The 72,089-nt window shown below is 48.4% G+C and overlaps 1 protein-coding gene across 1 annotated transcript; it reads left to right on the top strand.

The window, feature by feature from the left end:
- Nucleotides 1-19,272: 19,272 nt before the first annotated feature.
- LOC146198298 (growth arrest-specific protein 1-like) lies at nt 19,273-42,934 on the top strand. Its single transcript, XM_084593719.1, has 2 exons — nt 19,273-20,345; nt 41,437-42,934. The coding sequence occupies exons 1-2, from the start codon at nt 19,618-19,620 to the stop codon at nt 41,468-41,470; spliced, it is 762 nt and encodes a 253-aa protein (XP_084449845.1). The 5' UTR covers nt 19,273-19,617; the 3' UTR covers nt 41,471-42,934.
- The last annotated feature ends 29,155 nt before the right edge of the window (nt 42,935-72,089 follow it).

The raw sequence follows: 72,089 nt of genomic DNA, 5'->3' as shown, positions 1-72,089 counted from the left end.
ATGGTATGGTTGCGTTGAAAGAAGCTGCTAACTAGGCCATATAATTTCATATGAAAGGGTGGGTGAGGTGGGAATGTAACACGCCGGGACCCCTGCACCATCCCCCGTTTGAAGCCTCACAGCCTCGAAACATTCTGAGCGTGTCTATGGTAAGTTTTTGTTTTGGTTTTACGGAGTTTAACATTCCAAAGCGACTCAGGCTATGAGAGACGTCGTAGTGGAGGGTTCTAGAAATTTCGGCCACCTGCGGTCCTTTAACGTGCACTGACATCGCACAGCACACGGGGGCCTTGCTTTTCGCCTCCATCGAAAAGCGGCCGCCGCGGCGGGATTCGATCCCGCATGCTTGGGCACAGTAGTCGAGCGCCCTGGTATGTTAGCAGGTGGCATGACTTATAACTGACTGGTCTTAGGTCTCCTAAAATAAATTGCCACAGTGCAATCAATTATTCCGAAACTGTCGTTCTTTTACGTAAACGATTACACCATGTTGCGCAAAAATCCTTCTGGCCTCGTTGTTGTTAAAGCTGTCGTCGTAAACGCTCGACGTCAGCCATAAAGAAGCTATAAAGACGGCGGCAAGTGAGACGACCGAAAAATAGGAGTAAATAAATTAAATAAATTCCCCTCTGCCCGAGCCACACAGGCCACCAAGAGCAGCTGGTTGAAGCGTGTTAGGGGGCACCTAGAGAACGCTCTGTCGTGCGTATGACTTACTAACGTGTGTTTGGCATGCGTACTTACGTTGCAATAATAATCGCCGAATGCACCCGGGGAGCGCGATTGCTGCTCCTACGCAGTGAATATTGATGACTGATCTCGATGCACTGCGTGAAATTAACGCAGATGAAACCTCGAATGCACTTTGAGCACGTCTTGCTACTGCAGGCTTTGCAACCTTGAAAGGCTATCGTCGCTTTGCAGCGACCAGGTTCGGATATCGCCGGCCTAGTGTGCGAGAAACATGAAAAGTGATTATAAGAAAGGCATTTATTGAATTTAGAAACATTAGCCGCGAAACTGTGGCCACATAAAGATTGATGCTTTCGCAATCTCCCATGTAAGCAGTCTTAGGCGTCTCTACGGGGTTTTTTTTTTTTTTTCCTTCTTAGTCGCTTGTTTACCCCATCCGGGCAGGGACTGCAGATCTATATATTTGCGTGCTACTGTTTGCTTTTCATACCTCCACTTTCCCTTCGCTCTAGTCTATAGGAAATCCAGACGGAGCGCTATTTACAGCTAACCACCCTGCATTTAAATTTTTCACTCTAACACGCACGCACGCACACACACACACACACACACACGCACGCACGCACGCACGCACGCACGCACGCACGCATGGACACATGCACGAACCGGGAGGGCATTGTCCCTTGGCACAATCGACCACGAAGTTGCCGTCCTTAACGGAAGTTATCGATTTCATGCCACAAGCTTATTAGTGGATACGTTGTCTCCGGCGCGTCCTCCTCTCCTGCCCCCCAAGCCAACTCTCTCTAGTCCCATCCCCTGTGCTCCTATCAGTGAGGCATGAAGATAAACGCGATGCCCTCGTATAGCACCAACATACTCAGTCATCTTCATTGCGTGGCTCGCGTTAAAGCGAGGGCTAGCTGAACCGCGCTTGCAGCGCGCCGCCGTATCACCGGCACCGTAAAGCAGCGACGACGAGAAAAAGAAGCAAAAGAACAAAAGAAAACAGCAATAAATGCGTCGAGAAAAGCACGAGTTCTCTTCCGTGGAGCGGACTCATATTTATTCGTCCCTCGGGTCTTCCATGCCTGCTGTAACGCTGGTGTACAGCCGGTGTACGTACGTTATACAGAAAGCTCGCAAATGCGCTATTTATTCGCGAAAAGCAACCGTGCACACGCGACGGCCACAGACAAATCGTATGCACGTGAAAATGCGCGCGCACACACACAACAATAACACCACGGTGCGCATGCCTCTAGCCAACGGCTGCGGCCGCCGGCACATCACTCTCAATCAAGCGTGGAGAGAGCCGAGTGGTTACCCCGACCGCGCTCCCTCAGCCTTCTCCTTTGCCGTCCGGCCTTTCATGGCGATCCCTATATGACGCTTATTTTGGGCCCCTAAAACGGGACGCAGCCAACCAAGGGCGCACATAAATCTGGAGCCGCCGCCATAGTATATGGCAGGCACAATCAAGGAGAACTGTGGCGCGCAGTGCAGGAGCAATATAAAGGGCCGAAGCGGGCGCCGGTGGCTGGACCACCGCGGCTGGACATATCGGATTGCGGCGCCACCGAACGCGCGCACGGGGATGCGAGGACCACCTCCTCGCAAAAGGCACTCGGTAAAGCCTGCGAAATTCCAGGACTCCTTCCTTGAAGAAGAAATATGGGCTCCGTTTATTGAACGTGCATTTCTTGAGACCCGATCGCGTGAGAGGTCAGGTTGCAAACCCCGAATGGACGTTTGCTCGCTTCGATATGTGTATCCTGAAGGCTTCTTCGTAAACTGTTCGGTAACTCGATTCAAAGTTCCAGCGGGAGCGCCTATACTATAGAAAAGTGTGGTATTGCAGCATGTTTGATACGGTGTCATGTTTTGGTTCCTCCCTTTCTTCTCTGGCGTTCTTTTTTGAAACGTCTAACGCGAAAAATATACCGCTATCAAACTTTTGGTTTTCGTGTTGTGACTCGAGTACATAGACGCAGTAGTGAAATGCGCACTGCGTTCTACTCGCTGTATATACAATGCTTCTATAAGCAAATGGCGCAACGAATCACTGCCATATGGCCGCAGCCGGGCAGAATAAATGGTGCAGTTCTCGCTGAACAAGTCCAAAAGCAAGACCCGCGCTTCAAAGAAAGTTAAGGCTGTATATTTCTTTCCTCGAGAGAGCGGTTTTGAGAGTGTCAAGAACCGCTGTGGTCGCTGTTCTCGGTGCGTTCCTAAAGCCACGTAGGAGTAGCTTCGCAAAGTAGGAAAAACTAGGAGCTTTAAAGTGCTGAATTATGTCCAGTATATGAGCGAAACGAAAATTCTTACTGATTTCATTTTGCAAAGGCATCCTTGAAAAGCAAGTGGCACACTGCCTTCTGGTTCAAGAAAAGTGAAAATAAGTCCAGGAATTCACGAAATTTGCATGGGCGTGATGATTCGAAACACTATAATTAATAATATATTCTCCTGCTCAACTGGCTAAACGAATCAAATATGGCATGTTCAAAATTATTTTAAATGAATATGATATATTCTCAAGTTTTCGAATAGTTTCCGAAAAACTGAACTGAAATTTAAATAAGACGGAACAACCATTTTGTGGACAACAGGATCCACTGCGCACTTGACACAGTCCCTTGTTCTGTGAAGACACCGGCGGTCTATGGCTCAGTTCAGTTCAGTCGTGTCCGACTCTTCGTGATCCTATCGACCATATCACGGCACGCTTTCCGGTCTCTCACTATCTTCCTATGGCTAGCATTTGCTAAATGCAGTGGGTTAATAGCGGCAATTGTATAAAGCAAGACCGCAATAATTTTTCAACACACAAAAGCTGAAGAATTGGACAGATTATATATACGCGAAGAATTTTTCCAAACATTATGAAAAGGTCAGTTATTTAGAGACATCAACCTGATAAGATTTTCTCAATAAACTTCGTGTTCCTGGCTTCATCAGTACCTGTTTTGAACTCATCAGTAAGCGCTAAATCCCCGCCAATCGTCCGCCATACTATAAAAGAAGGGTCTTTACAAGCATGTTTTCTTTTCTTTCTTTTTTTCTTTTTGCGTTTACTTCATCTGAAGGTAGGGTCTTTGTCCAGCGATTCGGTTCCTCATATGAACTTCAAGAAACTGTTACGTGCCCAACACTTCACCGAAGGTGATGTCAGCTGAGCCCTTAATATTGTCAGCTGTCACGAAAATAAAGCTACAAAATGGCGACCAGCGCATCGCAGAGCGATAAGGAGGGAATTTGGCTTGATGCCTTTCAAGGGAAAAGATTCTACATGGCTGAAGCCCTGATGCAGGGTCCCTACAGCCGGGGCCGCAACCATCCCATGTTTCTCGCTGCATTTCCACAAGTCCCCTTCGTGTCCAAACCCATTCAGTTTTTATGTTCTCAGATTACTGTATATTTAAGGCATTTGCCATCTTAATTTGAGTAATTGAGACGTCTCGCTCAGTGACATGGTGGCGCCGCTTAATTGGGAAGGCATTATAGAAGCTGCACGAATGACGCTGTACTGCATATTAATTTTATGTTATCTCTCACTGCAAGCAAAACAGCAGATGCAGACTCTGCGTGGGTGAGCAGCTTTTTAAGTTGACCCCCCCCCCCTCCCCCCCTCTTCGACCCTCCTTTTACTAGACAACGTTAAGTCTCCACTTCGTCGATAAATACACTAATCTCAATATTAACGGGCCCTACTTCGTAGAGGGAATTCGGATATGCGCCTCGTTGAGCTATGAAACTTTTACTATATGCTAACACTAGGACATGACGCCAAGAGCAGTCGGCAATCTTCGTGATGTGCCGCGTCTGGCACAATGGTATTCATTACTAAGGAAAAAGGAGTAGCCATAATACACTTCTAAAACTTTCTTCACCGTTAAACTCGACGCTTCTTGCTTCCCGTCGTCATATCCGCCCCCGCCCTCGGTGCTCTCAGTGAAAAGGCATAATTATACTAACCTCAAGTAGTTTAGTGCAGCTTATTCAATGATGCGCTAATATCCCTCATCCGCCTGGAGAATGGTCGGTAAAAAAACAAACAAACGAATTCCGGTTTCTTTGTTTGCACAACCTGTACGGTGGCGTAGATCCTTCGAATACAATAGGCGTTGGTTTCAAACAAACTGTCGGCAGTGCATTCATAAAGTTGGACCTCGTACGTGCGCCATTGATTAAACTTCCGAGCTCGCGAGAAGCCGCGCGTTAAACCCGCACGGTTCTCTCCGAGCCAGCGCCACTGAGACAAAGCCATCCTTCGGTGTAGACTCTGAATGGCCTCTTTTCAATTCGCCCGGTGCGTCCCGCTTCCGCATTTCGAAAGTTGGCACTGCTAGCTATAGAGAACTCGCGGCCACATGCACACTATATGATAGCCCGCTGAATAGCTTCCCACTACGCTTCAAATAAATCGGTTCAGTGCCGCGAAAAGTTGTCCACAACAACATGGAGAAAACTCGCTCCGCACGTTCACGCTGCGACAAACAACCTTCTTCCATGGCCGCTTAGTATACACTCTTAATCTGGCTCCGCGTGCGTTCGGGCTATAGGCGGAACTTTTAAAAAAGTTCCACTTTTAAGCGGAACTTTTTGAAAGTTCCGCTAATAACTGGAACCTATGTGGAACCAGATTAAGAGTGTACCACTATCTCACATACGCACATGTCTAAATTATAACACTATGCACCATGTCTCGAACTGCTGCATTTTTCACGTGAATGTGCGAATTTGAATCTATATTCCATATTACAGGAAGTCAAGTGTTGGGACTTCTTTCATTTAACACGTTATTCTTAGGGCAAGACCGAACGACCTAATTAGCAATTATTTTAGGGTCACACACGTGTGGCTCATTCATTTGCGTTTGCCTCCGTCTGCCCTGTAATCAGGATATGTTAAGCTTCCAACGTGCACGCACTGATGATTGTTAATTTCAAATGTAATTAAGACACGAATAACCTTTTAATAATGGGGTTGATCGCGGTTGCTCCCTTCACGCCAGCTCTCAGGCAGCGTGGCTGGTGTGTTTCGATGGCAAATTTGTGACCGCGGAGCTGCACGCAATTTGCGAGAAGCGAGCATCGCTACCGCCAAAAGGCATCCCGCGCAAGGGAGATTCTTTGAGCGCGCACATCCACGAAGAGCCCTTTTCACCACCGGCCTTTTAGGCGGCCGCTGCGCACTCGCGTAAGGTGGCGAATGTAAAGCAATCAGAGCGGTGCACAGATCGACTTTCGGTTTCTATACGCTATTCTCAAGAACCCTAAAGCCTCAAATAAGGCAGCGCCTCATACAGCAAGACCGCGCACGTACTGCCACGAACACCGAGAGGGAATTTTCCTCCACGAATTGTACGCATATTTTATAGCAAACACTATCGGCTTTCGCTTTCGGCTTTGTTTTACTCCCTTCGCCCTCGCCGAAACGAGTGTCATAAAAGCAAAAATTATCTATACAGCTAAAGTGACTGGCTTAGCGCATTATTTAGAGAAGCCAATTGGCATATGTTCATTTCCCCTCAACCTTACGCAGCAACCCCCCGGGTTATTATACCGTGCCAATCCCCCTCAGGTTGCGCGTTTCTGCGTCCGTTGTCCATCGCAGTCGGTCACAAGTTGGCCGAGATGACCGGGATTCATTCATTATACATCCCTGCGTCTTAGCAACGCCAGTAGCACTTGGCGAAAAATGCTGACGTCTTCCATTGGAAGCCTCTTGATTGAAGCCTTCGCGCTCGAGTAGCACTGGTCGTCAGCCTCCGCTCTGATCTAGATAGAGGGATGCCCAACCGGCCCCGTCGCCTTCGATCCGTCGCCTCAACCATGTACTTCTCACTGGATGCTCTTGAAGCGCCAACAATTCATCTGCCTCATCCTTTGCAAGCCTCTCCACATACCAGACGCCCACGCAGCTGTGGAACGAAAATCTAGCGGAGGAATAGAATTAAAAGACGCAGTAAAAAAGCCAGCCGTCAGGGTAGCCTAGTTAACCTCATTCCTTTCTGTTATAGTATTTCCCTCTCCCTCTCTTTCTCTCTCGTGGGATAGAGAGGCCCTTGGAATATTATCTGGATTTCTGGACTGCAGTTCAGACATGCCGTAAGTTTTCAGGAGAACTGGAAGAATCATAGCCTGCTTGTGCCACGTACAGTGCCACATTTTTTTATTTTGTTTTTCATTCCTACACGCTGTAGCCTCACATGAGCCTATGGCAGGACAAAAATGCACAGGCAATGCACAGCGAACATATCTCGAGTCCAAATCGCAGAATCTAAAATTTATTTCAAAGCATAGACTGTAAGGCCAGGAAGGGAGTTCCGAATTTCTGCAACACGGAAGTCAGTCCGATGACAGAAAATTGAAGTGTTTGGTCCGCAGTAGTTTCTATAACTACGTGGTTCAGAAAATTTTAAACAATGGTCAAGTGACTAAAGTTTTAAACGTTCAGAGCGACGATTTCGGGAAGTGTAGTAAGGTCCAGGTGAGACAGGTAATTTAGAATATCCATAAAAGTGCATCAGGCTGCTGAAATAGATATACGAAAAGCAATTGTTCAATTTATTCAGATCCAGAAAGCTTGGGGAGATTCCAAGAGACGCAACCGCGTCTTACGATAGGGCGGATAATTGTTATGTTATTAATTGGCGACTAAATGAAAAACACGCAAAGCGCAGCCCAAATATCCCAGCCGCTGGCAGAGTTTTAGTCCGGTGGACGCGTTTGAAACTGCAAGACATGGCATATAATGCGTGAATGCAAGTGCGAGCTATCAGTATTACAGAACAGTCTTAAGCATTTATGTTTGAAATATTATGTGAACCAGGAATTACACGCAAAGTACATCCGGAAAATGACATGAAAACAACTTTGGAGAAATCGATGCTACTTTTCCAAGTCATGCACCATTTGCAGAAGTTTGAGAACGATATGGTAAAAGGTCATGGTCCAGAATTGATTTAATTGCGTAATAAATCACATGATCGTTAGCGCACGGGCGCTCCTTCGTTAACACCTGCGGCGTTATATCGCTGCTGATTAACAGGCGAAATGGACCTACAACAGGGCCCGTACGTTCCGAGTTTGCATCGTTATCGAAGTGTCGCTATCTCACGTGACCTCGAGTCATCTGATTGGTAGAAACGCCGGAACCAGATGTTGCCATCTCTTCCAGTTCCGTAGTGGCCACACCCGGTTGCGACGTTTCGACCAATGAGATGACTAGAGGTCACGTGAGATAGCGACACTTCGATAACGATGCAAACTCGGAATACGAGCCTAGAATCATGGGGACCTGATGACTGGCTATCTAGTGGAATTTAAATATACGCACTGCATCTTGAGTGTAGGAAAGAAAACTGGCTATTGAGCAAGGTTCTTTTTTATTTATTTACAGAGTCAAGCTTTTGTATGTGTTTACAGAGACGGTGCGAAGTTACTAGAAAGGTTTAGCTTGCCGTGATCCGCGATCCGCCACCGTGACTCTCTACCGCGCGTGGGCGGGGCGCTCAAGCTGCATGGTCCCGACGTGGCAGGTCTGTGTGCCGACATCCAGTATGTGGCGCCATCTATCGGCGTCAAAGGGGGTCTGGGAATGCGCAGCGGAACGCGCGGTGGCGGATCACGGTAGCGGATCGCGGTAAGCTAAAACTCTCTATTTTCGCGCCATTCGGTTTCTCGCACAGAGCGTACGAACCGAGGTAGATACTTTGAGATGTGCACCTGTCCCCGGTCGAAGGGTTACCAAATTGGTGGAACCAGGGACGCACGACGGAGGCGCGGTGGCAGCTCTATTTTGCCCGCGCAGAGCGCTCCTTCCCTTTGTGCAGTGTTCAGTGTTGAATGTCATATCGGGGACCAGTGGACGTTTTCTTTTGTATGCATTCTCGTATTGCTATGTGCGTGTCTTTCCCTCTGCTCATGTGCATACAGCCTTTGTGGGGTAGCAGGTGTGCGGTGGCTGACCAGTGCGCGATGAAGCGCAATGGGTCATTGAGCTGCAGGTGCTCAAGACAAGGGCTTGGTCAAGTCGGAGTTTCCACGTAGTGTTTGAGTCCTCAGTGACAGCTTTATGTTTTTTTTTATAAAGAACTTAAGATTTGTTCACGCGGCAAACGTTGGTCCCGCATGCACGTGTGTGAAAAGAAAGCAAGGGAAAGAAGAGATTCGGAATGCAGTGACGTCAGTGCCGTTCGTATGCTTGCTTGGGACCTCTCCTTTTCCAAGTGTTGTTTAGTTAACATCCTTTCCCCAGTCTTTGATTGGTGAGAAAAGTTGCCTTATTGCTTATTGGTTGCTGTCCCCGCCAAGTGCTGAGACAGATGGCTTAAAAGTAAGCGCTCTGGATTAAGCCAGGGCTGATTTTGTCCGACCAACGGGTCAGTCTTGTAAATAGTTTTCTCGTTGCTTGTGTCTTCTTGTTTTATTTATGTGTAAATATATAGTTAATCTTTCTGTCGTGCCATCAAGTAACGTGATTGTTGCGAGTCTGAATCTTCAATTTATCAAGAACATCGATATCTTCAAGTGCTTCCTCACCTGGCCACCTGAAGAGAAAACTCAACTGACGGGTAATGTCAAACACCCTCAATAAGTCAGATATACGGTTCACCTGTTCACTCATATCAAGAGAGTGAAAGGTGTCATGAAAAAATGCGTGCAGTGGCGGTGAATCCACAACGAAAGCCATGCTGGTCAAGACATGGAGTCGAGGAAAATTATTATATGTTTGAAAATACGTTCGAGCCATTTGTATGAATGGGCTGCCAACAAAATTGGTCTACAGCTGGAAAGCATCTGGATGTTGCAATTTTTGGCAGGTTTGATGGGTATAAGGAAGAATGCCGGTCGAGAGTGACTTTCGAAAAACCGCTATGAATAATAATTTAGTCCAACAGCATCGATGAAGATGAGTTGCGTATGCCATCGGCCATGACTCTTTTCGGTGTCCCAACTTAAGATAAAATTACGAACACGTTTATAGACACATTAATATCGTCAATTGACAAATATGGATTACAAATGAAGGAAGGAGTATTGAGACTGCGTGCAGTAAACGTCTATTGAAAGTATATTATAAAATGCAATGTACTATAGGAGTCGCTGGAGAAAGATTTGATGTTGGGAAAGGTTGAGGGTCACCGGAGAAGGGGTAGGCAGCGAGCGCGATGGTTAGATGGCATCCTTGAGGCACTGCAGATGAGGTTATGTGATGTTAGGAAGATAGTGAGAGACCGGAAAGCGTGGCGTGACATGGTCCATAGGGTCACGAAGAGTCGGACACAACTGAACGACTGAACTGATATGTATACAGAGCGTCACAGTTGGATAGCTAGTTAATCAGAAGGTGTTGGAACTTTGAAATTGTACTACAGTTTAGTACGGATTTACGGGGCCTGCTTTTGAACAAACTGCCCACGCTTACACAAGAACGCAAATGTTTGTTGTATTGGTTTTAATCCGAACTTCTTCCCTATAGCTTCCTTGAATGATTCAGTGCTGCACAGAGGACCGCCCTAAGTTCGGACCGGCGTAAACTATAGCAACATGGCGCAAAGACAGCAATATTTTTCTTGTAATGGAGAAAAGACGAACATTTTTTTTTTTTTATTCTTTCGGTAAAGAGGACCGATTCGATTAAAAGGATTACGGGCTTCGTTTCGATGTGGTGAGCAGGCATTGCTTCCTTTCCATGATGACTTGCCCAGTCTCGAGAGTCAAACTGAGGGATTTAAGGCGATTCTATACACATAATTTCCTTTCGCAAAAGCACTCAAAAGAGAGATGTAGAAATTTGAGCATTTTGCTCAAGCGCTTGCACTCCAATGAGAAATTACCTTTCGAAAACAACAAGAAAAAAAAAAACCACTGCGCATAAAAAACTATAAAGAATGACAATTTAGAGCAGCAAATTTTGGAAAGAAACAAACTTGTTGAAGTACACATGTGTGCTGTTTGTAACTCTCACGATCAATTACCCCCTCACAGCAGCTCGAGAGGTGATAAGTCACGGACTGCACTACAGCGAAACGAAACCCTTCATCGATTCGGTCAGTTCGCGAACTCCAGAGATCTTACGTATTTTTCTTTTTCGCACGCGCTATTTCATTCAGCAGCTTTCTCCTATAGGCGTCCGATCAGTATATACCGCACAAGAGGCCGGCAAACTCGAAGAGGCGGCCAGGGCAAGCGGTGCGGCGCTCCCGTAACTTTAGCTCACCACCAGCTGCGCGCTTCGAAGAGTTTGAAAATCGTATTTGGACTAATCGATGCACTTTCCGAGGGCCGGGCGCCTTCCTTTCGTTATTTCTGCTTTCACTCTGTCTTTTTCTTAACCTCTGCTTCCCGCTACGGTCCTGCACCGTTTTTCAAGCGCTGATGAAAAACGGATATATTTCCTTTATACATTTTTTTTTTTTTGTTCGCCATCATGCTCTGCTGTTCTTGCCTCGGCAACGCCGCATGCCGTTAGTGACTTAGGAGCCCACTCTTCTTTGGAACAAGCCTCCTTATCCTCATTAATAATGTCGGATTAGGTTTCCACGTTCAGCTCTTCGCCGCTCACCCGAAGAAGAAGGATTCGATAAATTATGGCTTCCACGACTGCGCAACGTCGGAAACTCTGGGAGGAAATGCTTTTAAATGGTTCCAATACTTTAGACGTGGGTTCGGAAAAAGGAAGAATGTGATTAAACAAGCGACAAAGGTAGCGAAATAAGGAAAGGAAAAAGACGAGGAGGTTGGACCACGTAAATGAAGTGGATGAAGAAACTGCGCGGCAGGCATGCCAGAAAACTAGATCAAGCATTTTTGCGATTTTTTAGGCAGCTTAGGAACACTGTTTTTAATGCGCAGCTAGCGTTCTCTCGTGCAGTCCCCAAGAAAGTTTCCTAAATTGAGTTCGTGAAGGACTCGTCGGGTTTTTCAAAAAAAAAAAAAAGCAAACTAATGAACTTCCAAATATAATTTTCCCTTTAGTCGAGGTGAAGTAGCGACAACGAGCGCATTTTCCCGGCCTCGCTTTTCGGCCTTGCCGACAGCAAAGCCGCGGTTGGCAAAATATGGAGGAACTGAACAGTTCATACGGCCGCAGTGTCAAGGTGACAAATTGTAAGATTTATGCATTGTTATGTAATAAATTATTTTCTAATTTAGCGCCCGATAACGGAACGCGCTTTCACCACCAGAAAAATCCGCATGCATGAGCCCGCACAAATTGCGGAGAAATACAAGCAAGATGTTCAAACAAAGTTTCCTGGTTGTGTAGACCTAATACATGGTGCAGTGGTGTTTATCCTTGTCCTGCGCAGAAGAGAGACAGTTATGGCCGTGGTGATCACTTTACAACAAGACAAGAATTAATTGCCCGCATTTTTCAACACTCTGAGTCAGTCATGAGTCATACTTCGACAAGTGGATGTCTCTCGCACCTCCGAAATAGATACGACGCTAGCCCATGCAGGCCCCTGAAACTCATTACCAGAGGTTTTCATCCATGCAGTATTGGCTGCATACATTGTGGTGCATAATGCGTACACGAAGAATGAAGACAGCAGGGCTAAAATGCCACATATACGTGCAGTTACGTTTTGGTAATACAACTGAAATAAAATTCAAATGACTGAGACAGATGTATAATTCCTTCATGTTGCTCCTAATATTTTCATTGATTGACAGTATAATGTTAACCATGATACAACCTCTTAGACGTTTAAGCTTCTACAGTACATTTTTTTACAGCAAAATTGTAGCACATAGTAAACACTTATAGTGAACAAAACCACTTCATCTATCAGAAGTATGCAGCTTAAATTAGCGAAGGTTGTGTACCCTGCTAAAGATCCGAAACACTTACAATGAGATACTAGGCCTTTGAAATTAGGTGCCCAACGCACTGTTAGGAATGATTCAATCTTAGCTGAGCAACTAAAACGCGGTGGGCCGCTCATACTTGCAGGCAACGACAGTACATCGCAAGGCAAGGAATCCTAGCCGCTCCGAGGCAGTGCTCCGTAACACAAGGAAGCTTTTTAAAGACCGCAGAGGAGCAGACGTCTTCCTAATGTGATCTGCATGCTTTAAGCTCTTCGCCGTCATAGCAACAACTCGCGCGACAGTCCGCTTCTGCGTAAGGCTAGACTACGGCTGCTGGCAATATAATTATCTAGCTTCTGCTAGCGCAAGACCTCTAGAAAACGTTTGCTCTAAGATATATATATTAGACATAAGTGTAGCGGCTGCATGATGAATGCAACGACAAACGAACTGTTTCAAAAATAATGACGCATGCTAATCTTCAGCACTCAATAGCTCAAGAGGAAAGTATACAACAGTTGCATCTTACCTGTACTCACCTATGGAGCTGAAACCTGGAAGCTAACAAAAAGGGTTCTACTTAATTTGAGGACAACGCAGAGGGCTATGGAACGAAAAATGGTAGGGGTAACATTAAGAGATTGGAAGCGTGCAAATTGGGCCAGAGAAATAAATCAAACTACTGGCATTCTAGTGGAAATCAAAAAGAAGGAATGGTCATGGGCAGGACATGTAGAGCGAAGAGAGGATAACCGATGGTCGCTTAGCCGGCGGCGGCGGCGGCGGCGGCGGCGGCGGCGGCGGCGGCGGCGGCGGCTGCTGCTGCTGCTGCTGCTGCTGCTGCTGCTGCTGCTGCTGCTGCTGCTGCTGCTGCTGCTGCTGCTGCTGCTGCTGCTGCTGCTGCTGCTGCTGCTGCTGCTGCTGCTGCTGCTGCTGCTGCTGCTGCTGCTGCTGCTGCTGCTGCTGCTGCTGCTGCTGCTGCTGCTGCTGCTGCTGCTGCTGCTGCTGCTGCTGCTGCTGCTGCTGCTGCTGCTGCTGCTGCTGCTGCTGCTGCTGCTGCTGCTGCTGCTGCTGCTGCTGCTGCTGCTGCTGCTGCTGCTGCTGCTGCTGCTGCTGCTGCTGCTGCTGCTGCTGCTGCTGCTGCTGCTGCTGCTGCTGCTGCTGCTGCTGCTGCTGCTGCTGCTGCTGCTGCTGCTGCTGCTGCTGCTGCTGCTGCTGCTGCTGCTGCTGCTGCTGCTGCTGCTGCTGCTGCTGCTGCTGCTGCTGCTGCTGCTGCTGCTGCTGCTGCTGCTGCTGCTGCTGCTGCTGCTGCTGCTGCTGCTGCTGCTGCTGCTGCTGCTGCTGCTGCTGCTGCTGCTGCTGCTGCTGCTGCTGCTGCTGCTGCTGCTGCTGCTGCTGCTGCTGCTGCTGCTGCTGCTGCTGCTGCTGCTGCTGCTGCTGCTGCTGCTGCTGCTGCTGCTGCTGCTGCTGCTGCTGCTGCTGCTGCTGCTGCTGCTGCTGCTGCTGCTGCTGCTGCTGCTGCTGCTGCTGCTGCTGCTGCTGCTGCTGCTGCTGCTGCTGCTGCTGCTGCTGCTGCTGCTGCTGCTGCTGCTGCTGCTGCTGCTGCTGCTGCTGCTGCTGCTGCTGCTGCTGCTGCTGCTGCTGCTGCTGCTGCTGCTGCTGCTGCTGCTGCTGCTGCTGCTGCTGCTGCTGCTGCTGCTGCTGCTGCTGCTGCTGCTGCTGCTGCTGCTGCTGCTGCTGCTGCTGCTGCTGCTGCTGCTGCTGCTGCTGCTGCTGCTGCTGCTGCTGCTGCTGCTGCTGCTGCTGCTGCTGCTGCTGCTGCTGCTGCTGCTGCTGCTGCTGCTGCTGCTGCTGCTGCTGCTGCTGCTGCTGCTGCTGCTGCTGCTGCTGCTGCTGCTGCTGCTGCTGCTGCTGCTGCTGCTGCTGCTGCTGCTGCTGCTGCTGCTGCTGCTGCTGCTGCTGCTGCTGCTGCTGCTGCTGCTGCTGCTGCTGCTGCTGCTGCTGCTGCTGCTGCTGCTGCTGCTGCTGCTGCTGCTGCTGCTGCTGCTGCTGCTGCTGCTGCTGCTGCTGCTGCTGCTGCTGCTGCTGCTGCTGCTGCTGCTGCTGCTGCTGCTGCTGCTGCTGCTGCTGCTGCTGCTGCTGCTGCTGCTGCTGCTGCTGCTGCTGCTGCTGCTGCTGCTGCTGCTGCTGCTGCTGCTGCTGCTGCTGCTGCTGCTGCTGCTGCTGCTGCTGCTGCTGCTGCTGCTGCTGCTGCTGCTGCTGCTGCTGCTGCTGCTGCTGCTGCTGCTGCTGCTGCTGCTGCTGCTGCTGCTGCTGCTGCTGCTGCTGCTGCTGCTGCTGCTGCTGCTGCTGCTGCTGCTGCTGCTGCTGCTGCTGCTGCTGCTGCTGCTGCTGCTGCTGCTGCTGCTGCTGCTGCTGCTGCTGCTGCTGCTGCTGCTGCTGCTGCTGCTGCTGCTGCTGCTGCTGCTGCTGCTGCTGCTGCTGCTGCTGCTGCTGCTGCTGCTGCTGCTGCTGCTGCTGCTGCTGCTGCTGCTGCTGCTGCTGCTGCTGCTGCTGCTGCTGCTGCTGCTGCTGCTGCTGCTGCTGCTGCTGCTGCTGCTGCTGCTGCTGCTGCTGCTGCTGCTGCTGCTGCTGCTGCTGCTGCTGCTGCTGCTGCTGCTGCTGCTGCTGCTGCTGCTGCTGCTGCTGCTGCTGCTGCTGCTGCTGCTGCTGCTGCTGCTGCTGCTGCTGCTGCTGCTGCTGCTGCTGCTGCTGCTGCTGCTGCTGCTGCTGCTGCTGCTGCTGCTGCTGCTGCTGCTGCTGCTGCTGCTGCTGCTGCTGCTGCTGCTGCTGCTGCTGCTGCTGCTGCTGCTGCTGCTGCTGCTGCTGCTGCTGCTGCTGCTGCTGCTGCTGCTGCTGCTGCTGCTGCTGCTGCTGCTGCTGCTGCTGCTGCTGCTGCTGCTGCTGCTGCTGCTGCTGCTGCTGCTGCTGCTGCTGCTGCTGCTGCTGCTGCTGCTGCTGCTGCTGCTGCTGCTGCTGCTGCTGCTGCTGCTGCTGCTGCTGCTGCTGCTGCTGCTGCTGCTGCTGCTGCTGCTGCTGCTGCTGCTGCTGCTGCTGCTGCTGCTGCTGCTGCTGCTGCTGCTGCTGCTGCTGCTGCTGCTGCTGCTGCTGCTGCTGCTGCTGCTGCTGCTGCTGCTGCTGCTGCTGCTGCTGCTGCTGCTGCTGCTGCTGCTGCTGCTGCTGCTGCTGCTGCTGCTGCTGCTGCTGCTGCTGCTGCTGCTGCTGCTGCTGCTGCTGCTGCTGCTGCTGCTGCTGCTGCTGCTGCTGCTGCTGCTGCTGCTGCTGCTGCTGCTGCTGCTGCTGCTGCTGCTGCTGCTGCTGCTGCTGCTGCTGCTGCTGCTGCTGCTGCTGCTGCTGCTGCTGCTGCTGCTGCTGCTGCTGCTGCTGCTGCTGCTGCTGCTGCTGCTGCTGCTGCTGCTGCTGCTGCTGCTGCTGCTGCTGCTGCTGCTGCTGCTGCTGCTGCTGCTGCTGCTGCTGCTGCTGCTGCTGCTGCTGCTGCTGCTGCTGCTGCTGCTGCTGCTGCTGCTGCTGCTGCTGCTGCTGCTGCTGCTGCTGCTGCTGCTGCTGCTGCTGCTGCTGCTGCTGCTGCTGCTGCTGCTGCTGCTGCTGCTGCTGCTGCTGCTGCTGCTGCTGCTGCTGCTGCTGCTGCTGCTGCTGCTGCTGCTGCTGCTGCTGCTGCTGCTGCTGCTGCTGCTGCTGCTGCTGCTGCTGCTGCTGCTGCTGCTGCTGCTGCTGCTGCTGCTGCTGCTGCTGCTGCTGCTGCTGCTGCTGCTGCTGCTGCTGCTGCTGCTGCTGCTGCTGCTGCTGCTGCTGCTGCTGCTGCTGCTGCTGCTGCTGCTGCTGCTGCTGCTGCTGCTGCTGCTGCTGCTGCTGCTGCTGCTGCTGCTGCTGCTGCTGCTGCTGCTGCTGCTGCTGCTGCTGCTGCTGCTGCTGCTGCTGCTGCTGCTGCTGCTGCTGCTGCTGCTGCTGCTGCTGCTGCTGCTGCTGCTGCTGCTGCTGCTGCTGCTGCTGCTGCTGCTGCTGCTGCTGCTGCTGCTGCTGCTGCTGCTGCTGCTGCTGCTGCTGCTGCTGCTGCTGCTGCTGCTGCTGCTGCTGCTGCTGCTGCTGCTGCTGCTGCTGCTGCTGCTGCTGCTGCTGCTGCTGCTGCTGCTGCTGCTGCTGCTGCTGCTGCTGCTGCTGCTGCTGCTGCTGCTGCTGCTGCTGCTGCTGCTGCTGCTGCTGCTGCTGCTGCTGCTGCTGCTGCTGCTGCTGCTGCTGCTGCTGCTGCTGCTGCTGCTGCTGCTGCTGCTGCTGCTGCTGCTGCTGCTGCTGCTGCTGCTGCTGCTGCACAACAGCATGTATCAGAAACGACGACGACGACGACGATGACGATGATGATGATGATGAATCTTCAGCACGAACAGTCGACACACGCTGAAATGGTTGCATTGGCAACGCTTTTTCACCTTTTTTTTAATACAAAACGTTAAACGCGGACGTAATGCGTGAGCGGATCATTCTTACTTTCGCGCTTCTAAAACACATGAAGAGTCGAATTCGAGCTTCTCGATTACCAGTTTCAAACACAGCGCAACAGACGCGCGTCTCGCCGATTGGCCCGTCCTTGTACCCAGCGCACTTTGCGTCTCGTTCAGATTGGAAACCGCCTAAAAGAGCGAAAACAGGGAAACCGGAAGCAGGTTTTGGCCAACCTAAAGCATCACAGGTATAAAGCCGCAAAACTGCTGTTTGTGCGCATATCAGCCAAACTGGCAACGACAAGCGACAGCTCAGGTCCCGATTTATCTAATATGACTAAAAACCAATTTAAACTAACTTTGTCCTGCAGCAAACGCAGAACACAAAGAGGAGAGTGGCAACGGGGAACTTTAGACATGTTAGAAATGCTGGGAATATCTATGGAGCCATATATATATATATATATATATATATATATATATATATATATATATATATATATATATATATATATATATATATATATATATATATATATATATATATATATATATATATATATATATATATATATAATGGTGAGCCAGTAACGTTGATTAGATCATAACAATGATTTTTCGCAGAGCAAATCACGAACAAACTTAGCTTATTTCCGCGGGAGCCTAACAACAATTACTCAAAAAAAAATATTAAGTATGATATAACACGTCATATAAAAAGAATTTAACTTGAGTATTGTTGGCAACATCTCGACTACAGCGGCTAGATCTAGCCATCATACCTTGGTGCAGCCGTTATTTTAACACAGATTCAACATATTCGATCCAGCACAGCCAGGTGAAATATGCAACCTGATCTTTTCCGCATTCCTACTGATTACGAAGCTCTCTATCTAAAAATTCGCAAAGACGACGGCGCCACATTTTCCTCTAGGCAATTTTAAGTAACGTTCATAAGTGTGACGTTGAATACAAGATGTAAGCTTAGGAAATTTGAAATGAGCTAGCACCTGGCGGAGGTGCAGGAACAATTATCATCATCACCATTTATTTATTTATTCCTTAAATGTCCTACACTGACATTACATTTGTCAGATATGTTCAATTAAGTTCATTCTGGCGACTTGACTAGGCAGACCACGATGGTGGCGAAGATGATGCGACAACCGTTTCAAGTATGCGGTCTCAGTACTGATGTGGCCAAGTGAACGATTTGTTATCATTAGTATACACTAGCTTGTATTAAATGGAGCATAATGCAGATCTCATGAAATTATTTCTGGCAGTTGTAAAAAGGCTTGGACATGTCTGTAGAAAAACAACAGTAGACATTCGGCGAGGGAAAGCTCCCCAGTTATCTTTCTCGAGTCCAGGATAACCTATTTCGAAAAAAAAAAACATTCGGAGAGGAGAAACCAGATAAAGGACGGAACGAGTCGAGTATGGCCCGCCAGTTCGTGCTCTGGGAAGCACGTACGCATTGCATTACGCGAGTTAAGGACAGAAGGCAAAAACAAACAAAAAAAGAGAGGTCCCATGGGCCTCTTGAAGACGCTGTGTTCACGGCCGGGGGGACGGCGTCTGGTGAATTGCATAGGCGGGTCAACGAGCGCAGATGGCCGCATGGTGCAGCCTAAGTGCACAGAGTACATTGCTCGCATGTTGGAATAAAATGGGTAGTGGGGAGGCTGCTAGGAAGTGACCTCGGACGCTACTACTACGGCCGCTGCTGTTGTTTCTCCGACACAGAAGCTGCTTCCGAAGCAACGCAGCAGCGCGGCCGATCGGCTAAAACACGGAACCGGAACTAATGCACTCCCGGGACAGGGCAGGAATTGCTCCGACAGGGCACATTGGCCTGCGTTGCGTCTTCTGCCCCTCGCGAAAAGGAACCCGGAAGAAAAAAAACGCAAGCGAGTTTGGTAGGAAGAAAGTACAGTTGTGGCTATCGCGACGATAAGAGCAGTACGGAAAGAAATACGGAGCATAAAAGAGGGAGGGGCGCTTGCGTCGCCGTATAAGCGAACAAAGCCAAGGGAATACGAGCGTCAACATTAGCATTACTGACATTCAGAGAAGAGAACAGGGCGGAAAGGAAAAGACATGAACTGTCGAGTGCGGAAAGTGATAGGACGAGCGGAGGCCGCAGACCAGCAGCAAGGACCCCAGAATGAGAGAACTCGCTGCAGCACGCGAAGAAAGTGGATGAAATGGAAAGACGGAACCGAGCGCTCGTGCGCCCGCGAGTCCGCGCGCGCGGTAGAAGAGGGTTGCAGAGGGGAGTGAAAGAAGAGGGGCGTGGGTCGACACAGCCGGAAAGGAGAGAGAAAGAGGGCGCCGAAAAGAGAAGAGCATAGCGTGCGCCTTCTCCCTTTCGTTTTCTTCCTCCTCTTCTCTTCTCAACTGGAAGAAAACAAGTCGTCGCCCCCTCGCGCTCCCCGGTGCCGGCCCCCAGAGGAGCGGGAAGAAAGAAGCGGACCTCAGTAGCGATTCGAAAGATCGAGCGGACCGCACGGACTCGACCTGCCGGCTTTTCTCGGGCGCGCTCCCGCGGTCGCCGCTCGCCTGCCCAGGCCAAGATCCGACATGCTGCTGGCGCCGGCATGAGTGCCTGTCACTCCGCGCTCGTGGTCCTGTTGCTACTAGTGGCGGCGGTCGCGCCGGCCACGCCGCCGGACAGCAACAACAACGAGGAAACGGCGCCGGTTGTGCGTTCCTGCGAGGAAGTGCAGATGCGGTGCGCGCAGCGCAAGGGCTGCGGCTCAGCGCTGCATGCCTACCTGTACCAGTGCTCCGAGGTGATCCAGGCGGGCGCCACGCAGTGTCCCGTGCCGTGCCAGCGCGCCTTGGCCGCGCTCACATCGACGGACGAAGGCCGCGGCCTGAGCGACTGCGAGTGCGGCGAGAACGACGTGTGTCGCAAGAGCAAGCTGCGTGTCGAGGTGTGCCGTGAGGCCGTGGAGAAACTGACCGCGCCGGGCGCGCGCATCCCGTGCAGCGTGGCCTTCTGGATGTGCGAGGCCGAGCCCCAGTGCGGCACGGCGCTGGCCTACTACTACCGCTACTGCCGCGGCGCGTTCCACGGCAAGCGTTGCACGCCACGCTGCAACAACAGCCTGGCAATCCTCAACAGGCAGCCGCGCTCAGACACGTTGCGCTCGTGCTACTGCGACGGCTCCGAGGAGTTTCCCTGCCAAAAGATTCGTGACAGGACAGACCAGTTGTGTTACGGCAGGCAGGAACCCTCCACGACGCCCAAGCCGAGCTCGGCGGCGCCCCAGCTGCTTCCGGCCGCGTGGCTGACGCTCGCCGCGGCGCTTCTTCTCGTGAGGTGAGTACGGCCGGCTGGTGCTTGACGGCTGGTCGGCATGCCTTTGATGCCTCTTGCGGTCATTGGACTTAATCGGCAGGAACGCTGGGAAGGCGTACGCTCTGCGGTATTTCTGACGTGCCGCCTGCACGAATAAGAGATTGGCGAGCTTGGGCAGCAGTCAGCACTGCCTTGTCTTAGCCTCACTGACGTGTCTACCATTTCGACTTGGAAGCTAGTGATTTCATTTCCCTAACGTGTACTTTAGCGACCGATACTGCACTACTGTTCTTGTGGTTTTGGCTACTTTGAATGTGCCTTCGATTGGGTGCCACTTATACACTCTCGTCACGTGGCTTCGCCCTGAAACGTGCCTCGACTTCATTGCGCTTGCCTTTATTTAGAAACTGATAAACAGGCACGTTGAGTAAAATGACGTCACATTCCTCTGCTTTATCTCGGAATGTGATTAGCTTTCTCGTAGTTGTAATACCGGTGCGTCTCCGATGAGCGCGCACCGATATGTACAGCCTTTCTCAAAAGTTTAAATCCCAGGGAGTTTGCTTTTAAGCCGTATATTAAGACTTCTTAAACAATCATAGAAGTCCTGCTATTGGAGAGGGTAGGACGGGAAATCTATTTGCCTTCAATAAGCTTGAAAACCTGGAATTGCATTACGAGCCGCATGATATGGCTCGTAAATAGATCCCCTGGGCTCTAAACTTTTGGCAAAGGCTGTACGTGGGAAGCAATCTACGCATCACAAATGCGCTAGCATCATTGGTGTTTTCACCGCTATGTCGGCTACGAATGACGACATCCTACGAAGCCCAATTTCTGTCGTATGTTGATGGAAAACATCACTCCCTACCGCATTGCCACCGAGTGATGACAAATTTTGGCTTTTCTGTTCCAAGTCACAATCTACCACTCAAATATGACTCTATTCAGGCTTTGAAAGGCTATAGGAAGCGCTTCTTTATTGTCCCAAAAGCCATACAAAAGGAAGTCGCTTTACTCATTCTGAACATTTTCTGACATCGCGTTTCGACTCAGGCTCGTTTCGACTCAAGCTTCGTTACCGGCATTTATTCTGGGCAGGAAGCTGTCGCACTTCCTGAGCTCTGTACTTTCTTCCAGATGATGTGTGGCAATTCAAAGGAATAATGTGGCGCAGACTTTGAAATGTTACCAGCATCGTTTTGAACACAGTGAAGCAAACCCACATTGCCATATTGTCTGTAAGCGTTGGCGAATGTCAGCGGAGGTGCAAATTTTACCGGATGCTAGAATTCGTCCAGGCCTCTTCTTCATTCCACGGATCAGTATGATGATGGTTTGGTGGGCGTTGTTTAACACAGAGACAAAGAGAAGAAAGCATGGGACTGGTGTCTTTTTCACAACTGATTTATTGGGAAGAAAACGAAGCTTATTGAGAACGAAAAACTTGGAGCAAGAAGAAAAAAAAAAAAAAAACGAGACGGAGATCAAAACCTGCGAAGATAGCCGATTTCCCTCTTCGATAACGCTTGCTGACACGATTGCCACACGAGGCGATATGGAATGCTTCCACCATGCACCTCTCTAAATCTTTGTTGTGGATGCTGATACAACACCTGTTCGCGTCAAAGATAGGTCGGCAATTGTTGCATCCCTGGAGGTGTTCGTTCACCCAGAAGATTTGTCATTATTGTGCTCCTTGAGGCGAATGTTCCAACAGCGCCCGATTTGTCCTGTGTATGACAGTCCACAAAGAAAATGAATTTTATAAACCACACCAGTTAGTTACACAGCATACAAACTTCTTTTTATGCTTCACTTTAAAAGAAAGGGAAATTGTGCCAACCTTTCTCGCCTTTCTTTCCACAAGTTCACAAAGTTTGCTTAATTTCAAAGGGCGGAAAGAGCCACTCCTACGTCATATTGTTTGGCAACGTGTCTAAGCCCATGTGATAAGCGGTGTATTATATAAGGGACGACGGCATGTTTTTTCTTAGTCGCTTTTGCAGCAAATGAAAAACCTTTAACCCACCAAACCACCATGAACAACCTACAACTCGCCCAACTTGACCTGTTGATCAATATGATGTCTTCTGTCGGACCATTCCTCGCCGGCGGTGCAGCATAATATTTTACAGGATTTATGCGAGAATGTTTAAACTACCAACGCCCGCCTATGAAGTCTTGGACCTGCATAACGATTATGGAAGCGTAATATTTTACTTAGCTTCCTGTGTTATCAGTTTCAGAATCACTCACTTAAAATCCAAGCAAGCTATGCAAATAAGAGTTGCAACACAGTCGATCGAATGCACGCAAGCGCTCTTCTGACACTGCGCTGAAGCCGATCGGCTCTCACGGTAGTACGCTTCTCTTTGGCCAAAGCTAATGTTGGTGAGTAGTTTTCTGCGTATTTGGTCATTATTAAGGAGGAGCTTAACGCGACTTCAGGACGTTTTGCTGCGTATCACTGGTCTCAGCACTGGTCGACATCGTTGCCATTAATTTCTGATTTACAAGACCGTAAATATGATTTGCTGTTCAATATGCATCATTTTTCAACTGATATTGTTTGAGCAGCTGTGCATGTGGTTACGTAACTGAATGCATGTACATATCCACGGTGATACCTGTCGAACACCGATAATTCCAAAAAGGCGGAAATTTGCAAACACGCATAAGAAGAGCACTTCGTCTTGTCCTTTCTCCTTCCGGACGTTCGTCTTGTGGCGTTGAATATAACTGTTCCCTCTCCACGAGTACGTAGCTTAGTACGAGTACGTAGGGGAAGAGTCCTTTTATTTGCACCGATTCTGACAGCAACCATGACACATAGCTTCCAAATCACAAAACAAAAGAGCTGTCAAATAACCGGCCAGGGCTATCCACAACGAAAACAGAACTATCGGAGCTTCGGTGGTGCACGGTACATTAACGGCGATTCGCGGAAGAATCTGCTCGTCCACTGTCGGGCAGGTTCGATGACGTCGTTTATATACTTACTCTTCTGTCGAACCTTCCCTCTTCGACCTTTCCGTCCCATTACGAGTGCGCGTTCCCTAAGTAAACGCATTTATACTTCTGCCCTTCCTTAAGCCAAGCAACGTCACGTGCAAATAAATTGTCCCTGTAATAGCATCCCCATTACGTCGGCAAGTATTACGTGTCCCTTTCCTGCAGGCAGCCTTTCCCCCACCTAGGCACGCGACGCCGGGCAAAAGTTCTTCCGGGGGCAGAGAGGTATAACGGTCGCCTTCCCTTTCGGCGCGGAAACCGTTTTGCGAACTTCGCCAGTTCTGGCAGTTTTTTCCCGATAATCGTTCCGCCTTTTCGCTTATGTTGTTCCGGGCACAGGGAAGAGGGCTTCCACTCCCTGTGCGGAAGGTCCAATTTCATTGGATCGATCCAGGAAACGGGAGCTGCCAGCGTGTACGCGTAGGATTCCTTCGCATCGTCACGCAGACAGAAGGGCGGGATGAAGAGTCATTTTTCGGCCGCAATTATCTCGGGGAGAGAAACCGGATATTACCTTGATGCGACGGCCTTTTCATCCTCTTCCTCTTTTCATCAAAGCTATTAACGGAGAGCTCAGAATCTCGGAAGAAACGCAGAACGCGAAATCGAAGGCGATACGCAAAAAAAATAAATAAATAAATAAATAAATAAAAATAAAATAAAAACTTTTCACATGCGAGAAACTGAAAAATCTCGGCTCCTGCCAAATGTTCAGCGTGCCTTACTTGCCTGTAGCACTTCTCGCCAAAACTACGGCCCGTGTTTCGTTCTTCGCGTTTCAGATCGAATCTGTGGTTGCCCTCACCGCTGCGTCTCTTCTGAGGTGAAACTTCCAGGACACGCTCAGTATGCATACTTAATCGATTCGGCCCGAAACCTTTGTTCATCTGTGTCGTCCTCAGAACGAAAAGAAATGAGCGTTCTGCCGAATGGTCGGACATTCTGCACTGATGCGTCACCAACCGGATGTTGCCCGTGGTGCAATCGCATGCTGGTGACAGAGGCGCGGGTCCCGCTCTCTTATCGGGGAAATAAAAAAATAGTCCGTGGACGAGACGCACTGCGTACTCCCAAAAGACAACGCGTGCGTTTGTTACTTTCGTCATCTGCTATGGCGTCGGGATCCTCAAGGCACTGCCAGCTCCCGCTGCGACCCTGACATAGGGAGAGCTGCGTGCTCTTCTCCTGTCTTACTGTGTGGACATCTGGATTCACGGACTCGTATCGCACCGTGCTTATCGAGACGTCCTTGAATCTTATCGCCGCATCAAGTGCACTCATTACAGAAGCAGTAAAGCGGCCGCAGTCTTGGTTTAAACGCAGTGCAGCTCATGCCCAAACAGCGGCGGAACTTTTGAACTTTATTTGCGTAGATGCGATGCGGGAACCAAACACCAAATGCAGCGCACTATGCGTGCCTTGTTCAGAGCTGGCGTGAACGCGGGAGCTCCTGGCTTGATTAATGGCCGACAAGCGCGCCCCTATGGAGTAGCTGGTAGCAAATATCACCAGACTTGGTGGATATTCTTTGTATAACGTAATAATATCCGGGTCAGCGTACTCATTTCATATATATATAATTCTGCAACAGTTAGTATGCAGATAATTTGACTGCTGCACAATCCTCGGTTATCGTCGCATACTCTTGCTTTTCCGCAGTCAATTGTGCACTCTTTCCTTTTTAGTTTATTCGTAAGTACCTTACAAGCTTTCCGGAGGGCACTGTATAACAAATGTCCTACAAAGAAGGTGGTAAATAAATATATGTAAAAATGGTCAGCAAGCCACGGCTTAATATTAAATAGAACAGCTGAAGAAATAGATTAAAACAAACACTATTCATACAAGAATTACATAAGGTACAAGATAAAGAGCTATGTGTAATAAAACACTAAAGATAAAATCTACAAAGTGCCACTCGTGTGCAGTCCCGCCGCTATAGATCAGTGGGCTCAAGTCGGACGACCCGGGTTCTATTCCGGCCGCTTTCAGTGGAGGGCGAAACGCAAGGCGCCCGTGTACTGTGCGATGCCAGTGCACGTTAAAAAAACCACAGGTGGTCCGAATTACCCGGATCTCTAGACTACGGCGTCTCTCAAAGACTGAGTTACTTTGTGACATTAAACTCGTGGAACAAACCATAATTCGTGTGCAAAAGCACAGTTATACGAAATAATGAGTGTCCAAGAGCTAAAAGCAAGCAAACAAAAAGTGTATGGATCATGGATGCAAAAAAAAACGTGCTGGGTTTTTGCCTCAGCGATCGCGGGCCGACTGCAGTAGTGAGCCAAGAAAAGCATTGCAATTCATGCGGGTGCATACTGTATGTGAGTAAATGCGGTAAAGGGCGACAGAGAGGCATCGGCGTATTTGTCGAAGAGATAAAGGCGCAATGACACGACGGATGCTGACGCATGGTGTAAAATTTTTAGGTTCGTTCGGGATACGTTGGATTGGCGTAATAAGGAACTTATCTAAATAAAGAAACTATAGCCCTAATTTGGTTTAGTGTTAATATGCCGTTTCAGTGTTTGTTGTGGGAAGCATGATATTTTCCTTAATTATTTGAGCGGTTTTCCCTTCACTTCCCTTCGTTCAGAATCTGGAAATTTTGACGGCCGGCCGCGTTATTATTCATCCCGCGCTTGACGTCGGCACAGCGATGTGGTCTTAACCACTTTCGAAACATGCGCGCACCGAAATGCGGCGGTCTGATTTTGCCGAAATTCGGAGATCAACGGATAAGATTGTCGCGGCGCCGTGGTCAGCAGTGTAAACTGTATCATAAACGCCGCGGTTTACGATGGACGCACAAGCAACAAACTCTGCGAAAAATTTGCAAGAATAGAATATCAGCAGTCCGAGAGGTAAATTAAACGTTGAACAATGAAAAGATGATCTGGGGCCACCCTTAGCACTTTTTTAAAGTAATGCGGTAACATATGGGCATTCATGAGTCACCTCTTTCTCGAATGTGTTCTTTGACCTTGCGTTGCATTAACTTGACGGGTTATTAGAGGTAGTAAAATGAGCATAAGAAGTTTACAGGGAATAAAAATGGCCGCAGCTGACAGTAGACAGGGTGATTAAGTGGAGAACAATGAAAAGATGATCTGGGGCCACTCTTAGCACTTTTTTAAAGTAATGCGGTAACATATGGGCATTCATGAAGAGGCCTTTGTGCTGCAGGGGGCGGCTGATGATCATAGTGAGGAAGAGCTCTTGGCAGTGCAGCGCATATGAAAACGGCCCTAATAATGCCAATCTCACACCCAGTGTAACCAGGGGACTGCTGCACTCGCTGTGGGCTTCACGCGTAATGTAGGAGCTTTCGCTGCGCTCGAAATAGAGGCCACTGTGTATCGTACAAATGGGACAGAATGTTTTCTGCATTATTTGATACCAAACAGGGAATATCAAAGAAAACTGTACATCAAGACACTACATCGCATTCTTGTTTTCGATGAATAGTTTACGCTAAGTGTAAAATCACAAGTATGACACAGGATAGCCGGCTTCGAACTTGGTATTCCGCTGCATGGAATACAAAATTATTTGTCGCTGAAAAACTGTCTTTGAAGGCACGGAAGGCATGGCGATATAGCACCTGCAAGATGCGGGCATAGAATGTCCTGGCCTAATCGTATGTTTCGCAGCATTTCTTTTCTTTCTTTCTTTTTTTTTTTTTTTTTCGCATCGCGCATGCTGTAAGCAGCCTGCGACTGTCGCTGCTCTCTACAGGTCACAAAACTGCCGCAAATGATCATCCTTCTAATTATTCAAGTGTTGCTGTGGTGGAGCAATTGCTGGCAGTATTGCGGAACGTTAGTCCTGCCTGCAGCTTATAGCAACCTCCAATTCTCAGAAGACAGCTCTCAAAGCTTTAGTGACTGTATATGTGCAACGAGAACGCATTTTAGATGCTGTCGCGATGCTCACGTCCACTATAGGGAAGGCGAAAGGCATCGAGGCACCCTAACGCCCACTGTTAGTGCGCGAACTCACGCTTTCGTTTCAACACATACACCAGCATAGTACACTTTCCTCTGACGATTGTTTGGATGCGGACAAATCGCCAATAACTGCGTGTAGATTTCGTGGCAGTTGCAGTTGAGGGTGAAAAGAAAAACGGGATGGCAGATAAAAGTGCTTGCGCTGCCAGTATACATTCTGTATGGAGAAAAAACGTGACACTATTCTTTTTTCTCCTGCCGTTGTGGCGCAGTAGTTAGGGCGCTCGACTGCTGTACCCAAGGATGCGGGATCGAACCCCGTGTGTCAACCATAAATATTCCCTTAGTTGAGAACTTCATGAAAATTTTGCCAGATATCCCTCGAAATTTTCGCACGGAATATTAATTCGCAGTAGCCGATAGAGGTGTGAACCAATAAAGACAGTCGTGAAACCACCTAACGGTTGGCAGGACCGTGTAACTCGCGAAATGTTGTTTACATTTAGAAGCAACTAAATTTATGTGCATAGATTTAAAACACGAGCTAAATTGTGTATGAAATTGCATGGTGTTCAAGGCCCGCAGACAGTAAAAAGAAAAAGACCCTTAAATCTGTTCACGAATGATCTGTCAAATATGCCGGAAACTTCTGATCGCGCGCAGGCCAGTGCTGCGTCGTCGAGGCCAAAAAATGAAAAAAAAAAAAAAAAAAAAAATAGAGCTAAGTACTTCAGCTCAAAATATAAAATGGAAACAAACTATACTTAACTAACCGTTAACCTTAACTCTGAGTTCATACCTTTTCATCTTCTGTTCTGAAAAACGTTAGGAAAAGTTTAGAGGTGCTTATCCTTGCTTGAGGCCTCTTATTGATCGACATGCGACTTTCAGAAACTTAAATGAAAACTGCCAGCTAGTAATGTACTCTCCTTCTTTCCCCCCTCCATTTCCTTGTTCTTTTTTTCATCAACGCAGCTAGCTTGATCATGCTCGAGTTTTAAATTATTAATCTACCCGGAAAACGTTAACTGTGAGTAATAAGGTTCCTTAACGCTGATGATGAAAATGGGCGTTCTTGCAACGCAGACCTAATCAGGCAGACGCACTGAGAGGTGCAATTTGGCTGGGAGCACATTTCTTTTAATCACTTCCTAGTTTCCGTGACGCAGCGGAAGGAGGTCTCCCAGGAGCGGTCCCCGCAGCCGAGTGCTCACCGCTGTGAACATCTCCTGCCGGTGCACCGACATCATTTCGAAACTAATGAACCTGCTATCGTTCTCAAGTAAACTACAGGTAAAATAAGATGGCAGCGGTGCGGGGACTCAAAGAAGCCAAGTTCTGTCTTTTGCCGTCTGGAAAGGAGCCGCTCGTAGTTATGCTTCGTTACTTTTCGTAGGCTGTCCAGCAAAGTACCGTCTCTGACGTAAACAGGATCTGGAACGGGGAATTAAGCCTTTCACAGATCGCTTGTGCGTCTCTCGCTGACCTGTAGCGCGTTCGCCGGTACACTGCACGCACCTGGCTTCCACCCGCATTCCGTGGCCGCTAATTTTCTGTTTTCTACAGTCCGTAAAGTGAAGCTGTGGCAGATTTGTTTGTCGCTGCTACAAGCGACAAAAATTGGCGCGTATGTTGATTGTACAGTCGCTGAAATGCGCCAGTGTGTGCACGTTTACACCTGGCACTGTCGCGTAGCTTCGTGTAGCAACGGAGTCCCGCATAATTAACTATACATCAGTTACGTATATTTACTTTCTTTCCGAGCTGCCACGCCTCAGTCCATTCTCGCTGGTCCACTTTCATTCTATGACATGGTTTCTTTACTCAACGCAGAAAAAAAAAAAAAAAGGAGAAAGTTCATTTGTGTTGTGGCGCAGTTGTATTAAGTTGTATTAAGGCTCTTCAGAACGGCCAGAAAGCTGAGGATGTTAGTGGAAGTGCAAAGGTTGCAAAGAAAAAAAAAAATGTGATCAAGTCCCTATTCACTGGAAAATAGTTTCCACCAGGCAAGAAGCCGATGCCGACACTCGATTGACCTTGCTAGTGGACACACACGCAGTCACAAAGTGGGCGAAGAGAGTCAACGTGGTTGTAGAAGTGCGGCGCTTTTCAAGCTCCCGAGCAAGCGGCAGAACAATGGGCGACCGAGAAGAGAGTTCGCGCAAACGTTTAATCTTTCCCGCGCGTGCGACCGGCGGCACGCCGCGGACGGCTGCCTAGCTGGAAGCGCCACCGGCCTCTCTCTGGGAAGAAAAGAGCTCGACGTGCCTAGAAAGGCTCGATGCCGTCCGCACAAGAGGAGGACGAGAAGGACAGCGCTGTTCTGGCCTCGTATAGGACGGCGGACAACGACGACCATGCGGCGAAGACAAAGGCCCGCCGAAGCTCAGAACAAAGCGTCGCGCCCGTGGCTTCGAGAAGGAGGAGGGATACAGATAAGACCGTGCCCCGATGGCCCGCGGACGACACACACAAACACTGCGGCCGAAAAGTGCTGGCTGCTGCCGCGCGTCGAGTTGCGTCGTTCTAGCGCGCCCCGAAGCCAGGCAAGAAGGGAGGAAAGAGAAGAAAAATTCCGGGCCAATAGAGACATCAACTGGTCGGACGAGGTAACCCACGCGCCGCCGCCGGGACAAGCCAAACGAGTCTGGTGGAGGCACCTCGATCGCGGAACGCCAACAACAACGTCACGAACCTCGAAGAAGCCAAAGCTGCCGCTGCTCTTGCTGCTGCAGTGTTGCTTGCTCACAGCCGCCGGCGGCCTTGCGCCAAACGCTGGCCGAAGCAGTAAGAAAAGAAAAGGAAAGAAAAAATTGCTTCACTGTGTACTAAGCAGCTTGGCGAGGGAGGGGTTACAAGCAGAGCGAAGAGCCTTGCGGGAGAAATGTCCGTCGCTCGTGGGGCGTGGTCGAAATTGCGTGTCTGGTATTGACGCCGGCGCTGCCGCCGCGTCCATGGCTTGTAGGCGGCGACCAAGGCCCTGGAAAAGCGTCCAAGTCCCGCTGTGCGTGATCGTGCACGTTGGGAAAGAGCGGTGATCGACGGTGAAAGATTAGGGACGCTTAACAGGCGTTCTGTTTTAGTTTTCCGGCACTTATCCTCCCCCGTTCTCGTTAGCGTGGCGATAGATACAAGTCTCTTGTGTGCTGCGGTCACGTTATGATGAGTGGCCGCCCCTATGGAGCGCTGACGCGTGGATGTGCATGCCTTCCATTAAACAATAAGCAGACAGGCCCGCCAGGCAGTCACGAAAACAAATGCTTAGACCCAGCCTCGTAAACAATCGCATCGCGTGCCTTCGTACTTGAGATGACATTTTACGGTTGATGCTCGCGATGCATCGTTTGCTGGTACACACACTTAGTACCAGTCGTATACTTGTGGCCATTTTCTTATGCTCAAGCATACGACCTGAGCAACGACGACGGGAGCAGTCTTTCTTTAGTAGTGGAGAGAGGGCTATAAAATCGCGTCCCCTTAAACGGCGTTCTATTTACGACCTGGTGGGCCACTAACGTCAGGAAGGCTAGCTTCCTAGCGCGGCATCTCTGTGTTTAGCTCTTTAGGGTATTTCTCGGGCGGACACAAGGGGTCTCTCTATGACGCACGGTTTTAGCCGATTCCGAGCCGCTAAAACGCAGCGGGCGTGGTGGTATAGTGGTGGTGACAGCGCCGACGGCGGCCAACCTTAAGAACCGTCCCGCTACACGGGCGCCGCTCCTGCCGTGGTGATGGATCGGCACCCGTAAACTGCACGCTTCCGCTCGGCCTGTCTCGCGGAGTTTATGTGACGTCTTCGTAAACCCTCGCCATCTTTCTTGGCCCCTCTGGCGCGCGCCGAGGAAGCCAGTATGGCAGAACAACAACGCGACATAAAAATCGCAGGACAGGAATGGAAGATGCTTTTTCTTTTCTCTTGCTCTCGCGCGGCGGGATCTGTCGTTGTACGCGGTTACAAGGAGCATTGCTTTTCCTGGTGCACTTGTCTCTGTCCATCGCGCCAGTGCAGCAGGAAAGGACGACGAGGTTGGGTGTTTTGTGTACGTATTTGAAGCGAGAGCCGTTGGCCGAAACTGTCTGAGGCTGGGAGGAGGGAGTACGCGGCTCGTAATCGGCTTGGAATTGGTTCTGTTTCTTTGCGCGCCGCCTCCTTCCACCTACGTACGGCTCTCCGACGAGTGTGTGCGTGCGTGTGTGCGCGCAAACCCGTGGCCCCAGGCTGCTATCCGCACCCCGTGCCGCGGCGGCGGCGGAGATTAGCGCCACCGTAGAAGTACGCGGCCGGCCTCGCACCGATGGTCCGCCGTCACAATCCAGAATCTCCTTCCAAAGCACAACGGCCACCTTTCCGTTACTAGGGGTCTTCTTTAGGCCGGGATCACGGCGGGGCCGAGATTGCGGATTTTGGGCCGCTTGCTCACTGGCCCGGAAGAGGGATAACCCCCTGTCGTTAGGTGGTATAGTGGTTGTGCTGCCTGGCGAGACCAACGAAAGGCTGACGCCGAAGAACTCGAGGCCTAATAAACGTCGAGATATTATGGTCCCCTCTGATGGGAGTAATGAAAGCGCTAACTTGGAATGGCACTTGGATACAAGAACGGCTATAGGAATCTTTTGTTTCGCTGAACACGAAAGATTCGTGCCTTTGAAGCTTTGGTGATCCTTCTAGGAAGCCTCACTCAAAACTTCTGTAAATGAGCAATCTTGTTTTGATAGTCTCGTCGTTACTATTGTTCATGCAGAAGCTTCTCATTGGCGCTACCCATTCGAATTCCAAGTCAGCCATTTCCTCCACAGGCGATAACGTTGCGAACGACAGCTTCTGTTTAGCGTCTGTAGCTTGCGAGGCTCCCCATGCGCTCACGACGCGCCCACGTTGGTCCACGCAGCTAATCTCGGCTGCAAGAAAGATGAGCGGTCATTACGGTAATAACGGGCCCGGCCTTGCAGTATTTTCCCTTGCGCGGCAACTGTTATCAGCTAAAACGCTCGCGGCTTCCCGCGTCCGCAGGCAGAAAGCAGTCGTTTGAGCTACATGCAAGCAGCACACACAGGGCCGTCCCCGCACAGGGTCTTATCAAGAGCGAAGCGGGCTGCGAACCGCGGTTCACTTAGTTCCGGGCAGCAGCGCGCGAGTTGGACTTCCCAAATAGTGGTACCCGCTCTCGGATAGTAAAGTGCAGTAATGTTGAAGCGTAGCGAACAGTCACGAGTAGGCCGATTTTATAAGACAAAAAGCCAGCCTCGTGCTAGTGCGATATATGTTTCGAAGCGCTGATACCGCCCGTCACTGTAACTTAAAAACAGATTGAGTGCACCTTGGGAATGTTAAGGTTTCAAGGCACTTCCGCATCCAACGGCCGACGAACATGTCACTGCCTCATCTCGCACTGCTCTGGTGCGGTGCGTGCAAGTACTTTGGGGGTCCACCGTGCCACACGTGGGAAGGAGACCAGATGTCTGCGAGACCTGAGCGCGCGCGCGGCCACCCAGCGTGAAACGAGATCGCGGGACCAGCGCAGGGACACCCGCTATCTCCTCCGCATGTGAGGAGGCAGTGAACGGCATCTCCACGTTTGTACACGACGTGTAGTATGGCAGGCTATGTGGGAGGGAATGCGGCGTTGTGCGGGTGCATTATGACGTGGAGGCCCCTCTTTCTCTCGCACGGCGGGAAAGCACGCACGCGCGTACGACCGGGGGCACGTGGTCCGAGAGACCTACCGCGGTGATGCGCGAAGAAACGAGCGCACGCACGTATAGGACAACCTGCCGCCGCCGGCTGGGTCTCCGTGACGCAGCTGGCTTCTCGGGAGAACTGAGCCAGAGGTCATCGCGGCAGACCCACTGTTGGCACGGCAGGGGAAACCCCGGGGAAAAGGAGATTTCCCAGGAATCGAGGCAGGTTCTTGGGAAGCGTCGTGAACAATGAATTGTGGAGCTGCCAAGCCAGCGACGCTTATTTCTGCTCTAAAATAAAGTGCTTTTACTACTTACTACTACTACTACTTATCCCCACTTATCCCATTTTGATCAAAGGGCGGTGATCTCATGTGGTAATGCACTACGAGTTTGATTGGTGTTGGCTAGCCTGTAATTACTCTGTAGCTGACCGAGACACTTTTTTTTTTTTTTCTATATCGAAATAGCTGTGTAGAAGGCATGATTTCAAAATGCGTTAGGCAATTTGCGCTGTCAGCTTAAAAACATGTTAGCTGCTGCGGCTGTTGCTATTATTAAATGACGTTTTCTCTCTCTGTGGCATAGTTCTCCGTGACACGTTCAAGCCAGATGTGTAGTATGGCCATCGTTCATGTTGCTGAGGGTTACGGTCCCTTAAATGGCGGGAAGACACCGTCGTCCCAGGGCTCTGCTCATCAGAATGCGCCGGTAGATTAGAAATACTGGTTTAGCCTGTTCTGTATAACTCTGTATAAAGTGATGCGCAGTTTTCAGTGTCTTTACCACACCGGTTTTCTAGTCTCGTCCTCATATTTGATATTCGGCTCCGAGAGCATTTTTTGCGGGAACGTCACCTTGCACCCATGGTACGCGAGTTCTGTTTCCGTTCAACAAACTCACTGAAGTTGAAGTTGAAAGTTTATTTTTGAATAAAAAAAAAAAACAACATACAAGAATATACAGCGAGAGGTCCCATGGTACAAGACCGCAGGTGGGACCTCCCATGGTATATCGATAGGCAACATGAAGAATAATATTATTGTAGGAAAATTTATGAAGCAACACTGAAAATAAATAACGAAATACATAGCAAAGAGTGCATTGCCGACAGATTTAGATACAAAAACAGAATACAGAAGAAAGTACAAAAACACTTAGAAATCCGCGACCCAAAAGATAAATAAAGAAATCACAAATAGAAATAAGCGGCGAGAAAAGAATTGCTACATGCAACTTATCCCCTGTGTACCTGTCTGGTGAATTTATTCCCTGATAGATAATATTTTGCTCGTGGTTTGTAACGTTTTAAGATTAAATTGGAGAGCGTGTGATTCGATAGTTTATAACTCCATCCTTCCCCGCAATACACCACTGTTCAATGCAATGCATTTCTTTATTTTTCTGCGCAGACCGCTAAATGGTGTCTGAGTATACGTAACCTCTGACGGGCAACGTCACCATATGATGCGCACCGCGGAAAGGTGGTCATTCCAACCAAATTTCCGTAGCCCTCCACTACGGCGTCTCTCATAGCCATAAACAAAGAAAAATAAAAACTGATTATTAACATGAAGCATCAGTACGGCATCGTTACAGTTACGTCAGACAAATGCAGGAAGGAAACGGTGGCCCAAAGCCTACCTGAACCGCTTAGGACGCTGTCAACTGTGTTCAGGCAGCCTACGATATTCCGAAATAGGTTTAATTGCTGCTTTGCCTCATGTACTAAGGCACGAACCGTACGTGTCGCCGTATGCACGGTACCGCAGTGTTGAAGGACACTGGTACGGTCTAAAAACCCCTTCATGACGTTTTCTGTCGGCTAGGTTAAGTAGCGCCAACGCCCTCTCCCCCACAGCTCTTCCTCCTCGCATAGCTTTCCGACTTAGGCCTTCAATGGAAGCGTTGACGTTTTGTAGTCTCGATGCAGGTCTGTGGATGCGACTAACAAGTCTGTTTGTTAGTCTGCCAGAGGCCAAGAAACAGCATAGCAGCCCGATGATACAAGGTGTGCTCAAACGTTGAAGTACGCTGCACCAAGAGAGAGAGAGAAAGAGGGGGAAAAGTTTATGTAAGCGTGAGGAGAGCCGACGCGTGGAGGCACGGATACGAGTTGATACAAAATGGATTACGACTACCGTCACAAGGCGGATATCGGTACCGGAAAACCCGTATGCGGATACGAAGAGAAAACATGGGTGCTTTTCAAACATCGGCGGCGTTACTTTAAAAACAGCGCTGGAGAGCGATAGAGGGGCCTTGGTAAGCTATCCCCCCCCCCCTGTGTAAGCGAGACATTGTATACGGGAAGGCCGCGAAGGCCTGTTTTTTTTTTATTATTATTATTTATTGAAGAGTAAACTAAATTGTGTGTATGCGAGTGCTTTTTTTCTAGAGCAAGCCCTATGTTGCTGTCGTTCTCTCAGTGTCGGTCGCAGTAGATGTGGGAGTCTGTTGTGGAGCCTGCTGCGATCATATTGTAGCATGCGCGTCACATGACTCCCCATAAATGAAGCAACGCCCTCCGCATTTTATTTCATGGTCTCATTTCCCGTTGAGCGGATTTCATAATCGAACGTCCATATTGCGAATAGATGAAGAATGGGAATCGGAGACACAATGGTTTGACGCGATGCTTGACGTGGACCGCCTTCTCTCGATTTGGGTTATATATAATATATATCATCGAAATGGAGAAAGAGGATAAAAAGTCACTGCCATACGCCAGTGTGTGTCACGTTCTCGGCGAAGAGAGCAAATATGCGGCCCGCGCAGTCGCCCATCCGTCAGCGGCAGCCTTTCTCAAGCGTCCCATTTGAACGAATGTGGCAAATAACATGGTTCTTCCATTTCCCTCGCGGTAATGCTACATAAAAGAAAAGTTAACTAAAATGGAGCGAACTGGCGACAGACTAGACGTCGTATACACCCACCCAGTAAATGTTTATTTCATTTTCTTGCGTCTCGTGCGTCTTCGAAAAGGGATGGATTTTCAACGCGCGCCTCCTTGGCCCAGGGAAGGGACACTGAAAGGTGCCCCTGCGTTGGTCGATTTGTGTACGCTTCTCAATCCAGCTGCGCCCGTCCTCTGTTCTTTTCCGACCATTCGTTCTTGCGACAGCAAGGGAAAGAAAGCAGGCACAAATCTGGAAGAGTGGTCTGCGGATACTCCACACTAGAAAAGGGGGGGGGGGGGGGGGGGGGTGTAGGAAACAAACGGGCTGTCTTGAAACAATGACGAAAGGGTGGACAAGAAAAAACAACGAACGAACGAAGGAGATAGAAATTTCGGTCATCACTGGCTGGCTGACTGTCCGTACTGCGGCGCCTCGATGGCAGCAGCACAAGAAAAGAGAAAGCGGAAGTAGCTCGTGAACGTCTGACTCGCATTGGATTGACTTTATTGGCAAAAAAGGACGCCGTCCTCCTCCTGCCAGCAGTCCAGCGGAGTTCACGACCTGCGCTCTTCGTCGAGGGCTCCGGCGGATCTTGATTCACGGCACGCTGCATGTAAGCATGCCTGAGGGCAAAGCGGGAGAAGGGAGGTGAAGGATGCGATGGGGAATGCTGTGAGTGAGGTTGCGGAGCTCGGCTTCCGCTCGATAAGAATATGCGTTCAATCGGATTGACTTCCCAACCCCGGAAAGGAGGCTCCTCAGTAACATACACACGCACGCTCACACACGCACACACGAGGAGCGGCTGGGGTCGCACATCGGTGTTTCTTTTCTGGGTGTCAGGGAAGAATCCTTTTCTGCCCAGCTATTTGTTTTCATTCCGCGAGCGCTCTTTTAAAAGTTCTCCACTTCTGGTTTTTCTTTGTGGGGCTTTTTTTAAGATCGCGGCCAGGCTTTTGACTTTTCGGCCGGTGTATGGAAGAGGCAGGCACGACCTCTGCTGCCGCCTTGCAGCCATGCAGCGAGCCTTCCACCGAGCGCACGGTACCACCGCTTCCGACTCGACGGCAGCTGTTGCGTAAAACGGCGCGGGAGGCGCTGGGCTCGTTTCCGCGAAAGTGCGTTCTTTTCTCTTTTCCGTCTCCGAGGCGTATATACGTACGCCCAGCGTAACCAGACGGGCCTGCTGCTGCTGCTGCTGCCGCGCTCTGAAGAAGCGAGCCAAGAAGCAGGCGCGACACGCGCGGCTTGCGCCTCCGATCCGAGCGCTATGTCTCTTCTGAAAAGTGAAGCGCAGCGCTAGAAAACGCTGAGATGTTTTCTCTCTCTCCCCCTCTTTCTAGCTCCAAAGAGAGGCTGCCAGAGGATGAGACGGTGGCATCCATTGGTGGCATCGCTATGGAGAGACTCTACAAGAGGAACTCTCCTCCTCCTTCCGCAGCTTTTTCCCCTGAAACGGCCCAAAACCGGCTCTGAGCCATTTTCTGCCAACATCACCAGCGGCCACTATAACACAACCGCCGCCTTCCCTCTCGTTTTCTCCTCTTCCCAACGCTCGAGCCTTGTCTTGCACACCCTCGAGTTTTGAAGCCGCTGACGCGGAATGGAAGAGGAGGACCCGCGAGCCCTGATTACGTCTCTTGCTGTTCTTCGGCGCTGCGTTTTCTCTCTCGCCCTCTGTCTTGTACAAAAGCAAAGAGAGGAGGATAAAAAGAGAAAGAAAGTAATATAGACACTGTGCTATGTGTATCCTGTATGGAGGAAAGAAAAGAAAAAAAGGAGTGGCGGCCCCAGAATTGTGCCCCGCGAAAAACCGCGCGCCCCGCGAGTACCGTACATGGATAATGAAAGCCGGCATAGAAGTGCCTGGGGAGAAGTTGGGGCCAGAAGAGATGCGCGAAGACGGCGGCGAGAGAGGCAATTTGCGTTGGCGCCTCCGGCTGACGTGGCGTGCGCCGAGGCCGGTTCTGACTTTCCATCTACGGAGGCGACCTGCCGCGAGCGCGCATAGAGGTGGCGCAGGAACGGAGTTGGGAGAGGAAGAAAAAGCGGGTGGTGGTGGGGGAGAAGGGGCGCATGTTCTGAGAAACGAAGCGACGGTGTTTCCCTACTCGAACCACGATCACGTGAAGCGCGAGTCACGCCAAGCGATGAAATTCCCAAGGCGCCCAGAGTAACTGATGGATCCCGCGGAGAACGACTAATTGCAGCACAAAGGGCCAGCCGATTGGCTGATGTAGTACTTGGGCGCGACGATAGGAACGGCGTTGCGGCCAGTGGGCGTTTCACGGTGCGCCACGTGAAACAGGTGCCTGAGGAAGAGGACGTTGGCCGCAGCTATCTGAGGGCACAACAACAACAGCTTACTGAGCTCGTGGATAGCGTCCGTCTGTAAATGCTTCTTATGTGCTTTTTGGTTTACGGTTACGTTTTAAATCGTCGAACTAAAACGCGGCCGCCATTATTCGTGACTATGTGCCGCTCAGCTTTTATCTTAAGTTGCGCACGGTCAGTTTAATTATTGACTACTGGGTAATCGCTCACCAAAGATGCCACGAGGATATGAAGCATGCTGTTGCGAACGGCAGTAATAGTAGCTTGATGAAATTTACGTGTGAAGTTCTATAGGCTTACATCAAGCCCCACAGCTGTATTGGAAAAGTGCTGCTGTAGCACGTTCCCCGTTCCCGTGCCTATATTTGGCCGTCTTCAGTGCTCCTAAGTGCTGGGGCTGAGTACTTCGCTTTGTCTTCCTTCTTGATAAATACGCCAGCTGTCAGCTTGTGCTGTGTAAACACATTTAGTTGCTTGGACCGTGGCGAGGCCAACGGTATACAGCGTCGTTGTGCGCCGAGTTAAAACCTGACCACGGCGCGATAAAGTTTTTGTGTGTCAGTTTTGTCAAGCTTTGCGTCTACAGATGGCGCACGTATACGTGTGGTTCATTTTTCGACCGCTATACTCGTTTGTTTCGGCCCTCTTTCTGTAGAGGTAGGAAAATTGACTTTCCACGATAAAACAAGGGAGACAATAAGCACCAGTGCTGCGTCAAGCGGTGAAGGACGGTCGGAAGGACCTGCAGCCCGAAATTGGACGCCGCATCGCTCGATAGCACTCGCTCGACCGCGTCTGGCGCCGAGCGGACGTGGAAACAATGTCCTCGATGGGGCGACGGCATCGGCGGTGGGTCTATCGGGAGACGAAGTGGCGACGCCGAGGAAGCAAAAATACCAACAGTGGAAGGGCAGAGCAAGAGCAGCAGCCGCTTCGCAGCGAATCTTCCGAGTGGCCACTCTTTCTCGAAGGACAACAAGCGACGGTCAAAGGGGAGCAAACAGAGCTGGGCGCTGTATTATAAACACAGCCCCGCAGAAGAACAGTACACGCAAGCGTTCGCTTCGGGGCGGGAAGAAAAGCGAAGACAGTTATCTACAGATGGACCCGAACGACGAAGAGAGCGTCGAGCTGGGTGGGGGCACAAAAATAGCTCATCAGCAGCGTAAACTCGCTCACTCTGTGGACCGGCTGCGGCTCGCGAAGGCTTGCTTTTGGCTTGGGATGCTCGCCTAGACGCGTTGCTACCTTTGCCGTGGTAGAAACCGGAGCTGAGCCCAAGAGACGTCCGGCGATGAGTTGCGGCCCGTTTGGATGGAGCGAACACCCAAGGCCCCCTTGCCTGCCACTCGAGTGTGGCCTCAGTCATCGCATTCTCTCGTCAACGCGACGCGCTCGACGGGCCTTTCCGAGCTTCCGTTCTATATTGGGCAAGCGTGGAAGCTGGGAACATAATGCAGGATACCCTAATGCCGGCTGGATCCGAACGCCGTCGGGCGCGAAAAAGGGTTGCCGCTTCGCTGGATGTCTTCCCTCCAGGGATGCGTGTCGGCCGCTACACTGTTTCCAGAAAGCGGCAAATGCACAGCCATTCGAGGGCACTCAAACGAACAACTAAAGTTGTGGGCTAAGGTTTGCATCCAAGAGGCCTTGGTTCCATTTGTAGCATGCCATCTAGTGCTGCGTTTGATGAGTGCCGTCTTGCGAGATGAAAAATTGCCAATGGGAGGTACAGCCATCGTCATAAGTAAACATCCCAAGAAGTTTGCTCCCAAGCTTCTTTATTTCATTATTTTGTTTTAGCATCAGTGATAGTCGTAACTTTCGGAGAGACATGGGCAGATATTTCTCTCGACTTAAAGAGACTGATACGTTGACAGTGTGCAGCTATCCACACGGTGGGGCCCAGAAGCGAGCTTTTGTTGAGAAAGCAACACTACGACAGCCAAAGCGAGACCTCGGGTGGCCGCAGCTATGCCGTGAAGAGGCGTAGCTACGAGAAGAAGACGACGAAGAAAAAGAGACGACAAAAAAGAAGAACGCTCGGTCACCCGCAGCTAATGCTTTCGCTCCTCATTCGGTTCAGAAGCGTTGAACCCGTCCCATTTTTGACGAACACTGTGCACATCTAACCAATCACCTATGTTCGCAGTGAGCTTCGATAGGAATATTTTGTGACGATTAAAGCCTTCCTGCTAGATAAATACTTGTTCTGTTCCGCGCCAGCGATCGCTCTCGATCCACATCTGCTGCCTATTACTGTCGTATTGTTGTCATCTGACGCAGTTTATTTCGTCCTCTGCGCAACGGTGTGGATGACTCTTTGACAATTAATTATGCAAATACTAATTAATGCTCTGCTAAGAAATCGGTCATTCATCTCATTGGTCTCAGCTCACCCTGTGATGGCCACATACGGAAGTCATGCATGGGTTCTCGAAGCGAATTGGTGTGGAGCGTAGTATACTCATTTCACTTCTTTAATTTGTCTTACTTATAGTTACAGTATGAGAGCTTGTAGGGATTTGGTGCGCGAGTAATCATAGCATTTATAGTATTCTGTTCGCCCAGACAGGTATGATAAGGAACGACTGAATATGACATGAGGCCAGTCACTAAATCCGATTTTATGCATCAACTTAAATTGCCTAGTGGGGACGATGCTTACCTATCTGCAGCGAGCTCTTCCGCTTTTTTTTTTTTTTTTTTTTTTGTCTGAAAGGATGCCTTCATAGCAGTAATGTGTTTTAGCAGGTGCACCTAAGCTGTCTTGCGATACCAGTGTTGGAATAAGTCCACCCTGACGACAACTTCTTAGGCAGTTATGACCATGTGGACAATTGTTTTCTCTTATGGTGCAAGGAGCCCACGACATAGCGTTTTTCTATTCTAGGCGCGGTCGTTGGCCCCCTCCACCTTCCAAGCACTTAACACTAAACGAGTCCAGCACTGTATTCCCATTGCAAACCCCACTTGGTATACTCGACGGTGCCGAGGATCGAACTCTGCACCTCCCGCACGCCAAGCGGGTAATAAAACCATTAGCTAGCCACCGCTGCATACTGACGTCAACTTAGGCGAACACATAAGATATTCGCCTGTCTGCCGTGTAGTATTTTTTTTTTTTCTGCTTGTCCTGTCTAAACATTTCCCCGTAAATGTGGCTTGTCTATTCTTTCGTCTGGGTGCTAATTAAACTTGTCGCTTTTTTCTCTCTCTTTGCTGCCACAGGTGCGGCCTGTACAGCGTGGCCGACGTGACGTGACCGCCTGTGTGCGCCGGGAAAAAACATCAGGCGAAAGCAGTGGCAAGATGCGTCACTCCGATACAGACGTCGCGTGGCTCCTTCCGAGTGCGCGCGAACACGGACCACACGCAACAGGGGCAGCACGGCTGACACCGTGCCAAGAAAAACGGCGGCGGCAGTGCCCAACTGGAAGAAGCAGCGGCTTCAGACTCTGCCACCGAAGGAAGAGTGTTATGTTTGGACCCGTGTTTTTGGTGGGATGTCCTTCTGTGTGGTCGGCGACGGCGGTAATGGCGCATCGTGAATTATTGTCGCTCCGCTCTCGCGGAACCTTGCATGGCAGGGTGACCAAATCATGTGTACAGAAATTGACCGGTGACGCGGTGCACTGCAGGCGACAACGCGATTTCGACCAGTGGCAGCGCGAACTGATGGACATATGAAGTTCGAGACTGTGGGGGTCGCAGCTCGGGGGGCCTGTGCATCCGCATTGGAAGGCCTACAATGTAACGCAAGTCGCGTCAGGCTTATCTCCGACTCGCTAGTATAATGTGCTTTCGGAGAGACAGGTAGAGAATTTGATCTCAGCCATGATACTGAGACATGATTCTGAGTCCTTATCCCGACCATATAGCCCCGGATCAGGGCTCATGCGGTCGCTAATCTGCATTTATGGAGCAGGAATAGAGGCGAACAAAGATTATTGGTACTATGGGTAGGGTAAACGTGAATGAAGTCTGAGTGGAAGAAGGCATTATGCACTTGCATTTGGGGAAATTCCAGACTATCACTGAAAAAATGTGTACATACTCTTTCCCCGCTGTATTTTTTTTTCTTTTTTTTTTCTTTTGCGCTAAGCACAACAAGAAGGAAAATACGAACTTTCAAAAACACAAGCAAGTCCTTACTTCGTATCAGTTTGTTTTCGGAAAGCAAAATAGCATAATGTTCTAAGGGCACTGGACGCATGCTTTGCTTCCAACATTGGCAAAGTATTTTTTTTTTTTTTTTCAAATTTCTGTGTTTCTCCTATGTTGCTTGTGTTCTGAAGAGATACCAGAGAGTGCTCGTAAGTCACAATGGTAGACTATATAGATTATAGGAATCTACGTCGAAGTTAGCATATATTCGACTTGTGATCGAAACAGCGTATCATTAGATTTATCAAGTAGTCTTATAGATCGACGTTGTGATTAATGTGTTATAGCTCAGAATATGTGGTAGACACAATGCTCAGGGAGGCAATAATGCGATAATGCGCACTCGTGCATGTATATCAAATATGCTATCAGGGTAGATCTCGCGTGTGAGGTATTGACGAGGAGGAATCGGGAAGCATTTGTGGATGTACAGCATGCATACATTTTCCATGCTTGCCTAATACAGCTTCATGGATGTTACATGCGCGGCGAGTGATGCGGTTTAAATGTGGTGTGTACCTCAGAATAAAGGCTGGAGGCTGTTGTGAGCCCGGGAGCATGATTTCTGACCTGTCGTGTCTGGGGCCTTTGTCCTCGGCTCTACGTATTCCAGCTCGACTCCGCCCAAGATGCTCCTTACAGCCCTTTGCATCAATATGACTGGGTCAAACGGAACTGATCGGATCCAGGTACCTCGCATCACAAAAGAGTCAAGTGTCAGGCGGTAAGGAAAGGTGGTTCATTCCTCAAAGACGAGCGCAATCTTTAGTTCTTCGAATAGCAAGCTTCTTCTGTATGAGACAAGTATCGACTGCACCACAAATGTACACCGGAACGAATTTCCACATGTAGAAAAATCATTCGTAAGCCGACGAGAAAGATATACACTGCTGTGAGCTCGAAGAAACCTCGGCATTAAATGTTACCAAGCTTTTTTGTGTTTAATATTTGTTTTACACAACCAAGAGTATGCGCCAATCTCAATTTGCCGGGAAAATTCTTCGCTCTCTCATATTCTGATTGCTTCAGGTGCCGTTTCCTGGATTTAATTTTAGGCAAAAATATTAGCGACGTTCGCGAAAAAAAAAAAAAAAAGTATGTGCATTTGTCGTGCGTGGAGGAAATTGAAAAGGTTCGCTGATATTGCGGTGCCTTTTGAGACGACCGTTGTTTTGCCCGCCGGCGGTGTATTATGCGGAGTCTACTATAGGCGGTCTGCGTGCGCTCATCGCAATTCAGTCCGACGGAACTATCACGATGAGCAGTGGGCGCGCGTTTACTCGCTTCACCCATTACACGCGCCGTCTCCCGCGCAGATTGCAATCTACGGACGGCTCGCAAGCCCCACGCATCTTTCTTACTTTGGCAGTGCTGCCTCTCGTTCGTCTTTCTCTCTTCCCCTCCAGTAATTTCTTCTTTCAAGCTTCATATTCATACCTCAGGTGTCGCGAGAATTGCTTCCTCTGTCGTCTCAAGTTTCCGGCTTGCTGCCGAGCTCGCAGATGTAAGTGGAAATGTTCATTTCTCTAATCAAATATGCATGGAAAAAGACGAAAGGTTGCGTCTAGTTGCGTCGCACTGACGAACAGAACTGATTTTGGTTTTGAGGAAATGAAATGCGTAGTACGTGTCACACTTCTCACCGGACTCTTGAACCGCACCGAGAGGGTAAGGAGGAAGGTGTGAGTGAAAGAATAAAAATGTGCCGTAGCTATAAGGGAGCTTTCGGATAATTTTAACCAGTTAAATATCGTTGGCGTGCATTGACATCGCGCAATACACTGACGCCTTCCACGTTTCCCCTGTATCGAAAAGCGTTTGCCACGGTAGGATTGGAGCTCTGGTATTCCGGTCGGTAGCCGAGGGTCTTAACGACTGGGAAATCGCGGCGGGTCTACACTGGCGACGGCATAAGCGAATTAGACAATAGTAAGAGGACCGGTTGGTGCGAAGAAGCAGCGAGATGACGTTACCTCCTTGTCACTTTGATTTCTTGAGTCTGAAATTATAATCCCCTACCTACTGCGTATAACTAATAGATGTAAGCTAAAACGCACAGGGCACGAGGAACGCATTAACCATAGTAAATGGATTGAAAGTTTGAAGAAAAGCGCGACATAAACACAAAAAAAAGAACATGAACATTGAAAGAAACAATGAGAGTAGTCTAGAGCTGACAGGTGCGTTTCTTGACATAACACATCTCCATCAGCCGTCTTTATCATTCAGTGTGCATATCTGAACTGTGTTAAGACTGATGTGAGCGAAAAAGCGACGCAGTGCGGCGAAAGCGATCATGGTTCGCTCCGTCGCCTACTGGGGAAGATATACATGCTCGCGACAGCGCGAACCGACGGCAACGACGTTGTATTGCTGGCATAGCACACCGCAAAACTATTTTAAAATGCAGCAACAGTCATAACAATTGCAAGAGTTGTATTTTGCTACAACGTGCAAAATAAAATGGATTTACAATACACCGTATCGAATTTGAAGCGTTTAACATGTGTTGACTTGTGCTGCATGAATAGTCACGTGACTTTTTTTTTTGCGATTAGACGTTTTTTGAATCCGTTTTTTTTTTTTAATTCACCATTGTTCATACAAAGCGAGAAATTTACGCGGCAATGCACAATCACAATGCAAAATGAAGCAAACGTTCGAAATTAGCGGCAGTGACGTACACTTCGCGTTCATGCTATTGTCTGATGACGCTTGCACTTCCGGGCGAACAAGCGAAATTTCCTATTTCGGCAGACCGGAGCGACGAGCCAAGCGACAAATGCATTTCTGTTTCGCACGACGCGTGCCGCCGTCGCGTTCGCGTGAGTTTTCGCCTACATGTAGCTCAGCCTTTACAGAGTGAACAAATGTTGTGCGCCGCAATGCGCCCAATACGAATGGCGGATAACTGGGGCTGTATATTGACATTGCAGCGAAGGTATTACAGAGACGAGATCCTGTACCGTTTTCGCAAAATTGCAGACATGGACGGTGTGTCGTCAAACCAGGGCATAGAGTTTACCCACCGGATGATGTTCCCCAAGCGTCGTTTGTGAACCGTGATGAGAGAAACAGCACATACAACATCACGATTGTTTTCTTTTGGGTAGGAAGAGAGTGCAAGCTCTTCGGAGCCACCGGAAAATATAACACTGAAGCCCAAACGAGGTGTACGTCGCTGCGTCTGCGTTATTACTTCAAGCGCAGCCCTCGAGGCCACACATATGCGGGAGGAAGGGGGGGTCTAAATCCTCGTTTTTTTCCTTCAAACGAGATCTTTGAAACGAAGCTCCCGGAGGTTCGCGAGCGAAAGCACTTTCTCTGGCTTCCTTCGCTCACTATATACGCAGAGATATCCCGGAGCAAACTCAATTTTTCTCGCCACTCAGGCAGCGAGCATACATCGACGTTCGACGCAGCACCGTCACACGCTTGCAGTGATACGCGGCGCAGGCAGCAGCGACCTCTCCCGAGGCTCAAACTCCTTCTTCGCTGTTGCTGCTTCCCTCTTTTGACACAAATTCCAAAGAAAAACTTTGCGATCCCTACGCCTCGAGGCGATATGCCTGAGCGGATCGATCGAGTAAACAAAACGCGCAAATACTGCATGCGCTAAAGACGTTATGAAAATATAAGGAGAGAACGGGCTACGCTGTTTGCTTTGTGCCAAGACACACTATAAAACGTGCAAGAACGCCGATGGGGTGTACTCTCACGAGGAGTGATTCCAGCTTTCTCTTTAAATTGTTTCTCTCTCTCTCTCTCTCTCTCTCTCTCTCTCTCTCTCTCTCTCTCTGGTGCACACGTGGACTGTAGGAGCTGCTGACGCTGTTGTTGCTTCAGCTGCTAACTGAACGTCGTCTTCGTCGTCATAACAGTCGTCGAAAGATCCTGCACGACCAGAACGTCTTGTTCGTTCCTCATCTTTGCCTCTATTGCTCGCTCTGCCACTTATTTTAAAGTTTTATGCCTTTATTTTTTTCTCCTATACCCACTCCAATGCTTCTCCCGAGAGCGTGCCGATAAAGTAAGTCGCTCCGGACGAACCAGCTCGTGGTACATGCTTTTTCTTGCCTTTTTTCGAACAACGCACAGCGCAGGGGTTCGAGACAGCAGCCGCATCAGGAGCGATGCCGCAGTCTGGCAGAGGAAAGACGCACAATTTTCCTGCCACTTTTCGGCGTCGGCGCGAGCGACTGCCTGGATGCCTGATCGACAGAAAAATGCGCGCGACAGGAAGAAGGATGGAGATTTATGTGCGCTTGTGTATGCGTATACATATGTGCCTGTACGGAGTTCGCGTATATGAATAAGGACGCCCATCGAAACAGAAAGGCCGGCATGGAGAGAGATATATATACCACAATAACTCGAGTTTAACCAACTGGCGTTGCTAAAAGAGCCGCCTTTCTTTGCGGCCTTTCCAAGTTTTAGTTGATTCTGACGTCATTTTAGAAAATAATCTCCAGCCTAGCCAAGTTTGAAGTACAGTTTGTGCAAGCATGTGATAAGACAAGCTCTATGAAGAACTTAAATTGTCCCTGAGGTTAGCCGCTCATCGCAGATGGGGAATCTGTTTAGCAGGATCGCGCACCGAGACGGAAAGGACAGCAGAGTCTCACTTTGTCCTTTTAACGAAGTCGGAACACATTTATCTTACTTAACTGCGAGCTACATATGGAAAACATAGGTTTTAGACAAAGGTGAGGGTTCTTATCACAGGCCCAGCATTCCCAATATTCCCTGCGGGGTAAACTTGGTGAAAACGCTGCGAGCGACGCTTTGGCCTCTGTTTGCAGGGTAGGCTTCAAGTGCTGATCATTAGCAGTGACAATAACGAAAATGAAAAATGGGCGATGGAGAAGAAGTGATGGCAGGTGGTCTAAAATTAAGCGAATATATGGTGGTCACTTTTTAGCCACGATCGGTACAAAAAGAAAAAGCAAAAACGATGGACTCCCGTTTAGACACCATGCATCTTCTACGACGACATTCAAGTGACTATTCATCGCAAGCACCGTACAAAGACAAAGAGGTGCAAAGTTATCGCTGTTCGATCCCGACCTCGGCGGCTGCGTTTCGATGGAGGCGAAACGAAGAGGCGTCCGTGTGCTGTGCGATGTCAGCGCACGTTAAAGATCCCCAGGTGGTCCAAATTGCTCCGTAGCCCTCCACTACGGCTCCTCTTTCTCTCTATCCACTTTCTCTCCCACCTTCCTCCCTTCCCTTACGGCGCGGTTCAGGTGTCCACAGCTACAAGTGAGACAGATACTGCGCCTTTCCTTTCCTGTGAACCAATCAATCAATCAATCAAAGTTATCGCAGCAAAGAGGCACATATATCACTACAAAACGGGCATTTATCTCAACCGTTGTGTTTTTGCATCGTGTGTTGCTCTTAAGCCTTCAATTCTGTTCCTTTTGCTTCAGTGAACACCGCTACACATTTTTCTGTGACTTTTGCATGCAACTTTCTTAGCCGCAAAGAAAAAAATGCCAGCAGCAAGAACACAGTGAATGCTACAAGACCGCTCTCTTCTCACAGATCTCTAATACACAAAAATAAAAAAGAAGAGAAAGCAGAGCGAGGAAGAACGAAAATGTGAATTTAGGAAATTCCAAAGTTCGTTTGTCTCCCTTCGTGTGTCCTTTACCATTTTCATTTTTTTTCTTTTTCTTTTTGCTGTCGAGCTCACCGACACCTTCTATTTCTTTCCATCCCCCAACAAACAAGATTTTTCGCCCTCAAGAGGAAGAAGAGAGAGAAAAAAGTAAAGGCATATGTAAAAGAATTATTGATACTGCTCGATCGGCTGCGCGGAAGAGCGTCGTCCCGGCCGGGTTGCCTCTGCTTTTCTAGGGGATAGCGGCTTCCATAGGTGCCTGTACAGGAAGGGTTGGGCGAGCAAGACAAAAACGCAGACCGGTCTCGCTGTCCTGGCGAGCTGCAACCCAGGGACCAACAATTGTTTACTCAAAGGCGGGTTGACTTGAGAGCCAGAGGGGAACGACACATTGGGACCCATCTCCCATACATACTTCTGCCTCCCATATATTCCTTCGTTCGCAGGAAAAGGACGACAGGAGAAGACGCAGATATATATATACCCGGTATCCAGCTAAATGTAACCAAGGCTTTAAAAAATACGGTAAGCCCAAGCAGAGCCAAACACATTAAAAACTGTTCAGAGTCACCTATGTTAATTTGTAGTATTATTTCGTTCGCAAAAATTTTTAATTAGTGATGACGAACCGCCAATTTTTTAATTATTGGTGTGAGAGAAAAAGTGTCGATGCAAAAGTTGTAGCTATTCTCGAAAAACGGCTAGCTATGGTGTTTCCGTCAAACTATTACATACGTAGAGTGATTTTTTTTTTTTTTTACCAGCCGAAAACGAGGCCTGAGCAATAAAAAACAAAAAAAAAAAAAAAAGAACTTCCTCGAGACTGCCGCACCACTTTAAAGCCCCGAGACGCGTTCCAGATTGGAAAATTCGCTTTCTGAGCCGTGCTCTTTATGATGAAGCTGGTTGTACGCGCTTGACTAATGATTTCAAATAACAGCTAGGTCACGTGACAGCATTCTTTGAAGGCCTATAAATAGGGCGGTGTGAGTCTAGCATGCTCGAAACAACGTAGCTAGGCGTTTTTCGAAAATATCTACAACTTTGCCATTTACACTTATTCTCTCAAGTCAATAATTAGAAAACAGGGAATTAGTATTTACTAATTTACTGAGGTGAACGAAAATAATACCACAGAGTAGCATAGGTGACTATTTATTTATTTATTTATTTATTTATTTATTTATTTATTTATTTATTTATTTATTTACGGCGCTGAGTTTGCCACACGGCATAAAAGGTGGTGGTAGAGTCACAGAAATGTGTGCAGTGCAGCCATGTGCAAGAAGTGTCATAAACTGCGTGCATAAATGTTGTTTGTTATACATAAGTGGAAATGAGAGTCGTTAGTCAGTGAAAGTCCAGCTTTCTGTAAAATGGTCTTGCGCATATGCGAAGTTCCTGGGCATGTCCATATTAGATGCCGGACAGTGGTGTCGCAAGCGTGGGCATTTGTCGGGAACTGGAATTGTAGGACTTTACCACTGATGTCGAATAGGGGAATAGGAGCCACTCCGACTCTCAGCCGTCTCAGAGATACCTCCTCCACCCTTGTTAGATTGGGGAAAAGGGGGTACGTACACGAGGAAATTAGAGCACGTGTACGCTGCCTGGGGGATGCTGATGATGTCAAATGGGTCAGGAGTGGATCTGGTGGCAAGGAATCATGAATAGGTTGCGACACATCTGCTGCATGAGGAAGCACGTCTGCTGCTATGGTATTCAAACCCAGTGAATGATTATAGTCACTGGATAACGGTGACAAGCAGCATGTATAGTCTGTGCGACCGTAAGAGTGCCATGGACTTTCTTTAAATGCTTTAGGGCTTCTTTGGAGTGAGTCATGATGTGTACTTGTTTAAACGTATACGGTTGGCAGGTAACGCTTCTATGGCGTTTAAGATAGCTTGCAGTTCGAAGGTGAGAGTTGATTTAGTATCGGCAAGGTAAGTTCGAGTGGTGCTCAGGTGAGGGTGGGTTGAGCTTATAAAAGCAACTGAACCACCTGTTAGGGTTATAACAGTCATCAGGTGTTGCACAAGAAGTTAATGGGAATGATGATAAGAACTGAGACTTCTTGGTGAGTAGAGGCTTATTAGAAGTAAGGTGGTAGTAGTCCCATGGAGGTGGCTGGTTCTCTAATTCAGGACGAAGGGAAGCTTTTCTTGCTCTGTTTGTCTGTCTTTGTCTTAACATATGCGACTCTTAAAAGCTTTGAATTTAAACCAATCCAGAGCGGTCAAGAGTCGCCTATGTTAACATGACGGGTGTAATGTGGTTATAACAGGGACCGCTAACATAGGCTACTCTTTTAACAGTTCTGAATTGGTTTCACTGGGCTCGCGCTCACAGAACCTTGGTTACATTTAGCTGGAACACTCGGTATATATATATATATATATATATATATATATATATATATATATATATATATATATATATATATATATATATATATATATATATATATATATATATATATATATATCCGCGCTGAATTCCCAAGTGTCTCGTATCGCTTTTGTTTTATATTTGAGATTGCAGCGGTCACCTTTATATGCACAATGCGAAGGACCACTGCAATCTCCAGTAGAAAACACTAGGAAAGTGACAGTTGTGCGTCCGCCCCAGCGCGAAAATTCAAAATGCCGCTAGAGAGGCTCTCTCAAATATTTAAATTTTTCCGCGACCTCTGAATCACGTACGTGGCGCGGCTTTGCACTCCGAATATTTAAAATCTTCCGCAGTCTTCTAGAACCTTAAACTGCTCGAGGCGCACGCGTCCGTGCTTTTATAAATGGATGGGAAGATACCTGCACAAGAGAAACAGTGGGTTGCCTAATGGGAAGCAAACAGAAGTATATAAAGCGTTGTATGAAATGGAAATAAAACAAATTGAGAGCTGTCGCCGTCAGAGCGACGGAAATGAGGGTGGATCGTAATTATCTGGAACGACAAAAAGCGCATAATAAGGGGAAGAACTAGGAAGGAGCACTCGAAGCACAGAGTGTAATCAGCGCTACCGTTGCAGCAGTTGCGACACGCGTACACCAGGGAGCAGCATAGGCGAGAATAAAAACGAGGTGTCACAGCAGCGGAGGGTGAGAGGAGCCCGGAGAAACGGACGACAAACGGGCCGGGAACGGAATATACAGATGAATAAGTTAGATGGAAACCGGGCAATCCTGTGCATGCGTGCGGGGACGGGCGATTAATCTGGGTTTACGCTGACAATACTGGCCGCGGCCAGTTTGGTTTTTCCTTGCGCGAATTAAGAGAGTCGGACACGTCGCGTGTATGCGTGCGCCGCCAGCGACGAGCGAGCCAATTTATTACTCACACGTGAACAGGTTGCACGGACAGCGTGTTCGCCCAACAGTCGCGCCCGCGCCAAGGCGGAAATATTTTGTCCGCATTGAATGGAATGCTAGGCTGAGGGGGATTTGCAGGCATCATCTTTCCGTCGCTTGCTCGCTCTATCTCCCTCTGGCTCCGAGCGCTCGATACGCTCTCTTATAATTACAAAGTAAATTCCGTTAAAATATAAAGCACGCGCTTTTGTTTCTGACTGAAAAGGCTGCAGTCATGCGCTTACCGGACGACCAGCACTGGCCATGGGTTCGTCAGGTATTTTTAGAGTGCCTATTTTGGATGGGTTTTATTCTGAATAAAAACGAAAACGGCTGACGGGGCAAGAGCAGACTTTCTTCTTTTGACTTTCACCCCCGTTTTTCTTCGTTTCTTCTTCTTCTTCTTTTTTTTTTTTTTTGCCAACCAAATAACAGTAAATAATGACCAAGGCACTTTATTTCTTGACTTGTGCACAAAGTAAGTTCGGCTTTTCCTCGAGCTTTTTTTTTTTTTTTTTTTTTTTTTTTCACTAGGGGAACGCCGAGACCATCGTCAGCACGCTTCCAAAAGCGCATCTGTTGCTTTGGTTTCTGTGATTTTCATTGCCACCATGAGTCATGTGCGCGTGTACACCACTTCAGTCTATATCGAACCAGCGGTGATGGTGTTGGTAAAAACGTTTATTAATTAGAGTTTGCGATAGGAGCCACAGAATGGTCCCGCTACATTGTGGGGTCAAGGCCCTATTGGCCCAGGTTCTCACAAATCTAGATGGAGCTCCTAGGTCCGCTGTGACCGTAGTGGGCCAGGAAGACGAACGCAACGGCAGACCCACGTTCCTCCGTCTGGGCTTCCTCTCTCACTTGGCACATCGTCGAGAGGGGAGCGCCTCTCAGACGGCTGGCTGCAATGTTTTTCAACGCCCAGAGAGAAATTTGAGAATGTTTTTAACTTTGCTTCAGACGCAACTGCTGGCATGCGTCTTTTCCGCACAGCACGTGTGCATGCGGCCGACGGTCAGAGGTCATATGGGGTAGCGTGTTGACGAAGCGGCTCGCACTTTGTGAGGGCGACGTTTTCGGAATTCAACCCACGCTCAAGCCGATGTCTTTGTGTCGCATGCGCTCCTGCCTCCCCTGAGAGCGGCCGTATTTTATTTAAATGAATGCTGGGAAATAAGGGAGCTATTACTCGCTAGCTTCTACCCAAGAAGTCATAAGACTACAAAGGAGCAGCTTACATTGAAACTTCACTGCTGGAAGAAAAATTCGCTATACGGTTCCAAGATCGAAATTGGCACCACCGCCTGCGGGGTTTCTGGAACTCTCTTGCTTTTTCCATGATCCAGCGAAAGTTGGCAATTTGGTCTCTAGCTCCTCTGCCCTTGCGAAACCCAGCTTGCACGTCCAGAAGCTCCCGTTCCACATACTGCTGCAGCCTACCTTTCAACATCACCTTGCTAGCATGCGAAATAAGCGCGATCGTGCGGTAGTTGGAACAATCTTTGGCACTGCCTTTCTTTGGAATGGGGATGTAAAATGACCTCCTCCAATCCTGTGGCCACTGCAGGGTTGTCCAAATCTTCTGACATAATGTAACCAAACCACGACAGTAGTAAATGGCAGAGCGAAGCCAAATGGACTTAGGGTGATATGTTGAGTGCTTAATTTGCGCTCTTAAATAAAGTGTTTCTCTCTCTCTCTCTCTGCCTCAATGCAGCGCTGACATCGGTGCCGATATCTAGGCACCCTAAAATGGACCCCAACTCAAAGTTGGTGTTAGCCCAATGCGTTTTGTGGAAATCAGGATTTCCTTTTGATAACTTGGGTTTCGTAAAGTGCATATCAAGTCCTGAACACGACATTTTATTATTTTTTTCTTCCAATGCAGTCGGCCACCGACCGGTTTTCGTCAGCTAGCACTAGATCAGTAACTAGCAAAAAGGCACTGATGTGTTGGAGTGTTCGCTCGTGTTTGCTCCGACCGCTTCTCGTAGCATGACTAAAACGTCGTTAGGACACGCAATCATATAAAGCAAATTATTTGCGTTGAAAAGAATATTTAGGGCAATATGGGAATCGAACCCGGTACCCAAAGCTACCACTTAGCGCGCACAGGCACTTCTTCGAAGCTTCGTTGTTAAAACGAGGCGTTGCGGAATAGCTGTTATGTGAAACCTAAATTGCGTAAGTAAACGCCAAGTAAAGCTAAATCAAGGTAAACAAATCTAAATTTCGGCAAGACATGTTAGCGCGCTAATGGGACTGAGGTGGCGACGACAGCAGCTCCTCCAGTGTGGTGTCGTGCCCGAGTAAACGAGGTCCATTACAGGGAAGGCTGCATATGACGGGTTTTGACAAGAAAGAGAGCTCCTGCATGCTGTTGGTGGCCTGTATAGTAAACAGAGAAAATGTTCCCCAAAACACAGTGTCCTATTCTCGAACGTCACATGACGTAGCCGCGGGAAGAAGTAAGGGGACCGCCTGCAGGGTCAAGGGGCAGCTTAGTGCGGGTTTGTTTATGACAGCCGCGCAAGCTTCCGCCTTTCGGGAAGTGGTATTCGAACCCATGGGAACACGCCACCGAGCCGGTCGCTTTCTTTTCGTCGCTGGGAAAATGGCCCCCATGATAGTGTTCACGGCATAAACATAGTTCTTGCGGGGTCAGCGCTGACGGCTTCACGCTCTCTGGCGAGAAGGTGCACACAACCCTAAATTCTCGAAACATGCAGGCTGAAGAGAAGAGAAACAGTGGCGATACATGAGACTGTGGTTTTGTGGAAATCACACTTGGCCAGACGTCCCGTTGAAATCGCCGCCCGGGCGCAACACGCACTAAAGTCGATTTCGCATATCAGGGGCCTTCTTTTTCAAGTTCCTTGACTCAGTGCACGGCTACTCTGTGGTAAAATGTTTGTGAAGCTGGCCCCTCATACTTCCTTGTGTTGGCCAAACCCATTGTGCGATGGTGGTCTGTGACCAAGCCACCCCTGCGCCGTTAAAACATTACCATAGTCACCACCATTTCGCTTTCTAGTTTTACATTGACTACGCGTTCTGCTTCGAAGTTCGACTCACCTATGGATTCGCAATTTCTAGTCACAGTACGAAATCCACCACAAGCTAGTCCTGCCCCGCCAGAGTGGCGCAGTGGTTACGGCCCTCGACTACTGTTCCCAAGGATGCGGGGTCGAGTCTCGGCCTCGGCGGCCGCTTTTCGATGAAGGCTTTCCAGAATTCGTCTCGTTCAGAACGAGGCTTTAATAAGGCTAGCCGATCTCGACTGTTCACCAGTAACGAGAAGCCGGACGTAAAACTAACTTCCGTTTACTTCAGCTGCGCCTCTGATTGGTTAGCGGTGCGACCAGCAGTCGCAAAGCTATAAAATCCAGCAGCATGTTATTGACATGCGGCTGTTGCTTTTGGACTAATGCGGCCATTTGCGAGAGTCGCTTTTTAACCAAAACGGCGGTCGCAAGTGTGAATAACGGGCTACATATTTAGCCAGTTTACGACTTTGACGGAAGTAATGCCGCGTAGATCTCTGGCAAATTGTCTCTCGATGCCGCCAACTATCCGCTCTCGCTCATCGCGTCAAATGGCGCCCTATTTCACTTCATAATATGCCCTCATTTTCATTCCTCTCCTCACACTGTAGCTGTACAGTCGGGGAGTAATCGCTGTTGTAAATCAAAAGATGATAATAATATAATAATAATAATAATCTTTATTTAGTATATTGAAAACAGGATACAGAAACGGAAACGCCGAAGCGCCGAATAATATTATTAATAATAATAATAATAATAACAACAACAACAACTCCACCCAAGATGCGCAGTCTTTCTTTAGAGTGCATTTTTCTCTCCGCTAAAATTGCCCCCCCCCCCCCCCTTCCGATTGTGACAAGCTTGGGACATATGCAGCGTCTGGGAAAAGCGATCGTGCAGCGCAGATAACACGACAGCACGCTAATTTATCATGTGCCATTTCGTAGCGGGACACGGAATGCTAGTTTCTGAAACGTCGATGCTTCTTTCTCAACTCTTCTTTGCGGCCGTCGTGCGCACGTACAAAACGTCTGGGTATGCACCGAAACAAGACGCAAAAAAACTTCGCTGCCTTTCCACTCTTTTCATTTGTCGGGCCGCGCACTGCTTCCAGCGTGCCCCTTAGTTGGAGCCTCCCCCCCCCCCCCCCCCCCACACACACACACATACTCACACATTTTTTTCTTCTTAGCCCCATCTCCTCCCAGCACCCAGCGCACCGATCGCATAATAAATTATCAGCCGCCATTCATCACGGACACGCGCAGGGCTTCGAAGAAGACATATGTGATACAGCGGGTTGTTTCAGTGCACTCCGATAAGGCATTTTGAAGCTGATTCGCACACACGCGGCCAATGTGCACTGCGAAGCAGGGAGCTGGGGAGGGGTAGCTAGAGGAAAAAGGAAGGGGGGGGGGGGCACTTTTGCACCACTGCATGCCGTAATAGGAGGAGAGCAACAGAACTGCCCATATGCGGAGACTTGCTCCTCCGCTGCTGCATGCAACAGACCTTGCGAAGAACTCTGCATGCTCTCGCAATCTGAGCACGCACCCCGTGACGCGACCCTGTTATTATCGCGACCCTCTGCTGCCTTGCTGCCTGCTGCTGATGCTTTTTCGTAATCGGCGTGCACCAACCCATACCAGCTCCCGCAGGGCACGGCCGATAATCACGTCCCGGTCGCCCCGGTGTCGGTGCAGCCACTATATATATACATTAAAACGTGGGGCATCGGGAGTGTAGGGGGGGGGGGGGGGGGGGGGGGTGGGGGGGGGGGCATAAACGTATAAACTGATAGAGAGATTTAAAGCGGGAGCAAGAAAAGGAAGGCGACGGACAACCAGAGGCGCGTGGCAGTGGTGGTTTGCCGAAGAACAAACTAGGGAGAACACAGCTTCAGCAACGCAGAAACGAGGGAAGGTCACCGCCAAACACGAGAGGAGCAACGAAGCGAACAGCCACAAGGGAGGGCTGGTGGGTTCGTACGTAGCTGTTGTCTCAGACCAAACACGGAGAGCGCCAAAGGCAAGAAGCTGTATGAAGACTCCAAAAGAAAAGGAAGTGCGAAGAAAAACCAACCTGGAAGAACATTGACCGCTGAAGCCGTATGTAGCACTGCGAGCTTTCAGTTTGTTTTTCTTCTCTATGTTCTTGCCGGTTATTTTTCCTTACCGCCGTGAACCCTTGTCGTGCCCTTTTTTTCCCGCGCGGTGCAGAACACAAAAGTGCGGCTCCTGCTAACAAGGCTTTCCCGCTCGCTTCTCTTCGGGGCAAAATAGACGGCCTCCGCTATCTCCGAGCCACAGGGGCCGCTGCTGCGTTACCGTCGGAATGCGACGCTTCTTCGTCTTTCCCGGGAGCTCGAAACGCAGGCAGTTCGGCGACCTTTCACGCTGGGCGCAGCGCAGAATGGCCCGCCTGAGCTTGCATAGCGCACTCGCGCGAGCCCGCAAAGTTTGCTCGCGCGTAAAAACCACCACCGGCGCACCTCGGAGCCTACGCTCCTTTCTGCTGGGACTTGATTTTCTTTTCCCGAGTTTGCACGGCGCCGGATCGCTGCCCCAAACCAATTACCCAGTCTCGTTTACCCGTCACCTCTTTCCTCTTGGTGCGCAAAGCTGGGAACTGGCGTAAAACACGAAGATTGGCCTGCTTTCAAGAAACGGGGCTATTCAGTCACGTGGCTGCATGGTGTCGCATCTCATCCGGCAAGATGTAGCTTCTGTTTCAGAGAAACAAACTTCACGGTCTACCGGAGAGGCTTATCTACAGACATAGTCAGGCCATTTCTGAATGAACAAACTTTCCTACTCGCTTAATCGATATATCCGATTTTTGGGCCTCTATTACCTCACATATAGTCATTAGCTGTCGTAAGGTGCCCCATGATGTGAAATTTCACCTGACATCGATATAAAGCCTCGCGCTTTATATAGGTATGCAAACCGTATGAACGCACCTACGTGGCCTATACGCATCCAAAGCTGCTGGGTTTGATTACCATCTCACCCTGCCATCTCAAAGGATCTGCCGTGTCACGTGGTCTTGTGACGTCACGCAACCCGCCGACCAATCAGTGCGCGGCTATGTCACCAACTTACTATTTGCCAGAAGCATGCTCGCGATTTTTCGCTACCAACGCCAACGACGCCGAAGGCAACGCTCTGAAGAACGTGGCCCTTGTAAATCTGTCGTGTTAAAACAATTTCAAAGGGAACCAAAATGCGAAAGACGTAAAATCGCAGAGGTGCGTCGAGCTAGATAATATTCGGTAGAAAAGGTCCTAAATTTGGCTTTGAATCTTACCTAAGGTGTATATCTCTAGGTGAACGCAAGTACTGGCTGTTTTAATACGGCCGGCACACGAAATTTACGCAGAGTAACATGCCAGTGAATTCTAAACGTCACCTAAAACTTTTGTTTTTCATGAAAGAGTTTCGCTCTCTTTCTCTCACTCTTCGCCAACGAAAAGTCCAGATAAAGCTACATGCGGTACGGGGACGCAGCAATACACATTTAATTGAGGCTAATCTGAAGCTCGTGCGTGCGATGTAAAACCACTTCTAGCCAATCTTTCGAAGCTAAGGGGATGCTGCGGTATCCTCGATGAGGGCCAAACATGAATTTTTCAGCGAAGAAATTCGACGAATCAACAAGCGCTCGCGAGAGCTAGGGCGCGGGAAGCTACAGACACGAAGTAAAAACGTTGAATCGGGTGCTGACGAAAGATAAATGCGAATCAACCGACTGGCAGCCCAGGCGGCTCTCTTCATTAATTCACAAGCGGCTACTGCTTGAATACGGAACTGCAGGGGAGACGGCTGTGCGGTGAAAGACCATTGATTTTTGCAGCGCAACCAACTTCGACAGATGCAAAGTAGGCGACGTAACCGCTCGCTTACGCTGTCACGCAGGGTCAGTTCTGCCAGTTAGAACAAAAAATAAGAAGCACTCAAACGTGGAAGATAGCCCTATAGCCTATACCTTAATACCGCAATATATATGCAGGCAGTGATCCATCATTTATGGATGTGTGGCCGCACTGAGTTTTCTTAATCTTTTTCTTCCCGCCTGGAACTGCACACTTCACTTGTTTTTGAAATCTTAAGTTGGCCCTTCCACACGCAGATAAAACCATTAAAAATCGGGCGCCAGGGAAAAGCAGGCATGAAGGATCAGTCGTTCACGTAAGTGCTCGCTAGGTGCTCGCTAGGTGCGCATTTCTGCCTTGAGTGCCTCACTCGCCAACACCCCAGCGACGCGGAGTGGCTACTGCACTCTCCAAAGCAGAACGCCATGTCCGAAGCGCCAGGGAACGCAAACAGACAGCCCATGCTTTGCCGTGCGCGTGTTTATGAACAGGATGCGTGAACTAAAAACAGAAACTCAAGTAGCAGCTTGGCGCCAACTGTCGATCGGCGTACATGGCATGGCTAGCACGCAGAGCTGTCGGCGAAAGTTGTTCGACGAGTTAAGCAGACAAGCCCGGCCTTTGGTGCACAAAACAGATCATCACCCTCCGCTCCTTGCGCATGTCGCCGACTTCTTGAGAAGTTGATTCACTATTTTTGCTTTCACATCACGCTCGCTGTGAGAACGGACTCTCCCCAGGCGTGCCCCCTTTTTATTCCCTCCGAGCGATAGAAAGCAAATAATACGCATCTACGCAAGCTCCAGCAGATGAAGAAGTCCGAACGGCGTCGGCAGCAGCAGGGCAACATGTGAGCTGTCAACTGGTGGCGGCAGCTTGCCTTCTCCTCGTCCTCACCTTGACTGTAAGAGCCAAGCGTGCACGTGTCGGTGGCCCCCTTGTTCCGAGACCTGAGTCGAATGCAAGGTGCCCCACTTGTAGAGGAAGGGGGCTGAAAGGGGGACTGGGGTCGGGGGGTAGGGGGAAGGGGAGGAATCATGGCCTATCCTGGCGAACAGTAGGAGCCGCGAACAAGGCGTCCAAGTTTTGCTGGCGACAACAGGCAGCCGACTCGAGAGCAAATGTGTCGTGCATCTTCTCTCTCACACCTGCGCCCAGCCAGCAAACGCACTTTGCCCTCAGCAAGGTAGCACAAAAAGCATGAACAAATACATAAAAAAAAAATACATTTGAGTGATGCATGCAAGCTTACTCAAAAGAGAGTACGAAATGGAAATAAAGAATGGGTGGGGAGGAGAGGGTCTTAGGAGACATGGCATGGACAACAGTGCATCGCGCCGCCGCCCGGTGCTGATGGATAGAGCGATCTCCCGCCGTCCCTTCGGCGTCTCGAAGCCGTCCATCGTGCCGCCCCCCCCTCGCAGTTCGGCTAGTTCGGCCCGGATGCCGTTCGGTGTTGCAAGTTTTCTCGGCAGCGGCGCACACCGGGGCGCCGCCGGCTCTTCTTCGATGCCATCGCGAGCCGCCGCCGCTACAGGAAGAGGGAGAGGCACGCACACACGCCCTTTCGCGCAAACAACGCCGCAGCTCCACAGCCACAAGGCGCGCGCACGGTTCACAGAGGCCCCTCACTCGGGGCACGGAGCACTCAACTTTTGATGTCTCTCTTAGCGACAGCTTGCAGAAGCCTTGAGTCCCCCCTCTCTGCTCTGCTGGTTCCCCTGTCCCCCCTCTCAAGGTCGCGTACGGGATGCCCTCCCTCCAATTTTCTTTGCAGCTTTTTCTTATTTCTTCTTTCCACACCCCGCTCTCTTCTTTCATTCGGGGCACCCCTCCCTCTTATGGGCCTGGCTGGCTCCAGTTTTTCCACCATGAGCGAGTGGTGGGCCCTGCCCACGACGGCGCAGATGTGTTTTCTATTTCCTCTTTTGATCTCCTTCGTTCGTTCGCGCCGTGGTGCCGGCGCAATCGTCTTCAAACCACTGGCCGGTGGGAAGTGCAACAGCTCTTGCGAGCGGGGCCGTCCGAAAGGTGGGGCGTCGCGCACGGTTCGACTGTGCTAGACAAGAGGCCGAGCCTTTAAAGATGCGAAGCGAGTATGCTCGTTCGTCAGAGCGCGGGCTTTTCCTTCGCGTACTTGTGCAGTGCAACGCGGAGATGGGCTTTACGCTGATATTAAGAGAGGGAAGAAGTTGTGTCCGAGCGAACGGACACGTCGAGTTGCCGCCTACTAAGATGGAACGCCCGAGGAACGGATAATGGCTGGCTGGTAGCAACAGAGGGACAACGAAGTTTAGGCCTATTAACCTCTTATCGCAAGAGACAACCGTGTCAGATGAAACTCATCGGTCAAAACGACGCGGAAAGTGCTGCGAGCAAAGACTGTATGCTTTTAAGGACGCAGTTTTGCTGTTTTCCACTTATTTGGCAGACCAAAGAGCGCAGGGAAAAACACTCTTCAGAAATTAAATAACTATGGGCTCCTAGAAGAGCTGAGTTTGCCACTGCAAGCGTAGGAAAATGTTAGAACTACCTATTCATGAAATGAATTCCCGCTGCTCACATGTGCCCTCACTCGAACACTGCTTTTGGCGGAAACACAAAGGTGCTAAGCTGTATGTATGACACGAATTTGACGTCACACCTGAAGTAACATTTGTATTGCAAACAGACGTTGTTCTCATGGAGCATCGCATCGCACTTCTGAGCTTCTTTTATTCGTCTGTAGCACTTGCTTCACGGTAAGTGAGCTTTTAGTCATCAAATTGTTCTTTCAACTAACTAAATTAATATGCGCAGCAAGCAGATCAGAACAATAAGGCAAGCAGCTCTTTCAGAAAATGAAGCCAATTTGTCAGAGTGGGCATACCGGTATCCCTTTCGCGGCCGCGCCCGCTTCTGCAGCGTGTCGGGCTGGGCCACTCTACCCTTGCCACATCGCGACAGACATCCGCAGGAGCGTTCCAGCAACGGACATGTGCAGAGCTACAGCAGAGTTCCACATTTGCGGGGCTGTTCAAAATACACCGCGCCAGCGAAAGCAGCCGACCGGACATGAATCCACAACAAAGGGCACGAACACGCTGCTGACGTTTCTCTCCGGCGCACCCGTTCTGCCGCCGACGCAGTACTCCCCTTTCATCTCCCGCTCTGGAAAGAAGCTCCCGGTGCGTCGCGACAAGGCGTAACACGGTGCACGGGGTAGTGGACACAAAAAGTAACCTACAGAGGCACTCCCCGCTTTGGTTGCGAGACGCAGGCTCAGACGCGAAGACATACACCGGAAGAAGGAAAAGGTCGGCCGGGAACAAGCCCTGAAGAGAAAGCTCGCAAGCTCCGACTGCGCGCTGTTCTGTGCGGGTCTTCCTCCTTCAATACCCGTCATCAACAGCAGCAGAACAGGCCGCTGGCTCAGCTTGCTACGGCACTCGCCCTTGTCGAGTGTTTCGACGTGCGAACAGCAGTGCCAGCAAAAGTCTACTTCTTGTTATTCTTTTTTCTTTCTTTCCTCCCCGCCACTGTGCAACTAATGCAGCAGACGCCGCTTGTACCTAAACAAGGCCGCCTCTGCTAGTGTGGCTAGCCTTACCTCTGCTAAGGGTTCCAGCATATGCGGAGGATGGGGAAGAAGGGGTGGACCCGTAAAAGCCAGGCCATACGAAGGCACGACACTTTCTTGGGAAGCATTTGAGGTCATTTTGAAGGAGCGGGACGACAATGCACTTAGCGGAGCGGGAGTATGGTATGGCTGGGGGAATAGAGAGGAGGGTGTCTAGTCCCCTAGTACGGCTGCTGCTCGAAGTCACGCGGCGACCACTGCGCTGAAGAAAAGCGTGTAGCTTTGCCTCGAAGCGCCGCTCCTCGCTTTCCACAACCAAGAAGAATAACAACCTCGGCGCGCTTCGCCCGAAGCTGGCTGAAGCCGTAAAAGAGGAGCCGGGCGCGCAGACCGTAGAGACGCTCTAGAAAGGACAGACCTTGCGTGCAGTGTCAACAGTCGCAGTGGCTAAGGGCGCGCCCGCAGCGGTATAGGCGATGGAGATAAAAAAAAAAAAAAAAAAAAAAAAAAAGAAGAAAGGAAAATGAAGCCCCTCCGCCGTCGGCCAAGTTTATGACCAAGCTCGGCTATACTTCACCGCACTGACAGAGCTATCTTTATCAGGATCTTCAGAAGAGTATAAGTTGCTGCCGCAGCTTCTTCGCGGAGTAAGGGACGTTACGCGCACTCCGTGGCGTCTCCTCTTCTCTACTGCCATTTTCAGAACACGGCAGTTATAAAGCGAGACCTGTATGAAACCGAGAGGTGAGAACGAAGCACCCATTGAGTTTACGACACCTTCCACGAAACTGCCGACCGGTTACACTCGAACAAGGCTTAGTATCGAAGGCGCATTGAACTTGATATTTACTATTCAGGTGTCCGTTACCACAGAGACGCAGTATACGCAGTCTCGAACATGTAAAGGGTCTTTTTTTTTTTTTTTTCGTGCTTTTATGCCATTCAACTTGCGTTTAACTTAATCACCCGCGTTGTCTTCAGTCCGCGTTTTGAGGGTCCCGCTCCCTTTCGTCGAAAGAGGGGAGAACTGTGTACGCCTATATGCTTTTGAAAGACAGGGTACATCATTCAAGAACACGAGACAAAGAAAGCTTTGTTGGGCACGGTAGGAACCATACTTGCACGCTAGAAAAGTCACTTCGGGCTCTCTAGCTCGCAGTCAGGTGCGAGTGTAGTACACTAATCCGTGTACGTATCATATACGTCATCAGTCCAGTACAATGGAGGAGAGAGCACATACAAAAGGAGACAGAGTGCGGAAAAGATAAGATTCCCACATGCGGACCTCCAAATTGAACTCGTACTTTTCTTTCTATTCGCTCTGCACGGGCTGACACTTATTTATGGCCACTCGCCGAAACTTTCTCTGAACGATGCTTGCATCCTCGGGGAAACGTATATACGTCACACGGGGCGTGTGTGCAACAGCGCAACACGACAGCGGCAATATTCTTGGGCGTAGGATCGATAGTCGCGGCTGTGGGCCGAGAATGGATACGCTGAAGCAAGTCCTTGACGCGCAGCTTTAGCTCGATCGACACAGGAAGCGGTCTTTTAATCAGGGCCAAGAGCTCTAGTGACCGTGTACACAATGGAACCGGAGCCTGCTGCCACTCACACCGTTAAAATCGACTGCCGGCAATGGCATCCCATGGAAGCTGGCTTTTGAGAACTAAATATAACTGATCAGCAGCAAAGAGCATGCGAAAAGCAATAGATCAGCGCCGGAAAAGGAACAACGTGGTGTATTGCTTGTATTTTCTAACACATCTTGCATAATGATTGGTGACATCGACCGTAGCTTGAATGATCCTTACGTAGAAAAATTTGAAACGGTTTTATTAGCATGCGGCTCTGCAAATTGATAAGGCAGCCAACCATAGACTTACACAGCAGACTGCCACAATTTTGGATGCTTGTAGAACAAATGGAAATACACAGACAATTAACTGTGGTGTATTTTTATATGATTTAAGTGACCATCTGCCAGCTTTTTTTGCTTTCTGTCAATTTAAAAACGCAAAAACAAGCACAATAATAAAGCAATAATAATAATAATAATAATAATAATAATAATAATAATAATAATAATAATAATAATAATAATAATAATAATAATAATAAGCACATAAACGTTAAAACATAAAAAGAATTTCTTTTTTTTCTGGTAGAGCTAATTGACGGGAGGAGATATTCAATTCTTTATGACATGCTTCATATACTATGCTGCATTTCCAATGCTAAAGCTGTCATCTTGTAGTAGAAAGGAATACAGGAAACCATGGATTATTCCTGAGCTTTATCGGCATATCAAAACAACAACAACAAAACAATTATACCCCGACTTTATTCGTTATCGAGATACAAATATATTGGCAGAATTCAAGAAGTGCCAAAACGCTTTAGCGACCGAGTGAAGGAAGTAAAGCGTGTTACTACCACAATCTTTTCGAGGGCGTATATAATAACCCACGTAAGATTTGGGACCTTGTAAAGTCGTTAAGTTCAAGAAATAAAGGAGAGAATAAAATTACTCAACTCGCAGTTAACTCATGGTGAAACCCTTACAAGTGGCAGGCTAGCTAATGCAATGAGCACCCATTTTGTGAATGCTGATTCCTATATCAATACCAGTGTAAATGTATGCGATGGCGCAATGCCAGTGGGTGCAACGCTGAGTGCCGCAAGGATCAATATTAGGTCTATTATTGAATCTCATTTATATTAATGTCATTGCTGAGATAAATAGTTCCCTGAAATTATAATGTATGCAATGACACTAATATTTTCTTCTCTGCACATAATCTACTGGTATTAGGATCTTCTGTAGACACCTACATTGCGCACCTATTAAACTGGTTAAGGAGCAATAGACTACGACTGAATGCCTCTAAAAAAACATTTATTATATGCCGTCCTATCAACAAACTTTCACCTATAAAACCCGTTGTAAAATTTGAGGAGACTAATAAATCAAGAATCAAAACCGCACCGCTAGATTCATCTTCTCTGCCTTTTCTTATCAAGAAAGTGTCGCCAAACTAAAATACAATGCTCATCTCTCGAATTTAGCTAACCGGCGTAGCATCGCAAGACCATGTATATTTCATAAATTATATTCCATGTTCCGCACGAATCTATTATTGTCCTTGTACACCGCACCTCTAGCCGTACGAACCACGGACGTACCACCCACCCATCCTCCGCAAGCCCGTACATCTGCGCATGTGTGTTCATTTTTCGTGCGCACAGCGAAAGACTGGAATGACTTGCCTGCCGACGTCGTGCTCCGTATTGACCCATCACTATTCAAATCATCAGTCGAAGCAATATTATGCCCTGTAACCAACTCCCTCATGTAATACCCCTTTCAATGGGGCCTTTGAGGTTGTAATAAATAAATAAATAAATAAATAAATAAATAAATAAATAAATAAATAAATAAATAAATAAATAAATAAATAAATAAATAAATAAATAAGAGCAAACGTCTCTTGGGGTTTGGTTTCATGAAGACCTGAGCTGATCTATACACTTAAAAAACTTAAGCATGTAATAAGCCCGTACAGCTGGTGTACAAGATACCTCATTGGATACCTTTCTGGCTAAAAAAGAACATTTATTTTGCTATCTTCTACTCCAAATTAACATATAGTTTAACTGTTTGGGGGACCACTACGCAATACAATTACACTAAGCTCATTACTTAACAAGAAAGTACTGACTCTTTTCATGGAAGCGTATATGATTTAAGAACAACTTCTCTGTTAAAAAACTCGGCGTGTTATAGGAACGGGCCAATTGTATTATTTAAAGCTATTGCAAACAATACACCAGAAGAAATTTCACGGAAATAAGGACTCTGAAAATTCTCAATAACTTTTAAGAAACCGAAAACTTTGAACACCAAAAGTAAGAACAAATTATGGAAAGCAAACAATGGCCTATCAAATACCCGCCAACCTAGAAATATTTAAGGAAGGTTAAACTATCCCCTAAATATTTGACCAAACTTTGAATGTATACAACACGTGTGCTTAAGCACCATACTATTGAGATATTGTTATCCTCTGGCATAAAATATACGCAGAAACGACATAAATGAACTTCCTGCCTTCAGTAAAATAACCCTTGTGTAACACAGAAAGTTTATTATGCGGCTTGTCTTGTGACCTTGTTTTTGTATTCATTTTACGTCATGCGTAAATGTTTTTCGCAATCTACAAATGCAAACCGTGTTAATTTGTTTGCGCCATTGCACAACAGATAATTTTGTGATATTTTGATGGCAATTAAGCTAATACCACCTAATGCGTGGAATTTTGTTTTGTGGTATTGTATGTGTGAAAAGTTTTTTGTAATTTCAGAACAGTGTCGCGTAATATACCTAGTCTTGTAAAGAAAAATATTGTTAAGTTCGACCTATGTTCCAGCATCAGTCAGAACTGCATAGGGACAGAGGCCTCGTCAGGCATCAACTGCCTTTGGCTTCTGCTCCTGCATCGGGCATTTGTCTGCTGACAAAAAAAAAAAAAAAAAGTGAAACAAGTAAAAAAAGTACTGCACAACATAAGAATTGCGGTCGATATCTTCATGCATAAAACTTCATCTTGAAATATTACCAGCGCTGTTTGTATCTCTAACAGGGCGACTAGCTTAAGCAGTCTGTTCGTAACACCTTAACCAGATTGGGGATCTCCGTGTAGAAGATCTTGACCGCCGCATGCCAACTGCGAAGCAGCGAATCCTCCAATACTGTATAAAACACACACACACACACACACACACACACACACACACACACACACACACACACACACACACACACACACACACACACACACACACACACACACACACACACACACACACACACACACACACACACACACACACACACACACACACACACACACACACACACACACACACACACACACACACACACACACACACACACACACAAATAAATAAATCGCGAAAGCACTTTTTCAGAGAGGCTGCTCAGTCCTGGCGAGAATAACGATCAAAACAAGTTAAAGCAGACGAAGCAACGTCGAGAGAGGGAACAAAATCAAGATAGCTCTAATGAACTTCGTTATCTCTTTTGCGTGCCGTTAAGGGTGCAGAATGCTGAGTGGCAAGCAAACTTGGAGAGACTATCGATTCATGACCAAGAGGCCCTCCGCTATATGCCAATCTCCGTATCCTTATCTTCCTGCGCGGCATATTTTTATTGGACTGCACAGCGCCTGTTTGGCTGACTTCGTAGGCAGGAGTGAAACGGCAGCGAAATCAGTGTGCTGAGGCCGAAGCGAAACGTGACGCGAATGACGCAACGGAAGGAAAAGTATACGCGCACGCAGACTTCGCTTTTGGTTAACGAAGTTTTAGGACTCAGCTACCTTGTAAATGGTTTGGGTTCTTGAGGAATATTTCTGCAAAGGCCGTGTTCATGAAAATATGCAGTGTTCAAAACTAGATTTGAGGATGTCTTTCTTTCTTTTTCTTTTTTGTAATTGCGGAAAGCAGTACACAAAATTCGTTCGTATAAATAGGTGTTATGCGTGGCCAGGAGGAACGCTAACAGTGTAAAAAGTACTCACAGAGAATTCAGTAATTATCTGAAGTCCATTGATTAACTTTTTATACACTATATCAAACATGCATGTTTAGTGAAAAGTTGTAGGCATGGCACTCGAAGACTATATTCTCTTTTGTACAATTTTAACAAGGCGCCTGTGTTTGGAGATATGCATGTCTGAACATTCAGCCCAACCCGCCAATTACGCATGCGAGACCGCGGTACATGGCAAGAAGATCTTGTCCGCACAGTGTAAAGCAGTTGTGCATGGCGCTGAACGCCTGACAGGAATGTGATGCTAAGCACGACGGTGACAACCTTTCTTTTTTGGCAAGATAACCAATCGTTAAGGAACAGCCCTGGCCGCACTCCGTTAAAACCGATTTTTCACCATTGGGCAACGAAAGCACCGAAAACCTACTTTTGGTGTTGGCTATAGAAAGAAAGAGCAATGTTTTTTTCGATGGGGGGTAGTCGTTACGTGTATTTGCATTGTCGGAGGAGGCGTACACGTCGCTTTCACGTAAAATTTCGCCACCCACTGACAACGACAGGGAAACAAAAATTACTAACTTAAGAAAATTGTAGGGCAAAGTTGAGCCCAACATTAATAAAATATCATTAATTTTATTTCCGAGTTTTAGGTTTCAGTGCTCATACAGGCAACAATTTGGGAGTTTCTGAGGTGCATTTCCCCCTTGGTGACACCTTGAGTTTTGTTGATTATTCAAAACAATTCCATTATAGTATGCTTTTACATTGCTGGATGATATTGCAGATAGATTGAAGTTTCTGTAAAAGCAGGTTTCTTTGTGCCTATTACATCAGTAATCGTCACTGCGATAAAGCTCTAAACTAACATTGTGTGTTCCCCAATGCTGGGTTGGGCGCTCGAAATGTTTCTCTCGGTGGGGGGGTAGTTATTGTGGATTGTATATGTGCATTGCCGAATGAGACATACCCGTTACTTTCACGTAAACTCTCGCCACCAACTGCACCGATGTTTTCACGCTGCGAGTTGGTGTAAAACCGATAACTTGGTTATTACTCTCAAAAAAAGATGGTTGGTTTGTGGGGTTTAACGTCCCAAAGCGACTCAGGCTATGAAAGATGCCACTCTAAAAAAAAAAAAAAAAAAAAAAAAAAAAAAAAAAAAGAAGCAAGCAGAAACGAAGAAAAATGATTAGTTATGTCGGTGTCGAGAGCTTTGCAAACCGTATCGTCCGGATTGAGGTTGCATAAAATGTGGTTAGTAAGCGTGGTAGAAGTATCACTAACGCGTTTGGGGGTGCATTGTGATGTTACACACAAACTATGTTTTATAAGCTTAATTAGACGTTCCGAGCAAACGTTGGTTTATATCACCGCACACGATATAATTCTTATTCTTCTGCGATAGTTGTGCAAAACTGATACGAGCTGTCAATCAAAGTGATTTTGTTTACACTAGACATAGGAGATCATGTAGTATAATCCAATGTATATTCTATTAGTTAGCTCGATTAATAACATGCCATGATCCTGCAGTGTCTGTTTCATCAAGGACGAAATAATTTTTCATCCAAGCTATATTTTTATGTACAACAACACGCCCTTCTTTAGGTGTACGAGTGTGAGGTGCAGAAACCTTGTTATACTGAGATGTGTTAATATTGATTTGGTTTTAGCCGTGTTTCTGTCAAAGCAATCACGTCATATTGAAATGTACGTTGGACCGATAATTATGGCAAGCCGTTTGCGTTTGTATAAATGCTACGAATTTTACAGCGTAAACAATTGAAGTCAGGGCAGCAGATACGTGGACAAATGTTTTTTTCGGAGAACAGGGGTGTAGGGAGGGGCTGGGCAATAGTGACTTTCTTCACAGAAAGGGTGGGGGGGTTTGCATATGCCCCAAAAGAGTACTGCCATGAAAAAAAAAAGGGGGGGGGGGGAGGACAAACCCCTTCCATCCTCTTTCCCCGTCCCTGGATAGGCGCCTGGCAGTTTATGAAACTTAGTTTTTTAAATGAGAACACTTGAGGGCGTTGGATTTAAATTCATGCATTTTTCGTCTAATTGGCTTCGCTGTCGAGAATGACTTTCTCCTCGAGGCCCGTGAAAATTTGCACCTTTTATTTACTTCTTTTTTTTTTTTTTTTTTTTTTGCGGACTTGGGTGCTCTTGCCAAGTAATACCTTGTTTTCTGGGCAGATAAGTTCATTTGTTCTGATCTCATTTGTTTTCAAGTAACAATCTGCTGCAGATAGTCTTTTATACTTTTATACCGTTTTTTTTTTTTTTTTTTTTTTTTTTTTGTGGTGAACCTTGTGTTGAGGAGAGAGACTGGTAAACCTGGTGATAACATTTGGTTTCCCGTTTTGTTTTGCAGGTACCCTGCGAGTGACACCAAGTTTCAGCTTTATTTTCTAGTTCCTCACCAACAAGTTGCACAATGTCCTCAAGATGTTCTAAAGGATTGTGTGGTAACCCTTTGATTTCGGCGTTGTTGCATATGCTGTATTGTTTCAGTTCTATATTTTACTTGCCAGGTCGTTAATTTTTCATTTAACTTTTGAGGAATAGTTTTTTTTTTTTTTTTGTAGATTAGCAGTCATGTTGTAAATTGTTTTCTCCTTGCTTGTTCCTTCTTGTTTTATTCAAGTTGTAAATAAGTAGTTAACCGTTCCTTTTCTCGAGTAACGTGAACGTTTGCGAGTCCGAACCACCAGTACATCAAGAACCCTGGTTCTATCATCAAGAAGTGTTTTCCCAACATCACCACCTGAAGGGGAAATTCAAATATGTGAATACTTCGGGTAGGGCTAATTTTCATATTACCAGATCTATCGGTCAGAAGCTGAGTCGATATATGTAACGTCTTCAGGTTTAAAAAGTTGGCCATGAGCTCATTTAGGAGCTTAATTAGCAACCTCATTGATAGTGACAGGTTCTTTGTCACACATAGTGTATCCCCAGGATCGAGCAGCGAGCGACTTAGAGTAACAACACAACGTACAGTTGAAAATTACGCACCTGAAAATACACACGTTATGGTCTATATACAACGCTGCTGCTGACACGCCTGAATCACTCGCTGCTATGCTGAGGGGTATGGCATAGTTACGTAATCCGTGCCGCCAGGTTCCCTCCATGCATCGATAGCGTATCCCCAGGATCGAGCAGCGAGCGACTCAGAGTAACAACACAACGTACAGTTGAAAATTACGCACCTGGAAATACACACGTTATGGTCTACAACTCTGCTGCTAACACGCCTGAATCACTCGCTGCTATGCTGAGGGGTACGACATAGTTACGTAATCCGTGAGGTTCCCTCCGTGCATCGATATGGCGCAAGTGCCTTCTGACCTTGACTTTGAGATATGGCGTGCGATGATGTGGTAGTCCATTAGGCGTAGCGCGGGCTCGGCTCTTGACGTTCCGGATATATGCATGCACGTTATTTCGTTCAGGTAGACGGTTCTACGAAAGATTAAACTGCTTAAGTATTTAGAATTTTTACTTTTGTATTGCATAATATATTGTGTATACTTTGCTCAGTTAACCAATAGTGAAAATAGGTTGCGGAAATGCCAATAATGTGGAAGAAAAAAATCATTAATGACGTCGTGGCAAAGGGAGATATTTCGTGCATAGCATCTCTTCGCAACTTTGCAATGACTTACGGATTGAGATATAAAGACCACGAAGAGTATATCGTGACTTCTGGGGGAAAAGGAAGAAAGAATATGTCAGGCATATTTCTGACCTCATAACGAAGTCACCGCTTCGAGGAAAAAAATTCAAAATGCCGCCACAAGCCTCAGCTGTAGTATCAATACGTTTTCTCAGCGACTGATGCAGACTTTTTCCTAATTGCAGAATTGATAAAAAAAATTAGGCGCTAAATGTGTACAAATGTTCCTTGTCATACATAACATGAAACCAAATGATACACTGTCCCATATATATCATGCTTGAGAATTGCCGTCTTTCTCAAAAGTCAAAGAGGAAAGAACCCATCCCCAAAAATTTCTTACTCTTGCAGACCAATTCCCTAGGAGAAGACAAAACGAACACAAAACAACTTGCAGCTTTTCTAGCAGAGTTATAAGTGTCTGAATGAAAGTGCAAAAGAAGCAAAGCCAGTGCCCATTACTCATAATTTTGCCGCCATTTACCGTGAAGAGATAGCATACCAGTTTCCATTATTGCAGACCAGTGCCGATCTGTGCCGTAACCAGGATGCTGTGGCACCGCTGTCAGTGGGTGCGGTTAGCGACGCCCTTAGGTGAGTATAGGAACGACAGTTTCCGTGAAGTTTTGTAATTTTACAGCGCGACTAATAAGTTTTTATTTGTTTGCATAACCGAATGCATTCTTGACCAAATTAGGGGTTGTGTGAAATGCCATTTGAAAGGCATATTTTTAAGGCACCAATATGTGCGTGTCAGAGACGTTTTACACGTCTACATAGGCTCTATTCGAATTTTTCTAATAAATAGTCAGTCCTGAACAACTTTATTGGGGAAAGAAAAGTGCCGATAGGGCGGGGCAGCAAGTGTGCCTGAGCAACACCTCCTACCTAGTTGGCCCGAAACCATGAAGATTCTGAACATAGGTTCACGGCAGGGCTCGGGTGTCTGAGTCGCAGCTGGCCTTTACTCCACGTATCGAATGACGGATCTGGCA

This window comes from Amblyomma maculatum, chromosome 2, assembly GCF_055883805.1.
Source record: "Amblyomma maculatum isolate TAMU_Amacu chromosome 2, ASM5588380v1, whole genome shotgun sequence".
NCBI lineage: Eukaryota > Metazoa > Arthropoda > Arachnida > Ixodida > Ixodidae > Amblyomma > Amblyomma maculatum.
Note: the sequence above shows the minus strand (reverse complement) of the source record. Positions and strands in the feature narration are given on the sequence as shown.

Bases quoted from the DNA above. Each gene is read 5' to 3' on its own strand.
- LOC146198298 (XM_084593719.1), top strand. From the start codon at position 19,618: ATGAGTGCCTGTCACTCCGCGCTCGTGGTCCTGTTGCTACTAGTGGCG. The intron at 20,346-41,436 runs GTGAGTACGGCC...TTGCTGCCACAG, and splicing joins GCGGCGCTTCTTCTCGTGAG to GTGCGGCCTGTACAGCGTGG.